This window comes from Doryrhamphus excisus, chromosome 11 (genome assembly GCF_030265055.1).
Source record: "Doryrhamphus excisus isolate RoL2022-K1 chromosome 11, RoL_Dexc_1.0, whole genome shotgun sequence".
Lineage (NCBI taxonomy): Eukaryota > Metazoa > Chordata > Actinopteri > Syngnathiformes > Syngnathidae > Doryrhamphus > Doryrhamphus excisus.
In genome coordinates, this window is record NC_080476.1 from 5062561 (window position 1) to 5124095 (window position 61535).

The 61535-nt window shown below is 43.2% G+C and overlaps 4 protein-coding genes across 14 annotated transcripts in view; 1 reads left to right on the forward strand and 3 right to left on the reverse strand.

Annotated features, from left to right (window-relative positions):
• LOC131137807 (glutamate receptor 1-like) overlaps nucleotides 1-2997 on the reverse strand; it is an 11913-nt gene extending 8916 nt beyond the window's left edge. For 4 of the 5 annotated variants that reach the window (XR_009131979.1, XM_058086128.1, XM_058086130.1 and 1 more), the window contains exons 1-4: nucleotides 2832-2997; nucleotides 2002-2136; nucleotides 628-867; nucleotides 1-71 (exon numbers count right to left, since the gene is read on the reverse strand). The exon at nucleotides 1-71 is cut by the window's left edge and continues 114 nt beyond it. Coding sequence is in view for 4 of the 5 variants with exons in the window: in XM_058086128.1 (XP_057942111.1) it covers nucleotides 1-71; nucleotides 628-867; nucleotides 2002-2136; nucleotides 2832-2919 (534 nt within the window). In the remaining variant the exon portion in view is untranslated. The other variant, XM_058086129.1, reaches the window with a different exon arrangement.
• Nucleotides 2998-9423: 6426 nt separating this feature from the next.
• Nucleotides 9424-20872, reverse strand: LOC131137957 (core histone macro-H2A.1). Of its 5 annotated transcripts, none has more exons than XM_058086451.1 (9): nucleotides 20798-20872; nucleotides 15637-15839; nucleotides 15263-15369; nucleotides 14989-15180; nucleotides 14682-14789; nucleotides 13782-13881; nucleotides 12337-12426; nucleotides 11040-11214; nucleotides 9424-10604 (listed from the first exon to the last, which is right to left on the reverse strand). In XM_058086451.1, exons 2-9 carry the CDS (start codon nucleotides 15806-15808, stop codon nucleotides 10439-10441), a joined length of 1110 nt encoding a protein of 369 aa, XP_057942434.1. In that variant the 5' UTR covers nucleotides 15809-15839; nucleotides 20798-20872; the 3' UTR covers nucleotides 9424-10438. The 5 variants fall into 5 exon arrangements, 4 of the variants coding, with proteins under 4 accessions (XP_057942434.1, XP_057942432.1, XP_057942435.1 ...); XM_058086449.1 differs by lacking the exon at nucleotides 20798-20872 and adding an exon at nucleotides 17355-17597; XM_058086452.1 differs by lacking the exons at nucleotides 13782-13881; nucleotides 20798-20872 and adding exons at nucleotides 12918-13008; nucleotides 17355-17594.
• Nucleotides 20873-20891: 19 nt separating this feature from the next.
• faxdc2 (fatty acid hydroxylase domain containing 2) lies at nucleotides 20892-28204 on the forward strand. Its single transcript, XM_058086453.1, has 9 exons — nucleotides 20892-21021; nucleotides 21497-21528; nucleotides 21979-22076; nucleotides 22744-22847; nucleotides 23259-23380; nucleotides 25973-26178; nucleotides 26552-26657; nucleotides 26726-26892; nucleotides 26968-28204. The coding sequence occupies exons 1-9, from the start codon at nucleotides 20997-20999 to the stop codon at nucleotides 27122-27124; spliced, it is 1017 nt and encodes a 338-aa protein (XP_057942436.1). The 5' UTR covers nucleotides 20892-20996; the 3' UTR covers nucleotides 27125-28204.
• larp1 (La ribonucleoprotein 1, translational regulator) lies at nucleotides 28196-58358 on the reverse strand. Of its 3 annotated transcripts, none has more exons than XM_058086447.1 (21): nucleotides 57730-58358; nucleotides 45013-45077; nucleotides 44870-44935; nucleotides 42238-42309; nucleotides 40058-40208; nucleotides 39626-39760; nucleotides 39383-39529; nucleotides 38470-38632; nucleotides 38110-38254; nucleotides 36990-37158; nucleotides 36621-36790; nucleotides 36340-36423; nucleotides 35346-35672; nucleotides 32653-32776; nucleotides 32345-32550; nucleotides 32159-32265; nucleotides 31907-32064; nucleotides 31490-31634; nucleotides 31303-31412; nucleotides 31117-31244; nucleotides 28196-30970 (listed from the first exon to the last, which is right to left on the reverse strand). In XM_058086447.1, the coding sequence occupies exons 1-21, from the start codon at nucleotides 58052-58054 to the stop codon at nucleotides 30779-30781; spliced, it is 3189 nt and encodes a 1062-aa protein (XP_057942430.1). In that variant the 5' UTR covers nucleotides 58055-58358; the 3' UTR covers nucleotides 28196-30778. The 3 variants fall into 3 exon arrangements, with proteins under 3 accessions (XP_057942430.1, XP_057942431.1, XP_057942429.1); XM_058086446.1 differs by having other exon boundaries at nucleotides 28197-30970; nucleotides 36340-36438; nucleotides 57730-58357; XM_058086448.1 differs by lacking the exon at nucleotides 42238-42309 and having other exon boundaries at nucleotides 36340-36438.
• Nucleotides 58359-61535: the final 3177 nt, after the last annotated feature.

Sequence of the window (61535 nt, forward strand, 5' to 3'; positions counted from 1 at the left end):
CAAATTGACTGATGTCACCTGCCAGCCTTGCTCGGCCGCACGGTCCAGAATCATCTTAAGAACCAACAGACCTGACGGAACCACAGGAACATAGTGTGGGTGGACACCGCTAGGAAGGAGGGGCTAATACTGCAGTGGGAGGGGCTGAGATGACTCTTCACAACACTGATATAATCATCACACGCGGTTAGACACACACACACACACAGAGAGGTCGCTAAAAAAGATGGGGGCAGAAAAATGTTCTTCAACTTGACTTGTCTTTGCTGACACGTGCGCATCAGTGCATGAAGCAACAGTGTGTGTGTGTGTGTGTGTGTAAGCGTGTCTAACCGCGTGTTAGCATTAGTGTAACGAAGCAGCAAGGCGTTAGTAGACCACAAACAGAACCAGAACATGTTGCTGCTGGGTTGAGCGGTCGTCATGGAGACGTCATCAAACATTGAAGTCCAACGTTGTCTCATTAGCACAAAAACACGTAAAAGCTCTCTGTGCGGTGATGAGGAGAAGGAGGGAGGATGAAGGAGGGATGAAGTCTCAGAGCAGAACAGTTCTGGTTCTGTGAAAAGGACCATGGTGATGCTGTCCTACCAGCAGTGTCCAATCAGGACACAGCGGTTGGCTCACCTGTGTCGGCGCTATACATGTAAACGAAGCGGGTCCAGGAGAAGTGGTCCAACAGCGCCATGAGCGGCTCCTGCAGCTGTGGACGCAACTGCAGCACAAACTGGTTGTTGGCGAGGGTGGGAAACGACGGCGTGATGAAGCTGACATGCAAGGCGCTGCAGAACGACGCCACCATGTTGGCGGTCTTCAGGTCATACACGCCCATGATGGCGTGGACCCCCTTGGCCAACTGCGAGCAGACTGACACACAGAGGTCACATGAGGTCACACAGTGTCAGCATTCAGTCTGGTTCATCCATCAAACATTACTTCCTGGAAAAGACACGATACCCTTTGGTTGTGGTTGACTCTCACCGTTCCGAAATTAACTCCTGTCTGCTTCCTCACATCAACACTGGGAACGCTAACATGCTAACAACAACAACACGTTTGTTCCCTTGCAGCTCAGCTCTATAGCTGTTAGTCCTGCGGCTAATGCTAGCATGCTAATGAGCTGTCACTCAGCATTAGCGAGCCTTCTGTGTGTGTGTGTGTGTGTGTGTGTTGTCGATTGTGTTGAGTCCATTTGAGAGAGAAAAGGTCCAGAAGTGAGACAGTTCCATCTAGTAGTAATTAAATGCAGGACAAAACAATTAGCTAACAAGCGAGATATCTACTGGCAATGCCATCTATGTCTCCTCCCGCCATGGGGGCGGGGCTTCTTCTCTCATGGGACACAGCTGCTGCTTCTGGGGGTGTGGCTGCTTTGGCCCAACGGCTGTGGAAACTTCTGAAATGGGGTGTGGCTACTGCTGTTTCTAAGGGGCGGGGTTTCTTCACAATTGGGAGTGGATTCTTCTGCCGTGGAGCATGGTCGGTGCTTCCATAGGATGTGACTACTGCAAAGGGGCGTGGCTGCTTCTGCCAGAGGACATGGCTGCTGTTTCAAGGGGGCGTGGCTGCTTCTACCAAGGGTCATGGATACTTCTATGGCAAGGCATGACTGCCGCTGCTATGGGGCGTGTCCACTGCTGACTGATATGTCACATCGACCAATCAGGCGCTGCTTTCTCTCATGTTAGCCAAAGGTCAAAGGTGACATGTGGTGCATCATGGGTGGATGTGTATAAGTGTATTTTTCGGATGGAGGGAGTGAGTCCGTTTTGTGTTCCGCCACAACAAAACGAGGTCAGCACATTGTGGAGAACAAACCCCGGAGCCACAGTCCATTTAGTGAGTCCCTTGCTTCTTTTGATGGCTGCCTCCATTCAGGGGCAGGCCCCCCTCCCCCGTATGATGATGATGGAGGCAGGTTGTTGGTGAGTTTGATTGATGGTAAAAAGCTATGCTAGCAGCAAGCATGCCAATTAGCAAACATACATGAAAAAGACTCACAAGCATATGTCATGGCGAAGCTGCTTGCCGTCTCCACAGCGTCCACCTGAGGCACCAGTCTGGGCACGTCCTGATGTGCCGCCAAGGCAAAGCGGAACACTTCGTACTCGTGGGATGCGGGCGGGAAGAGTCCACCTGACGTAGGAACAGAAACATGTCGGCATGTCAAAGTTTCCATGACGAGCTGCCGGATTCACAAACACGGTTTTGCTTGCATCATCATGTGCTGCTGTGATGTCACATGTTCTCTCTATTTTAATTAATTCATTTCATGAATCTATTGGTCTTAGCTGTCAATCACTGACTGGCTCCGCCTCACACGCAAACGTAGCTGGAAGCAGAGCATTCTCACACACACACACACACACACAGAATGTGCTGTAAGTGATTTTTAATGCTGAGCTTTGCAGCATGCGTACCGCGAGCACATTAGCATGCACGTGTGCAGGTGAGAGAAGAGTGATGGATCTCCAAGTGGATCCAGTCTGGACTGAAACAGATCAACTTCAAGATGTCCTTCTATCCTTTGCAGTACTGACACACACAGGGACACACACACACACACGCATGTGGACCTGAGCTTATGACTTTGGGTCATGTTGATGAACGTGTACACACTGACACAACTTTGAAATGTACATACAGTACGTATAGAGTATGCATAGAGTACAATATAGTGTGTGTAGTATTTATGCCAAAGTACATTTAGAGTGTAGGGCGTATAGAGTATGAGTAGAGTGCAGTGTGTATTGAGTATGTAGAGAGTACTGTGTAGTACATGTCGAGCGTACTGTATGGAATAGTGTAGTGTGTATGGATGCAGGACTCACCTATGTTGATGTTAGCAGGAAAACTTGTGTTATGGCTGAGTCCAAAGAGCAACAGAAGCACAAACAGATTCTTCATGATCGTCTTCATGCTGAACACCACACACGCTCTCTGACTGTCTATGTCTATGTGTGTGTGTGTGTGTGTGTGTTAGAGAAAGAGAGAGAGAGAGAGGCGGCCAGCTGCGGCTGCGAGTGAGTGAGTGTGTGTGTGTCTTAGAAGAACCAACCCCTCCCTCCTCCTGCTCCTCCTCCAGTCCAATCAAATCCGCTGCAATGGCACAATGCACACTATCATCAACATCGTCAAGGTAAGTTTGTTATTAGAAATTAGCTCATGATTAAGATCATTCTGACACGCGCTAATCCACGTCTTCGCTTTCATCTGTGTTTGTATTGATTTACTGTATTATGACCACCCATCCATCCATTTTCTACCACGGGGGTCGCGGGGGTGCTGGAGCCTATCCCAGCTGTCTTCGGGCGACAGGCAGGGTACACCCTGGACTGGTCGCCAGCCAATCACAGGGCACATATAGACAAACAACCATTCACACTCACATTCATACCTATGGACAATTTGGAGTCGCTAATTAACCTAGCATGTTTTTGGAATGTGGGAGGAAACCGGAGTACCCGGAGAAAACCCACGCATGCACGGGGAGAACATGCAAACTCCACACAGAGACAGCCGAGGGTGGGATTGAACTCGGATCTCCTAGCTGTGAGGCCTGCGCGCTAACCACTCGCCGTGCAGCCGGGTTTCAACACACAAAAAAAACAAGTGACATATTTTGCTGGTTTGTAGAAATCTGTTTTATTCTTTCCCAAATTTTTTTTTAGAAAAAGTCGTAAATTTCCAATAAAAAATTCATACATTTACAAGTATTAAGTTGTAATATTGTGCCCTGTGATTGGCTGGCGACCAGTCCAGGGTGTACCCCACCTCTTCCCCGAAGACAGCTGGGATAGGCTCCAGCACCCCCGCGACCCTCGTGGAGGATAAGCAGTAGAAAATGAATGAATGAATGAAAAGTTGAATATAGAGGAATGAAGGAAATGTTCCTCTTCCTTTTTTCCCAATCAAGAAAACAGATATTAAAAAAATGCTGCATACAACATATATGTGTTCATTCCACTACAGGAGATATGTCATCTTACACATATCGGTATCAGCTGATATCGGTATCGTAAATCGAGAATTGGGCAATATTCATATTCAGGTTTTCAGACGTCAGACATCTCTGACGTCTAGTCCTTCTCACTACCTTACCCCCCCACCCCCTTCCCATGGCCAAGGCCAAAGGTACCTTAGCCAGGTCAGTCAAATTTATCCTAAATTTATGATGATATGCTTGAAATTTCGGATTACTTTGATACTCTATTGTAACAGGCATTGCCTGAGACAGCTGTGAAAAGGGGGGGGGGCTTATGTGACCTTTGGCCTTGGACTTTTTTTCTTGTAAATGTATGACGTTACAGTCCAATTTCCAATGTCATTTATGTATTAGTATTTTTCTTTTGTTTGTGTGTCTCTATAAATGTGTGCGAATGACCGTTTATGTTAGTTAAAGAAGAAATCCCCCCCCCCCCCCCACCCTGTGTTTCAGACACAGTCATGATGACGAGGCAGTCTTGGAACATTTTAAAAGAGCCAGGAAGATGTTAAGTTGTCGTCATCCTGCAGGGAGCATGGTTTTGTTCCAGCAGCCCAGGGAGTGAGCGTCCCGCAGAATCTCACAGAATACTGCAGAATTCCTGAAATTAACCGGTCCACTTCCTGTCCACGCTTCCACATGTTGGCTTGCTCACAGCGGCGTGAACAAGCGCGTGCACATGTGAAGTGGTGGCGCACAATGCATCATTATTTATTCATCTTTGTAACGCCTGCAGCCAGAAAGGGAGAAGTTGAAACTGAAGTTTGTGACTAATTATGTCACGTGACGCGATGATGTCATGTTTTATTGATGTCGGGAACCATTAAAAGTAAGACGGCGGCAAGCGGCGTTCAGCACGGTCAGCTTGTTCCCGCTCGCCATCCACCTCCACCTTACCTCGCTCAGGCAGCGTGTCGCATGACAGGATGTCTAGGTGTTGGCATCTGATGCTAACGACTTGCTCTTCCTGTTAGCATGTAACTTGGATGGACGGGTGAGGGTCACGTGGACGTGGCTTCACGCACGTACGCACGCTTCTCAGCGCTGGCGTGTAGCAAACATTTCAAGTCTTACTTTGTGGACTTTAGCTCAGGAAGAAAGTCGCCACTGTTCAATAATAAAAGAGGGCCCCATTAATGTAAATACATCAATAAAACATCCCATAATAATCCATTATTCGTCAGCCCTCTACATCTTTCATGCACCACCTTTCACACCTGACTACCATTACGGTGATAAGGTCAGAGGACCTTCACACGTCCTGTCATTTAAGACACTTCCTGTTTGAAGACAACTTTTCTGCACACTTCAAGGGACGCACGTCTCCTAAAATAGACCACAACGTTTATTTGGGGACTTTCAGACACAGTGAGGACATTTAGACATCCTAACAAATAAAGGACAGGCCTTGTTAGTGGGAGGGACAGGCTGCAGTCTTGTTGCTATGACGACTCACACATCCAGTAGGTCAGAGGACAGAAGGTGCAAAGACGGACATGATGATCGGACAGCGTTAAACCAATAAACATGTCAAGTTTGCAGAAGAGGTCAGCTGGCCCCCTTGGGGGGAAGGGGATTCACAGCTGGGGGAGGGCGGGGCTCACAGCTGGGGGACACTTCTGCACAACCCTGGGCATTTCCAGTTGGAACACGGCATCCCAGAATAGTCCCGCAAGTCAAAGTAATGATGTCTTATCTCCACATGACGCCCTTTCACATCCAGTACTTCTTAACAGTGCTCCTCGTTAGTCGCCATAGCAACCCCCCCAAAGCCCCACCCCCACGCTGTTTAACTGTCCTTTGTCTATCGCCGACCTCCTGACAATGCATGCATGCCCACGCACAGTGCCACAGAGTGGCAAATCAACATTTTGGGGGTGTGGGGGGGTGATTTTTGTTAAGATATGGACACACACACGCACGCACACACGTGCCATAGACATAACTTTCTGCTCACATGCCTGCCAATCAGATGTCAGGGGCGGGGCCAGTTTGTGAAAAAGTGTGCAGGTTGAAGCATCTTATTGCCATGGCAACCTGCAAATCACGGGTCAAACACAAGAACTGGCTGACATCACCTTCATCATCTTCCCTCTGCTTTACTTCAGCAGTGTGTGTGTGTGTGTGTGTGTGTGTGTGTGTGTGTGTGTGTGTGTGTGTGTGTGTGTTTGTGTGTGTGTGTGTGTGTGTGCTGACAGCCCATTGTTGCTATAATGTTCCAAGATTCCAGGGAAGCACAAAGCTTGTGCTGACTTCAGCGTGTCTGCTCAGCACAACAAATCGTCAATTCCCACTTGATCGCCGCCTTTTTTTGACGCACACTGTTTGTGACTCCGCCCCCTCAGAGTGTGTCCAGATGTCACATAGTGTGGTTTAACCTCAGCATCACGCCAAATTACCCCTGAGTCTTTGCTCATTAGCTGAGTGTGTGTGTGTATGTGTGTGTGTGTGTGCCAGAAGCCAGCTGCGGGGCTTCTGCTGATTGCTGTGACAGGAAGTGGCACCGCAGGGGCCAGGAAGCAGCTTCTAAACGTCTCATGAAGACAGCCTCGGGTTGGATTCTTTGGAGTCATACTGAAGAAAGTTCTGGTGCTCTCAGCTTCAAACATTCCCGGCTGAATGAAGCTATCAGTCATGTCAAGGCTTGGCCTGATTGCAACGCTAACGAGTGTTAACGAGGTCGTGTTTGTATCACAGAATAATAACAACAATAACAATGTGAATGTGTTCTCCCTGAACCATCATCATCATCATCCTCCACGCTCTTTCCCGCCCTCAGGCTAAACATGTTAATGCAGCCTTCACTTCCTGTTTGAGGAAGCCCCTCATCTTCTTCGCCACTGTGCATTAGCTAAGCTTTGACCTCCAGCTGCTGATCATCTCCAGGTCATGTGACCACATGTGGGCTCCACGACTCGCTGCACGGGGGAGTACAACCTGGATGGGGGGGGGGCAGAGACACACACCGTGATCCCACAGGGTCTTGGAGGTAATGTGACAGCAGCTGGGACTGACGCGTGTGTGAGAGACACACTCATTCCCTAGTGGTTCCTAACAAGTGAACATCTTCATGTCACATTTGGTTGATGAATGCATAGACCATGAGAACGGGGGTCCCCAACCTTTCATCCATTTTCTACCGCTTATCCTCATGAAGGTCGCAGGGATGCTGGAGCCTATCCCAGCTGTCTTCGGGCGAGAGGTGGGGTACACCCCGGACTGGTCGCCAGCCAATCACAGGGCACATATAGACAAACAACCATTCACACTCACATTCATACCTATGGACAATTTGGAGTCGCCAATTAACCTAGCATGTTTTTGGAATGTGGGAGGAAACCGGAGTACCCGGAGAAAACCCACACATGCACGGGGAGAACATGCAAACTCCACAGAGATGAATGAGGGTTGAATCGAACTCGGGTCTCCTAGTTGTGAGGCCTGCGCACCAACCACTCCCACGCCATGCATTCGATCTCCAACCACTTTTTTTTTTTTTAAAGAAACATGTTTAAAAAATAGTTTTGTCAGCTGGTTGCTTGCAAGGTTTTCCTGAGTGCACGCAGATAAAAAAAAATTGCTGCAACCTCCGCAAATGCAATGTTACTGCTACGTGCACTACAAGGGAAAATTCCAATACCGATATCAGATTTTTAGGCTGATATCGGGTCAGTAATTATCGGTGGTCGATGTTATCGGACATCCCTACAATATATTGATCCAAAGTCCACAGTTTTTGTCTATTTATGTTGTTTTGTTTCATTATTTTTCTTCTAGTGTTTATTCCCACCTTGTTTGGTGTCCCTGAATGCACCAAAGGTGTTTTCCAATGCCGACAGGTGTGAATGCTTAAAGGTGAGATTTGATGAATTCAAGTGATATGTAAAATGTAAATAATTGATCATAATAAAATGATTAATTGTTGAGGGGCGTCAATGAATGCATTAATTGCGGGCTACAGTCGGTGAATTAATGAGTTGTTGATTATTATCGATTAATTAATGATTTGTTGATGAGTTATTGATTGTTAATAAATGCATGACTTATTGACTATTGATAAATTGATGAATAGTTGATTATTGTTGATTCATTGATTAAACATACATGCGGTGAGATGTTTTCTGGGTAGATAGCTACTGCAACTTGTCACTGACTGGCAATCAGTCCAGGGTATACACCTCCACCCCCGCATCCCTGCTAGAAATGCATGCACCTTATTTTTTGGTAGGAAACATGTATTATAAACAATTTTTCTCATCTGCCTGTGTCCCAGCCAGCATGTGGTGAAGGGTGATGTAATGAGAATGAAGTGGTGTCCCATTATAGTGGCTTCTTCCCTGTTGGCCTTAGGTTTTAAGGCGGAAGACAAGAGGTAAGATGAAGGGCAACAAAGGACTAAGGGGCAGAATTGGTGCGGGATTCATCTCACCAGTCACCCTAATATGTGACTGTTATAGGGACAGTATTTGGTTTATTGCCATTAGTATAAAAACATGAACTATATCGAACGAGACGTCCTGTTTCCAGCTAAAAACACTCCCACACGTGACCCTGCCTGCCAGCCAGCGTGCCTTCAGGAAATATATTGAACACGGGCGCCCTCTATGGACGGTACCGTGCACTGCACCCTCGAGTTTAGAGAGTTTTTTCTATTTTTCTATTTCAATTTCCTTATATGGGCGTGCCCGGGTACAAGCTGTACAAGCTCAGTGGTACCAATCACAGCAAAAGGCGTGGCCGGAGGTGGGCCGTGGGTGGAATGAATTCAAACTGACCGTTTCGGAAAACCAAGGAAATACAGCTGGAATATAGTGGGGGTGATTTGGTATCAAGACGATACCAAGTAAATACAGGGACAGTATGGCTGATATCGATACTTTTTAATATTGAAGGTGGCTGAAACATCAATATAAATGAGAATTAATTTTTATTACCTTTTTTGATGATTTCCCTTTGATCATCAGTTAAAATTCAGAAAGTAATTTGGGTAGAGTTCATTAGTAAATATAAAAAAACTTTATTAGCACAATAAAAGTTCTTACAAATCATACTATTTGTCGTGGTGTCGTTTTCGGCCTGAAAATATGACCAGACAGCGGTCCTTTCTTACTGCCATCCTCCTGCTCTCTCTGTGGTATGTCTGGGCTTGGTGGTGGTGGGTGGTGTTGTTTGGTTGTCTGTCGCTGCTGAGTCACGTGACGGAAAATCAAACACGAGAGAGGGAGGGCGGGAGCAAAAGCCTTTCTCTGGTGTGACAGACAACCAGGTCGCATCTTGAATCGATATTTTGAAATTGATATTATGGATATTTGGATCGATCCGCCCACAACTACTGGAATAGGTGCAAATTCTGGAAGATCTAGATGTTTATCAATACAAAAAGGGCCGAGAATGAGCATAATAGGTCCCAAAAACAAGCAAAAACACAATCGTCCAAATGTTTTCAAACATTTTATTAACCGAGTGTGTAGACATTTTTTTGAACTGTAGAATCTGCAATTGTAAGTAGTAACTCTTTAGAAAGCATTTGTTTTTAGTTATAATAACAATAAGAAAGTTGAAAGTTTGTTTTGTTTAAATCCAAATTAAAAAAAAAAGAGGAAAAGTACTTCACCAATACCTGAGCACAGTGCGCCATCTAGCGGCCACAGGCTGGCACAGCAGGGTTGTATTAATGTAATAGTCTTTACGGCTAAATGAATAGGACAAAACACACAAACACACACAAGGAACAATGTGATACATTGTTGGCTTTCAAATCAACCAGTGCCTTTTTAGATGTGCAAATTAAAACACAACATAATCATCTATGTTACAAACTAGAAGTCTACACAGATACTCCATCTACAAACATCAATATAAACACCTTCTACAAACCAGCAGTGCCCTGCAAAAATCCACACACCTCTTTCCAATTTTTACTTTGGAAACTTTTTTACTTTGATCCAAAAATCAATAAGATTATTAGGCCTAGGATTACTTTTTTCCATTAAAAAAAGATCTCTGCAGGGCACAAATGCATAAACGACACATAACGCAAAAAAGAAATTTCTTGTGTCCACTTTCAATCTTTGTCAATTTACATTTGAAGGCGACACGTAAAAACACAAGAGCATCACTGAGATGAAAAAGATTTTTTTTTTTTACTATGAATGCTGCCTTAACATGCAGTTACCCATTTTTTGTTGTTGTTTTTTTAATACGACTTGTCTGTAAATCCTGTTGAGAAAATGAAACCCCTCCAATAGCGTAAGTGTGGCGCTGTTAAAAGCAGCGCACAATGACGTTGAAACAGCGAAAAGGTTAACATTCAGGAAATTAAAAACATAGATAGGAAAAAATATACTGCAAAAAAAGTTCCCGGCCTTTAGAAACATTTCTTTCATATTAAACAAATGATTAGCAAACTGTTTAGCTTGTCGTGTGAAAAAACAAAATGTCTGCAAAAGTCTTCTAACTCGCCTCCAGTTTGGCCATTTCCTGCACGTAGATGCCGATGCTCTCGCTGTCGAACAGCACGAAGTACACGGTCTTGATGGTGGACGACATGGTGGCCACAAAGTAGCTGGAGATGGCCTTCAGGATCAGCTGGGCCGCCGTCTGCTTCGGGAAGCCGTTCCTGAATAGCGACATGTTCCAGTGTTATCATGCCGTACATGCTATGTATTTTTGTTTTTTTTGTGTTGAAACCCGGCGAGTGGTTAGCGCGCAGGCCTCACAGCTAGGAGACCCGAGTTCAATCCCACCCTCGGCCATCTCTGTGTGGAGTTTGCATGTTTTCCCTGTGCCTGCGTGGGTTTTCTCCGGGTACTCCGGTTTCCTCCCATATTCCAAAAACATGCTAGGTTAATTAGCGACTCCAAATTGTCCATAGATATGAATGTGAGTGTGAATGGTTGTTTGTCTATATGTGCCCTGTGATTGGCTGGCCACCAGTCCAGGGTGTACCCCGCCTCTCGCCCGAAGACAGCTGGGGTAGGCTCCAGCACCCCCGCGACCCTTGTGAGGATAAACAGTAGAAAATGAATGAATGAATGAATATTCCCTCCCTCACCTTCCGCTCCCGATAGACGGGAAGGCCACCGTCTTGAGCTTCTTCTCGTCCGCCAGAGCCAGGCAGTTCTTCACAGTCTTGTCCAGCATCTCCTCGCACTTGTCTGAGCCCCATGCTGGACTGTTGCAGTGGATGACGTACTTGGCGGGAAGGCCGAAGCCGCCGGTTAACAATGCTGAAAAAATGAACAGAAATAAACTCGAATCGGTCACGTTTGACTGAAACTACGACTTTCGTCCTCTAGGTGGTATTAGTGTATGCTAGTAGATACTGTATCAGTCATGCTCATTTTTCGGCCCTTTGTATCGAGTTCTGGACTTCAATAGAGTAGCTACACACAATAACCCGCACAGAAAGCTTTCTAGTTCTTCCAGAACCTGCACCCAGCTTTATTTCCGTGGCTGTTTTCATTTATTCCACCCACAGCCCGCCTCCGGGCACGCTCACTCCGCTGTGATTGGTCACACTCCGTGCTAACATGAAATCTACATAGTGCTGCAGAGCAGGGGAGGGCAGCTGTACAGCTTGTATTCAAAAATGGCCATATAAGGAAGTCCCGGTGACATCACAGTGAGCCAGTGTTAAGACACAGAACGTTCAGAGCCATCCCAAACTTCTTTCAGGGCTCACCTCCAAATGTGCATGATGCAACATTAACAACATTTGTAGGTCAGAAAAGTGGAAAAAAGCATAACAGGTCCCCTTTAACACCTCACGTAGTCAGCTATAGCATGTCATGACATGGAGTGAAAAAAACATCGGCCTCCCATTCTGTGTGGAAGTGGTACGTTTTTGGCTTCTTACTTTGTCGTCCTTCCCCACTCTGTTTGAATACCTTTAGGTTTAAAACTAATACATTGGAGGCTAATTAGTTAGCTCACTAGCATGCAATATTTAAAGCTGTGGCTGTCTCATGTCTGCAGTGATCCCATAGCATGTGCATTACCAATGTGGTGTAAACAAAGAATAATAGGAGTGTAAAGGTGTCTATAAGGGTGTTATTTCATGTCTATAGAGATCTAATTATGATTACAAAACACATTGTGAAAGTTTTTTTATGCTCCATCTACAAAAATATTAACTTTTACTTTGCGGAAATTCACTTATTGAGACATGCTGGGCTTGTTGCTCTGTAGCGCACGGTGCTATCCCGGTGACGTTACTATCAGCGGAAAACCAGATACTGATATGACCTGATGTCTCATTTTCATGCCAGGCCGGCCGACATCATCGGACATCCCGAACAGATACGTACATGTTTAGAGCAACAATCTGGGGTCAGCCAATTCCCACTCACCGCCTGCCACATCCAGGGGTCCGTTCTTCTTTTTCAGCTCCAGCACCGCTTCCACAAACTCCTTCCCTCCCTTCTTTTCCAGGGCAGAACCTGCAAGAGAACCACATGCTGTGACACTTATAGTTGAAGCACTGCACCAAGGCGACAAAGACAGGACAACAAGGCAGCGATAAACATCATGCAGGCGGGTACTGAAGACAGACACTGAAGCAGGCTGAGGGTCTCCGTGTGATCTGTGACGTCTTTGATCGTCAGACTCAGGTTTCAAGTATAACGTGACGTCAATGTTCTAGACATTCGATGCCATAAAAACGATGCCAGAAGTCCATCAAGTTGATAAGATGCCTTCATGATCTGCTGTGGATTCACGCACCAAGCTGCCATCTAATCACATTACTGAAGCATGAAGAGCAAGCACCAACTCTACTTGGACACAACATTAGGAACATCCAAGTGCCAATTTCGACCTGATGTTGCGGCCAGTCAGTTAGAAAGCTACAGACAAATCAGCCCAAGTCAGGCCACACAAGAAGCGACAAGCAGCAGTATGTTGCTATGGCGATGGAAGCTGCTTCCTTTACCTACTTCACCGCCCGTATAGAGGGACGAGTTGGTCGGGTGAACGACAGCGTCACTCTCCACTATGGAAATGTCGGCTTGGACAACTTGCAACTACAGATGGACAACAAACAACAACAATGGCGGTGAAAACACGGCGGCTGATGGCATCACAGGAAACATCAACAGGTGAGTAAACGATGGAATCAGGAAGTGCCTTTATTAGTCAGAATGTAGCTGAATTTAACTAAAAATGACGGATGGGTGTGATCATTTTTTTATACTTTTTCCACTCACAATGTCGCATCGGAGAGATCTAATCGCTACTTGTTGAAGCAATAGTGGTCGACCAGATTGTACTACTTGAAGCCACCAGCAGAGGGTGCAATTACTGCAGGTCGGCGAGTTTGCTGCCTCAAATGAACTCATCGAGAAAAACAAAGCAGACAGCAAGAGGCAGGACTACTTTAATATTGCAGTGTTGTATTGTAAGGCTGTTTTTAATGTTTAATTGTTATGAAAGTAAAATAACTTTTTATTATATATATCTTTGAGAGGAAAAACATTTTTAAATATTAAAATGTTAAAATATTCAGACCAGAAATGTATGCGGTAAATTCAGCTCATTTCCCCTACATTAACATTCTGACTAATTAAGGTGTCCTAATTTCTCGTCTCATTAACAGCAGGCATCAACTTCCTGTCAGGCAGGAAGTCAAATTGTGTCACCTGACAGGAAGTCACCTAGGAGGAGCAAACATGCAACACAAAATAAGTGAAAATAACTTATTTAATCATCCCCTAGCCCCCAAAGTCTCAAAGCCTCGCTGCGACCAAGAGGGTAGGGGTACAGGGTGTTAGGGTGGGGTGGGAGGCCGGAGTCTCACCTAGATCATCTTTTAGCTCAAGTTCAGCGTTGGTGGGGTTGATGACCCCCTCCACGTCAAAGCCAGCCAAGTTGCTGACCTCACTGTGGATGAGGTTGAGCTGAGGAGGGGAGGAGGCATGCCGAGGAGGAGCAAGAGCGACAAGGAAGGAAGGAGGGAGGAAGCAAAGCTATTAAAACCAAAGTGACACCGCATGAACCTCAAAACACACCTTGACTTTCTAATATTTTAACTCTGGCGTTGCTCATATCGGGGCCTGTAGGGAACGTGCTCTTACTCAACTTTATAAACGTCAGTTTTACAGATGCTAGCAGATGTATTTTCTAGTAAAGATGTCATATTTTTTATGGTTATTGCTAAAGATGACTAACTTGAAGCAACTACGCCAATACAAAGTGATGTCAAATGGAAAAGTCAAGGTGTAACAAGCTCAGGCTTCATCCTGTTAACATTACTCGCATTCATGCTTTTTAATCTATAGGATGCACTGATGACGCTCACGACAGTTAAAACCGCCAATTTTAATCTTTGCTTTAATGTTGGCCCAGTATTCCCCTTCCTTTTTGGTTTGTCATAGGAATAATCAAATGTATCTACCCATCCATGTCATTGCACACATCAGCACATCCCAAGTCATAAAAACACCTAATTTGATTATTTAAATTGGGGGGGGGCTGATTATTGTATTAGTGAGACAGAAAGCATTCAAAGCTGTTAAAAGGTGCAATCACAACAAATTAAGCAAGCTTTTCTGATTGTGTCTTTAATTCAATCAAAGCAGTTAAAAAAAAAAAAAAGCTAAGCCAGCAGACAAACGTTTTGCACATGATGCTAGAGGACTTTGCAATGGAATACTACAGATTCTAATGGGGTTCTAGCAGGTGCGTGGACAGGACTGACCTTCTGACCCAGAAAGAGACTCTTGGTGGACAGCACGGTGAAACTGTCCGCTGGGGAACCTTCGGTGGTGCTGTCTGCCGACGCCGTCTTGCTCGCCTCCCCTTGTTTCTGTGGAGGACAATGTCTTGCATCACGTTGGACATTTTGGCTACGTTCATACTGCAGGGTATTTATGCGGTTGTTCACAATACCAAAACGCAAAGCGTCCCGGAAGTCACACAAAAGCACGACGTCATGTACTTTATCCAAGATACAGGCCACATAGGAGCAAAAAAAAAAATCGAAATTGACCCAAAGTGTACCTTACCTTGGCCTTCCCGGCTGCCTTCTTCCCGCCCAGCTTCTTGGCCATCGTCTTCTTGGCCGGCTTGGTTTTCTTCTCTGGGGCGGGCGAGAGGGGCGTCTCCAGTTTGCCTTTGGCGCCTCTCTTTTTGGCCAAGAGCTCAGGGTGGATGTTGGGCAGGACGCCTCCGGCAGCGATGGTCACGCCCTTCAACAACTGGTACATGTGCGGGAGGCGGGGTTATAACCAAACGCATTTTGCCATTCGCTATGTACCACATGGACCTGGATCCACCCACCTGGTTGAGTTCCTCGTCGTTGGCAATGGCCAGCAGGATGTGTCGCGGTGTGACGCGACCCTTCTTGTTGTCTCTGGCTGCATTGCCCGCCAGCTCCAGGATCTCAGCTGCATTAAAAAAATGCCAGGGAAGGTAAACAATCAATATGAGGACAGAGCAAAAATCAGATGTCAAACCAACATTTATAAATGTGCCCCAAAGCACACTGGACAACAGGGAATCATTAGAAACAGCCCTATTTACAATCATTCATTCAGTCTTTCTACTACAGCGCCATCTGCTGCACGTAGTGGGGCACTGTCCCTATTGCCCTCATTACAAAATGGCCACTATGTAAGAAGACAATGAGAATGCTCCATCGTGTCCAAACTCACCGGTCAAATACTCCAGGACGGCCGCCAAGTACACGGGCGCTCCCACCCCGATACGGTACTTGGGCAGGCCCCTCTTGATGTAGCGCAGCATGCGGCCCACGGGGAAGATGACGCCGGCCTTAGTGGACCGGGACGTCTTAGTCAGCTTCTTCTTGCCACCTCGGCTCGACATGGCTCAATAGGGCGGTACCAGCGTTTGGCTCCTGCAGGGACACAGGTACTTTTAAATATTGTTTATTTTGGTATATTTTCTATGTCTGCTTTCTGCATCTGAGGGATACTATAGCTACAACTCGTTTGTTCTGCAAATTCTCTGGAGTAGAACATCTCAAAGGTCCTTGTAAATGAATGAATTAATGAAGCGAGGGGCGATGCCTGCTATAGCGTGGCACACGTGGGACACAACAAGACCAAATAATGCCAGGACTGCTTCAAGGATACAGGAAGTGGTTGTAAATAACATGTAAATACGTTGTGAGGACTTATGTGAAGAATACCAGGACAGCAAGACCTGAGGGATGTCCTTGACAAGCGCAGGATGCCCAGAAGAAAGTTGGCGGAATTACAAAGTTTTTCTTCACGTCTTTGTTATCGCTTAGCTGGGGTGTTTTTTTAAGTATTGTGGAACAACAGATTTATACAAAGAGACAAAGTCAAATACCTTTTCATCCTGCCCATGTCTTTAAAAGACCAGCATCCCTCAGGTATGGCTACTTCCGTTTTGTTCTGTGAACTTTTGTGAGTATTACTCTCAGTTGTTTTCGTCAGTTATAGCATTTTTTTCTTGCATGTTTTTGATCCTGCCACTTTGATGTCTTTGCAGAATTTTTAGGAAAAAATGCACACGTTTAATGGTTGTGTTTTTGGTTATGGATAATGTTTGGAGCATTTGGACGTGTTGACCACGGTATTTTAAAACATGTGAATGTAGCGTCGTGCATCTTTAATCAACTCCATCCTAAATATCTCACTGGGAAACATCCAAGCCGATCCAGTTCATTATTATTGCTTCATTAGCCTGCTGACGCAGTAATTAGCCAATATTCAAATGAAGCTTTCTATCAAGCCTGAATGTCACCAACTAGTTTATTCATGACATCCTCTTTAAATATGAACTAAGCATCAGGAATGTGTTAGGAGGGGCAAATTTGCTTGCGTATGCATTTCCAGGGCGGCGGTGGTGGTATAGTGTAAAATGCATGATGGTGCTGTTACGGCACATGGAATCGATGTGTCCTGACAGCTGTCAGTCAGTCGTGTGTTGTAATGTCCCTCCCAAAAAAAGGCACCAAACATCGCATTGCATGCAACACGACGTCAGCCTCCAGGGTTCGGCCAGGTGAAGGTGGTTGTTGACCGCCACATTCGACCGCCGCATCGGCGTGTCACCTCGCAGGCACCGCACCGCACCGAAGGTTTTGCCGCGGCGTGGGAGCATGTCGGTTCCGAAGCAGGCTCCAGCTCCGGTGGCTGCCAAAACACGACGGTCAAACCGGCAAGGGTTTCCGCAACATGTCAGCCGCGTTGTGAAGGCCAATCCCCGGCCCTCCTTCTCCCCCGAATGGGAGCTCGATATCTCGGCCTTCAGTTTGGCTCTCACGTCGGTCAAAAAACATTCACCCCCCCGCGACGCGACGGCGTCAACACCGACCGAAGAGGCGAGAGATCCCGCCAGGGACGCGGTGGTGGTGTCGGAGAGTAGGAAGCGGTGTACTTACGTTAAAAAACAAGGCAAGGGCGTTTAAAATGTCTCCGGTAAGACGGCTTCCTCGCTCGGTGCGGTCGTTCCGTCTCCCACAATCCACAGCGAGAAACAGCAGCTGCCTGCCGGCCGCCCAACGACGACACTCAGCGGGGCGCAGCCGACCAGACCTGCACAGTGTGACCTTTAACCTGCTGACATTTACCGTCACTCCGACACACATGACTTAAAGTCTTAAGACTTAAAAATCATACAATGCGGTGTACTCTGAAAGGTTTTAATTCCTGTGTGACAACTTGTTTATTTATACTGAGACTGAGATAATGTTAACACTGTATATGCTTCATATATATCATTGTTGCCTCGGAAATGGCGCTGAGATGCTGTCATAACCTTAAAAATTGCGAAAAAGAACGATGAGGGGGATTAAGATGATTAATACATCACCTATAATGCCAATCGCCAGGTGGTGTGAAAACATGCCACCTAGTGGCTGTGAGAAGTATAGGAATGACATCAGCGCAAACGTTTCCGTAATTCAAAACCAGGGACACAAGTGATCTGAGGACTGTAAATATGAATTCACACATCACAACCTATCATACCAAGTGGATCACTGGTGTCCTCTAAATGTTTAGTCTAACTTCAGCATGGGGCTGAGCCTACCCACAGCCAAGCACACACACTATCTTATCATTTCTGTGTTTTCTTTGACTGCGTCCCTTGAACCCAAACCGGAATCCGGGTCTGCAGTTGTTGAAGACACAGCTTACATAATTAGGCTTGACAACACCAATTGGTTAGCGCGCAGGCCTCACAGATAGGAGACCAGAGTTCAATTCCACCCTCAGCCATCTCTGTGTGGAGTTTGCATGTTCTCCCCGTGCATGCGTGGGTTTTCTCCGGGTACTCCGGTTTCCTCCCACATTCCAAAAACATGCTAGGTTAATTTGTGACTCCAAATTGTCCATGGGTATGAATGTGAGTGTGAATGGTTGTTTGTCTATATGTGCCCTGTGATTGGCTGGCGACCAGTCCAGGGTGTACCCCGCCTCTCGCCCAAAGACAGTTGGGATAGGCTCGAGCACCCCCGCCACTCTAATGAGGATAAGCGGTAGAAAATGAATGAATGAACACCCCGTGCTCTAATTTTGATCTGATCTGGCTCTTACACATCAAACATTGCAGATACTGTACTCCTGTAATGGTTAAAAGTAGGTCAAAGGGCACAGAAAAGGGAGAGCTGGCCAGCCCAGCGGAAATGGCACTAGTCAAAGCTTCGGTTCATGAGTTTTACAAAGAGTTGCATGTGTTCAGACAGATTACAGAATTATTGTGTTTGCTACACTAAACAGATAATCAAACCCTCCAGTTTCACTGCCCTGACAACTCATTTCTACATCGAAATGATGTACTGATGTTGCAAATCCTCCCATGACAATGTTCAAGGCATGATAAATGCAATCATTTCCCCAACACAAATAACTACTCTGCAGCCATGAGCTAGACGCCTAGAGCTGACACATTTCACGCCTGTCACTAACAAAACAGTCAAAGAGATCATGTGTCCATTGACATGCCCACTGGATTTCTGAAGTGTGTGTTGAACGGTTTGCTACCACATTAACATTTCACTTTGGATTGGTACATTTCCAAAAGCCTCTTCTAAAAACAAGCAGTCCTGATGCCATAGTATTGAGCAACTATTGGTATTTATAGGTTATCACATGGTTTGTCTGGTATCAGGCCAGGTATCATGCCCCCAAGTGTCAGTATCAGCCCGAGACCGAATGCACTGGGCCCGATACCAGACAAACCATGTGATGATCTTATTATCACATACTATTTAATCATGAGCTTATTATCACGTACTATTTAATATTTACTATTATACTAATATTTACTATACTATTTACTATTTAACCGCTGACATGTTGACAGAGCACAGACGGCAGCAAAACAAACGCTGTGTGTTCACGCTTGTGCGCTGTTCTCTGATTGGTTGTTTCACGGGCACGATACCAGAGCAGCGCGCTCTGAGTGGACAGCTACGGGGGCTGATACTGGACATGGTTAAACTCTATATTTTATCAGTATCACTGCCCTGGGCTTTGACACAGTATCATTTTGGCCTTTTCCTGTATCATTCATGGGCGGTTTCTAGGGTACAGAGCCAATTAATACTGTAGTATGTGATAAAGTACAGTATATCAAACCCACCATTCTTGGGAAAAAGGCCTAGAAAAAGCAGCTTACTTACTTTCTCCTTTCTGCTACGGGATTTGATACTTTCCAATTAGGCTTTAGGTCAAACCACAGTAATGACACAGCTCTGATCAAGGTGAAAAATTATATCCGCTTTAACACAAACGCAGTCAAAGTCTGAGTCTTCGTTCCGCTTGCCTGAGTGCCGCCTGTCCATGTGATCTTATTACAAATGTTAGAAAATTGGGTGGGAATCGCTGGTCCTGCTCTAAACTGGTTCAAGTCCTATCAAGACGTAATTTGTTGTAATTGGTAACCGTGTCTCTGACGAAATGCAAAGAAAAACGAGCCACAAATTTGGACACCTCTGCTTTTATAGAAACACACCTTTTTGGTTTGTGTCATAAGAAGTATACAACATCATGTCATGTTTTTAACCTTATTTAACAGCAGACATTGACTTTGAGGTGTTGGTTTGAAACCAAATCCAGTTTGAAACCCGAACCTGACTTTGAAACCCTAACCTGAAACCCTAACCTGAATTAGACAAAGACCGGTATTGCTGATACCATTTTTTTTAAAGATAATTGAATGATTGTGATATTTTTTTTGCCTCTATTTTGTTGATCATGTCTATAATCTGAATGGGATTGCTCTTTTGTGGTTGAATACAGCCTATTATTAGTCCAAAATATGCATTTTGGACTAAGGTTAGCATTTTCATGCATTACAATGGACAAACGGACTAAAATACAAATATAAGGCATTCAGAAAATGCATTGACAGACACGTTTTGATATGTATTATTCTACACTGGTCACTCAGTCAGTAATGTTATATTAAGTTACTTTGATGAGACAATAGCCTCCACAGGAAGTACGATACAAAAACCGGAAGTAAAGGAATGTCAACGTTATTGTGAGGCCAATTAACCACAACCTATCTTTCTTATTATATACAGTTGTTTGCCCAAGTATAAAATAGTGGCAAATAACTAAACAGAAGCAAATACTAATATTGCCGCCCATTCAAGTCTTTCGGCTTTTGCCCCCAAGCTCTCTTGCCCAAGAACGTACTTTGTAAACAATATTCAACATATTTGAACGAAAAACGTGGATGTTTGTGAAAAACTGGAAAAATATCGATCCGATACAAATATCACCCCGGTATCAACAAATCAATTGGTCGCACCTAATGTTGTCCCACTGTCTGTCACGTTACGTACATTTAGCCAGATTCAAATGCAATTATTACCGTGTTCCCACATGTTAATTCGGGTGTACGATGCAGGTAAAACTGCGTTTGAAGCCTTCACCCTTCAACTTGGCGAGGAAATCCTCCACCACTTCCGGGGGTGACACTAGTCAGCTGACGTGCAGTGAGCCAATCACAAGTGGAGCTGGGCTGTAAACAAAAGCTATGGTGTAAAAAACGAAGTGCCGCAGTGAGGGACATGTCAGTGGAGAGAGAGGACAAAGGTGAGTTTGTCTTTTGTTGGACATCTTCTTGTCTCTTTTATACGCTAAAGTCAAGGGCACTTGTCCTCAGAGGACTTCATTTATCAATAATATATATTCGCAGACATTTTGTGCATTTTACGGAATTTTATGGAATTATTTCATGAAGTAAATGTTCCCATTTTCTCTGTAAAGCTCCATGAATTACCTTGTGTACTTGCCTTTACATTTCCATTGAGCACTATTTTATTTTATACTATCATTGTATTCAATACTTCAAAAAGGATAAAAACACAACTGTCTAGTTTGAACTACATGTGCCCCAGAGAATTTCAGTGAAAAAATGTGGCGTGTAGTTGGATTATAACAGGAGCTGGAATAATCCTACTTTGATAAGTGGACCATGAAAAGCCAAAACAAGGTTCTTACATTAATTGTAGATACTGGTCAGCAATGAAATATACCTGTATATGATTCGTTTTTGTGTGTTTTACAGACATGAGGGTAGCACAACCAAGAAGCAGACAGGTATGAACATCACTCTCACACACAAAAGTAAAAAGCATGGTGACTCATGACAAAATACACAATCACTATTATCTCATAATGTTGCTTTGTATCCAGACCATCTGGTTAGATGGGTTTGATAGCTGCTTGTTTCTCGTGGCTCCAACACCTCCACACATTCACTTGATTTTTGATGACTCCATAGTCAATGTTCCCAACACACTTGAGTTAAAGCCAAGTCATCTTCAGGTTTTGAATTTTTCCTGCTGGGTCAAGGTGTGTGTGTGGGTCTTGACTTAGGCAACACAATGTGAATTAGTATGTGTATAAAACGAGCAGAGCTACTATATGGATATTGTGTAATGTTTGCACACTTACTTGAGATTCTGTGTGGATCCCAGCTGAGCGTGACCGCTTGACATCCTATAAGTGGACCAACGGAGATGCTCATGTTGCCTTTTCTCCATCCAGGAGGCCTCCGGAGGACTGTGGGACTCCGTAAAAAAGGCAGCCTTCGTCATCGGATCCGGGATCTTGTTCCTGGCGGCCTTTGGTAACTCGCTGACATGGTATGATCCAGTTACTGTTTGTGAAATCTTACTATGTGAGATAATAGTCCTTCGTGCCTCTATTCAACAAAGTCACCTTTGGTCACTGGCTGCGTATTCTACAACAAATAATCGCTGGGTTCTAATTCGGTCAACAAATATTGGAATTAACAGCTGTGGCGGTAGCCAACCTCCTGATAGTAACTGTTCACTCCACAAGCTTGCAGCAAATGTATCATGAGTGGTCAGCATCAAGTAGCGTGACCTACCTCTGCATGCGCTTTAAAATGCTAATTTAACTGTCCATATGAAAGTCATGCACGTTACGCTTGCTGTACTGTTTACAATCAACTCACCTACACCATTACTGCTGGCTTAGCACTTTCGTTCCTACCGCTATTACAACCTTGGTTGTGTTGCCTAATTTTTGTTTATTTGTGCCTTTTGGTCAATCACGAGTTTGATTTGGCTGAGTTTTGATGCAAACTTCCCATTTTGGAGCACTGGCTGGGACTATATTTTTCTTTCCACTTTCTCATGACCTCCAAATTATTAAGGTAATATTAACTTGTGATAAGAGTGGGTCAAATGTGGGTCAAATTTAGCATCTCTGGATTGCAGTTTTCAGTCCATTGTGTCCATGTTGTAGTTTTTTTTTAAAGTAGCAATCTTGCTTTTCCTCCTCCAGGCATCTTCAGAGGTTTTGGGGAGCGTCAGGAGACTTTTGGCAGAACTTGTGGAGCAAACTTTATGTCATGTTTGAGGGTCACAGCGAAGCTCTATTCTACATGGGTAAGGACCATTTTCCATTCTCTAAAGCAATGTCAAAGTCGATGAAGTGTTGATAAAGCGTCACATGGTGTCTTCATGCCAAGGACAAACAAATGTTGTCATGTTTTATGCTGTTATGAAGTTAATTGCATTACATAATAGATTAAAAGCCATCAGATTTGATAAGTGATCAAATTTGTTGTGTGCCATAAAGAGTTGAGTGTCTCAACTAAAATTGTAGCTAGATAACTCCTAAATCCAATACAGTAAAATCATTGAATAGCAGCAAGAGACAAGTCTATTAATTTGCTACGGATGCGTCTCTCTGTATTAAATATAAACCACATTGTGCCATCTGGGAGTACACTGCTTCATCTTCATCGGTTTTGATCTTTTTTTGTGTCTTCACGTGTGGCTTTGTCTTGTCCACAGGGACGATGCTGGTGCCCACTGTGGTGTTCTGGGGTTTCAATGCTCTGCTGCTATTGGTGGACACCACAGGTAGACCCTCCTTCATCACCCGCTACCGTATTCAAGAGGACAAGAACAATCCGGTACGTTGTTTTTTTTTTTAATGTCATCTTATGGATTTGGATGCAACTTAACACAAATAAAAAATAACAAATGTTCTTCACTGCACTGTGTAGGAGACCATGATGTCCCTCATGGTTTGTAATTGCTACTTATCTTTGGAAGCACCATGTGAAAACATGCAACAGAGTATGACTCCATGTAACCTCTGATAAGTGTGGTCACTGCTGAGTCACTGCACTGTAATAAAGTTACACAGGTAGTTATTCCGAGCCTGCACACATGTAGATCCATTTCAATGACGTACAACGCCTCGACTGTACGGCTATGAAACCTTTTCCTGGTCATTTAATAGACAGGTGGTTACATCACTGATGGAAACAAAATGGAAATGATCAATTGAAGAATTTTGGCTTACTGTATACAGTTAGTATAGTTATTTTTACTCACTTAGCGTGTCAAAGTCCTCTCTGTGTATTTGAGTAACACAAAGTTGATGTTGCACACACCAGAGATAAGTCAACATGATAACATGATAAGCACAGTGTAGGAACTTAATCTCCACAGCTTTATCAGAGTATCGATTGCAATTTCATCCACAGTGTGCATGATTGAACTTGCTGACAGATGTTATCAAAAACAGCCCTTGGTTATTTTCTCAGTAAACAATCAGTCACTCCGCGAGCCTCTTGCCGAGCGCCTCCATGCAGACAGGAGGCAAAACGCTCATACAAAGTGTGTCACAATGCAGTGTGGCCACCCACTCAAGATTACATTTTTTCCCCCTAACCAAAAAATACAACACCATCACCGGTTAGTGCATGTTACTAATAGTGGTTTAATAGAACAAATTCAACAAAAAAGTATATATTTTGTTAACATAAAATCTCTCTCTGGATCGAATAAGATGATTGTAATATCTTAATTTCTGCATAAAATGGTCAGAAAAGGTAGTCTGATCTTCATTTAAATAACAAGAATTAACGCTCTGCTTAAACTAAACACAGATATACAGTTGTGTTTCATATTTTTATTGAAAAAAACATGTCAACATTCACAGTACAGGGAGGAAAAAGTAAGGGAACTTCTAGGCTATGGATTCTCCCAGAGCGAATCAGTCGGGACTACAATACTATTGGCAAAATGTTCTGTGGAAACAAAATGTGGAGGAAAAATGGCACGGCACACCAATATCAAAACCCTATCCCAACTGTGAAGCATGGAGGAGGGAGGTATAGGGCGTGCTTTGTTGCCTCAGGGCCCAGATAGCTTGTGGAAAAATGAATACACAAGTTTATCAAGCCATTTTACAGAAGAATTTGGGGCCATTTATCCAACAGTTCAAAAGAGGATGGGTGTTTTAACAGGGCAATGATCCAAACCACAGAAGCAAATCAACAACAGAATGGCTTCAGCAGAAGAAAGTATGCGTTCTGGAGCGGCCCAGTCAAACTTCTAACCTTAACCTGATTGAGATGCTGTGACATTGTGGTGCATGTCTGATCTGTAACCACAGGCATTGTTTGGTTGACATTATTGCTGCCAAAGAGTGTTTACCAGTTAAATCCAAGGGTTCCACATCCACTTCCTTTTTCATCCCTGTTCTGTGAATGCTTACATGCTATTTTTAGATCAGATCAGACTACATTTTATGACCTCGGACCAAAAAAGCAGCAAAACTGTCATCCCATTCATGATCTCAATCTTGTTAGAAACCCCTGTTATAATTTAATTCTCCATTTATTTTCTTTTTTACCATGTATTTTGTTAATTATGTATACAGTGGTCCCTCATTTACCACGGCGATAAGTTCTCAAAATAGCCTGGAATAAGTCAAATCAGCCAAGTAGCCAACTTTGTTTACAATTATCATACGTTTTAAAGCTCTAAATGCCCTCACAATGCACTTTTCTCAGATGGGCACAAGATTTTCTCTCATTTTATATACTTTGAGTTCACATTTCATTTGAATTTTAATGACCAATCTACTGGATTAGTGATTGGCAGATTAGTTAAGTGACTCACCATATTCATTGCCTATAGTGTTTTTACATCGATGTTAAAACATTCCTCATGTCGTCGTCCTCTCCTCCTTGGGCCGAATATCAATTTAGTCGATTTAGCCTCTTCTGTTGTTTATTGGCGGTTAGCACGCAGCCCCAGCAGTTTGCTAGGGACGCAGAACACAATGGGCGGGTTCTCCCCTGACCAAAAAGGACTGCGGTGGCTCTATATTTGGCCGGCAAATAAGTATTTTTTTCCTATATCATATCCATGGTGGAAGAGGATAATTTATAAGCAATCGTCTTGGTTCCATAAATTATTAAAAAAAAAATTTTGCCAAAGAATTTGCTAGCAAGATATGTTGGGATGGATTTCATCTCTCCATTCTCCCCACTCTCTTCTGGCGCCTAAAAGGTTAATAATGAATGTTCATAATGTCGGGCCCCCAGTTTGAAACCACTGCTCTAGAGTAATCCATCACTGTACTCTGCTTATTGTTGTTTATATACAAATGACCTTTGAAGGGTTAAGGTTACGTTTTGATTTGAAATGAATATTAGAATGTTATACAAGCATGCAGTCTGTATTTTAAACACTACCTCCATATCCAGGTGGACCCAGTCAAGCTGCGTCAGGCGTTGAGAACGGTGCTCTTCAACCAGGTCTTCATCTCCGCCCCCATGGTGGTGGCAGCCTACCACCTGACATCCTGGAGGGGAAACCCGTGTGGCCCTGAGCTGCCCACCTTCCACTGGGCCTTGAGCGAGCTGGCCTTCTTCTCCATCTTGGAGGAAGTCTTGTTCTACTACTCACACAGGTAGGAGAGAAAACTCATGATGATGTTGACCTCAGTCACTTGGCATTTTGCATCATAGAAGACATCCAGTTTAAAATGCATAATCACCACATTGAAAAATATGTAATTGAATTCTCACCATGGTCAAAAAGGTTTGAATGTACCATTTCCACCACTAGATGAAGCCTCTATCCATTTGTGTCCAGCATGTTTGCACATATAAATTATACAGATTTTTTTAAGACAAATTGTCACTGAAATTGTGTTCTAATTAAATATTCCTTAGCTGAAATAGCCATGGTGTCCAAGATTAACTGTGGCAGTAAAATAAGACAGTGCTCTCGATCCATGGCTTTGTACCTTTTGTTGGATCTTTTTTGTCTCTCTCACTTAGGCTGTTCCACCATCCCAGTCTGTACAAACATTTCCACAAGCAGCACCACGAGTGGACCGCCCCCATTGGCCTGGTGGCCACCTATGCTCACCCACTGGAGCATGTGGTGAGTGTAGCTTGTTAAAGTCATTTCATCAAAAACAAACTAATATAGGTATTATTTTGTGACTTTAGTTCTCCAACCTGCTGCCGGTGGTGATCGGACCAGTGGTCCTGGCCTCCCATTTGTCCACCACATGCACCTGGTACTGCTTAGCTCTGGTCAGCACCACCATCTCCCACTGCGGGTACCACCTCCCCTTCCTGCCCTCCCCAGAGTTCCATGACTTCCACCACCTCAGGTGACTAAAAGCAAAATTCAATCCTTTTCAGAGCATTGAGATTGTATTTGAACTTGTTTCTCTTCATGTTTTCAGGTTCAACCAATGTTTCGGCGTATTCGGTGTTCTGGATCGCCTCCACGGGACAGACGCCAAGTTCAGACAGACTAAGCAATACGAGCGGCACACCTTGCTTACCAACCTGACCCCGCTTACAGAGAGCATCCCCGACACCCCCAAGAAAAGCCAATGAGCACCTAAGGACGAGACAATTCATTCTTAATCATTTTGTATTTACACATATGAACATAGGATCATTGTTAGAACTGTACCTTTATACTGACTGATGACCACACCATCTCAGGTAGAATCGTGAAGAAAATCACGTGGCCCTGACGGCTAAAACTACAATAGTACAACAAACATCACATTCTTAGACTGTACCATGAAAGTATGTCTCTTAGCGGCTAGAACAGGGGTCGGCAACCTTTACTATGAAAAGAGCCATTTCACCCACTTGCCCACTAAAGAAAAATAGCCTGGAGCCGCAAAACGTTGTATATTTAAAACAACATTGGAGGGAAAAAAAAAGACGAGTTGGAGTACTCTTGCTAGTACTGGAGATAAACTTTTGTTTTTAAATGAGCTCTAATTTATTTTTTAGAATCGTCAAATAACTCATTAATAATAATTAATAACTCAAATAACTCAAAGTATTACTCATTTCCCTTCATGTTAACCTGTCAGAGAGAACAGGATAGCATCCTGTCTGCTCATTCAGTCACCAGTCAGAACTCAGTCAGGATGCATTCATGGTCTCACACAAAGTTGGATTTTTGTAAACTCATAACAAAGACGTGCATTTTCACCACACGGGTGCTAAAAAATATTCAAGCATTGCAAAGGGAGCCGCAACAAAGAGGCTGGAGAGCCACATGCGGCTCTGGAGCCGCGGGTTGCTGACCCCTGGGCTAGAAGAAGAAACTACAACAATCTGCGTCTGTACAGTACAATGTATACCTCCTAGTGGCTGAAACAAGAAACTACAAAAAGGACGATGTCACGGCATTACTCTCCATGTGCAAGTATGCCCCCTAGTGGCTGTGATCAGTGCCGTGAATCAAGAAATCAACTTTCCTGACAGAATCACCTTTTTAAAAAGTCACGGCTTTAAACATATGGACCTGTTCTGTACGTTTAATACTACAGCACTTGTATTTAATCGCTGCTCCACTTGTGTGCACTTTGAGACAATTGTAATGTTAAAAATTGAAATTATTTGTGTGTTTTAATTGCAAGCTGTACAGTCAAAACATAAAACAGGCAGCCTTTGTTTTTTGTGTCCGTTTTGTTTTTTTTTTCTTTTATTAAAAGGAAAAAGCATAATTACTACAAATTACAAATAACACTAATAAGCGAATCACATCAGCCTACAAAGCGGATAGTGAATATTAAATGTTATAATACAAGATCTCATTCAAGTATTTTACATTTTTCCGTTTTATAGATATACTTTTTTTGTTCCTTTTTTGGTCATTTTCACATTTTTTTTCCTCATGACAAGCCTAAGATATTGTGATGCAACAGTTCATAGACAGGTTGTGTGTTTTGTTTCCAAGTATATTCATATGGCTTTATGATACTTTTTGTCCATTTTCAGTCTGCAGACATAAACCATATTTCCTCACACGCAGCGCTCAAGCTTGCTTGGTTGGTTGGTTTGCATGTCGAGGTCCACGCCGTCCCCTTGTTGCCGGCTCACGCTGAGGGTACAGCAACCCCCATCCGAGAGTTGGTTTGAGAGCTAGCAACTAGCTAATCCAAATCCAATCGGAGACAGAGGAGTGGACAACTGGTTCTTTTTTCATTCTGCAGACATCATAAGCAACCATATTTCCTCATCACACTCATTTTGCATCTTCGGGCTCCACATCGCCCCCTTGGGACCAGCTCATTTTGCGGGTGCGGCATACTCCTCGAGAGTTGAGAGCTTGCAATACTCCAATAAGGGGCAGAGAGTGGACAACTGGTCCTTTTTTCAGTCTGCTGACATAAGCAACAATATTTCCTCATATCCTGGACTCGCACTGCTTTGCATCTTTGGGCTTTGGCCAGCTCAGGTTTAGGGTGTCGCACCCCTCCTTCAGTTCGAGAGCTAGAAACACCCCAATAGGTGACAGAGGGTGGACAACTTCCACACCAGCTGAACTCCTGGAAATGTACTGACAGGAGGGTGGGGAGAAGTCAACCTGCTATACTTGCAGCCAACCATACAGTCTCATCCGTATCGTCCTCTCTCCTTTTAACCTCACCTGAACACTTTGATGCATCATATGTAAGCCTCTTAAACACATCTAACTCTCTCTGAAGAGAAACAAGAACATGGTGACATCCATCTGTGCTGCTGCAACATGAACAAATGGCGGGGGCCCCTGGGGGTGGCTGACCAAAAGGTAATGCAGTCAGCTCCTTCTGGCTGTGTTAAAACATGTGACAGGAAGTAGCTTGTTGGTGCTTAAACGTAAAAAAAAAAAATCTCAATTTGTTTTACTCATAAAAATAAAATCCAAGTGTTTCTTTGTAAGCGGCTTCAAAAGCAGCTAAAGGGCGCTAATCAAACAAAAGCCCATTAATAAAAAATAAAAAGATGGGGTTGGGGGGGAAATGGAACCAATTTCAACATGAAACAAAATTAGTTAGATCTTCTGTCATCGCGTCCACCCGTCCACTCCCTTGATGTCAGCATTCCCTTTCGTGTTGTTTTAAAATCCACGTTGGATGATCCAGATGGAACTGACATTTGGGGGAGGAAAAAAAAATCCCACTTCTGTCACAATAAAAAAAAAACAACACGACACAGCAAATTGAAAACAGAGAAGCGTTAAACACGTTGATGAGCACGTACACATATAAGGCAAGTAAGTCATCTGTTAGTTCTCTTCATCATGGAGGACATCCGTGTCAGACAGGAATTTCAAGCGCACGGGGCATGACGCCGCCCCATCCAGACGCGCCAGTTTTTCAAGTAATCCAGATTATAAATCGATGATTCCAGTCCAGACAGATGGATGGATGCAGAATGGCCGAGCAGGACGTGAAGGAAGCACCCAAAAACGATCCAGTCACCATACAAGTCTCCGGAAAGACGTGGATGCATGTGACAGAGCCACAGGAAAAAAGTGAGGGACTCACAGGACTTGTAACAGACCCAAAATGACACTTGGAAGACAGTTGAAGCTGTTTGGCAGACACGGCACCACCTTGTGGCCTCTGCTGGAAATGCTCGCAAGGCAACTGGCAAACACTCACCCCCCCCCCCACCTCCACCTCCAAGCTAAAACCATTAAAATAAGGCAAATCTCATTGATCGTATCATCGATCGTATCCACACTGAGGGTTTGAAGTAAGTCTTTTCTCCTCCTCTTTTTAATGTTGAGTTCACTTTTTTTCTCCTCAAAAGTCCAGGAAATCAAATATGGGGATCTGCAGTCACTCGGTTCAAACCGCTTTGGTCCGGTCGGATGCCAGCAAAACTATTCCCAGGTCTCCGATGCTGCCACACCACAAAAAAGAAAAATCTTGAGATCGGAGTAAGGGGACTCTTGCCACAGAATAAAAAAAAAAAGAAAAGAAATAACCGTAACAGCTTCCACCTGGTGGACTGGCGATGGTTTGCAAAAAAATGTGTTTGACACGTGTCATTCATCTTGCCTCATTAAGACAGTCAGCTCCAAAACCTAACACATTCATCAAGCACGCCATCTTGGTTATTTTACTCATTCCTCAAGCTTTTTAAGAACAAAAAAAAGAATTGGGTGGGTGGGCTTTGTGATTCAGCAAAAAGCGAGGTGGAACCCTCCCTTGAGAACCAGTAACATATGAGTTAATCCATGTGGGCTGGTGTCTTCTACTTTAGTGTCTTGCCACCTGGTACGAAGTCGGTTTTGGCATCATCCTTGGCGGCGGTGGGGGTAGGGCCGGTGGCTGTGGGGCTGGAACTGCTCTGGCTCTGGGGGCGGCTCGAGGGATGGGAGGGGTGGCGACGGCGGCCGTCTCCGCTGGACGGGTGTCTCCTGCGGCCTCCTTCCTCCATTGGCGGCTACAGAGAAGGAGGTCGTTTTAGAACCATGCCAGCTTGATCAGTGATTTCGATCCAGAACAGGGGCTTTCAACGTTGAACATCACACAACTCGCCAATGCCACCCCATCTCATGCCTTACAGCACTGATGTCCCTTTCTACTCACGTCAATCCTGAAGTCCTCCAGGCGTTTAAACTTGCTCAGATACTCTTGCAGCCTAGGGTCGATCTCTAAGGTCTTGGTTTTGGAATATTTGAGGAAGGCCCAGAACTTCTCCAGTCCATACAGCTGACCTGTAAATTGGAACATCGGTCATCTACTCATAAAGCTAAGCTTCCAGCCTTGACATACCAGCCTCGTAGTCCTTCATGGTCTCCTCCTGGAAGTCCTTGAATATCTCAGGCCTGAATTTCTTCTCCAAACCGTAGCTGTAGTACCTGAACAGGCACTCCAACCCATACCTGGGAGACAGAAAATCAGTTCCTGTGCATTTTAACTCCTAGCTGTATAAATGTTGAATGTTCCTGGCTGTATCCACCTGTATCCTTCTTTCCCGTCCTCTACCACAAGCTGCCGAAATTCCTCATACATCTTCCTGTTGAAGTGATCACGTAGGAAGAACGACCAAAAGCGGAACAGGGTGTTCATCTCCTGGGACTGCCCGATTCCAAGCCGCTTTCGCTCTGAAATTGTTTAGAAAAGTCCAGCTTGTCATTTTTTACACTTTATTAATGATTTGGAAAGCATGATAATATGCATTTATTTGACCTCATACTTATTTACATAATTACATAACAATAGGTATATACAATAAGTATAACAGTACGGCAAGTTTAAAGCCTTTCCCACCCTTAGCGTATGCAGAGGTAGATAAAGTTGCTGGATGCTGACCACTCTTGAAGAGGTGTTAAGTTCAGCAATTCCAGTATGTAGTACCCAACGTGTGTGTGTGTACCGTTTAGGCAGCGTCGGCGGTACTTGTGGTAGACGTGTTGCGTGAAGCCATTCTCCTTCAGTAGCTCGTGGGATGGATGCTGGAACTTGGGGAGGGACTGCGGAGTGCAGCCCACGTTACTCAAGGCAGGTGTGCCCTCTGAGGGGCTGGCGTTGGAACTAGTGGGGGAAGAAGAGGTGAGGAATAGACAGTTACTAGGTTGTGTAGTGTTGATGAGAACCCAGTTAGGTCCATAGAAGAGGTGGGTCTCACCTGACTGAGGCAGTGCGGGAACGATGCTCTCTGGAATCCATCACCCACCCGACGTGACACTCCATGGGTGGGTTGGAGCTGTGCCTGGTCTTCCTTTTCCTCGGCGTCTGGAATTCAAAAACAAATATTTTTTTTAACAAAAAAATGTGTCAAACTGTCTGCCTTAACCTGGAGCTGATGTTTTACCTTGGCGTCGACGGGCCGGCTCTCCTTGACCACTGGGTAAAAGCGAGGTGTCATGGTGGGGTCCTTCCGGTGAGGTGTGCGCGGGGTGCGGGGCGTGCGGGCATTGCGGTAGTTGGGTGAGTCAGGTACAGTTGTCGGGAGCGATCGCGCTATCGACGAAGGCTCTGGGGCGCCAAAGAGTTTGTTTGCCAAAGCGTCTGTAGGAACTGAGGACACAAGTGAAACGATCAGCACTTCCTGTCCTGATAGCCTTCATACCTTCAAAACAATCAACATAAAACATTTTACTGAGGTGTGTGTATCCTTACTCTGCTGGGGTTGTGGGGGGCCGGGGGGCACTTCCTGGTTTGGGTCGACAGGGGGCTCAGGGGTCAGGCAGTCAAACTCTTCGCGGCTGATCAGATGAACCTTCTTGAAGTTCTCCACCTCTTGCTGCACATTAAATGAGACAAATGGCACATTCAGAAATTATTTCTTTTTTTTTTAAATACCGTAGGTAAATTAGTGTAAAGTGCAAGAGAGGCATCATACAACACTATATGTACAGAAAAATACATCAAGATAAAAGATTAAAAGGTTTGAGTCCATTGCCCTTATTGATGACGAGACAATTGCTGCTGGGATAAAACTCTATATCTTGGTTCTGCATTTTGGGACCACCAGTCTCTGTCCCGATTGCAATACTGCAACAGGTGGCTGCAAAGGGTCCTAGTGAGCTCATTCCATGCAGCTGCTTGGTGTAAAGTGATTCCAAGCTCACCTGTGACTGTCCAATTTGCTTGCCAGACCATTTGATGATCTTATCTTCAGTGTCAAGTTCCTTATTGGCTGAAGTGCAGCATTAAAGGGATAGTTCAGATTTTTTTAAATAACGTTGTATGACCTCTAACTCTTGTGTCACAGTATGTAAACACTGTGGGACACATACACAACAATGGACAAGGTGCAGTGCGCTGGGGTACAAATGGAGACAAAATAACGCCAAGCGATTGAGAGGTTCTGCTTTTTTGTGGGCCATGTTTTTGTGATGAAATGCATTACTCTTTGAAACGCATATTGTTTTGAGAGTGACCCTACCAACTAGCCGGAAATACTTTAACACACACACAAAAAAAAGACCAGGACTTGGCTCACGAGACAAAGTGGGGGCCACAGTTGATGCACTACACTTCTGGTGGGGACATCATCCAAACTCTCTCTTTAAGAGCAGCGGCTTGAAGTTGAACAATGCCAGCTCACTGCTTTTGTCTTATCTATTTGTCTATTTACATTAGGGTTGTACAGCTGTCCTTTGATATTTATAATAAAAAATACATATTTACAGACAAGTCTTCCATATTATTATTATTCACAGTAGCGATGCCACAGTTCACGATCTGATTGGCTGTGAAACACCCATTTCGATGTTATCCTTTTTGGCAGTTGGTATTGGCTGTATTGCGCATTACTGCCACCTGCTGCCCACCTGTAGTAAACACATTTGGTTGTTTGAAGTTTAACCAAAAAAAAAAAAAATCAGGAATGACATACTATTTTTGTCCCAATTACTGTTAGAAAACACACCAGATGTTCCCAATAACACTGTAGTGGATAAAAGACAGCGAACAACATAATCTTCAATAGTATACCATATTTTAGTAGCAGTTATCCGGTGGCAGTGTACAGGAACAATAAGAAAAAGCTTAACCTGGTCTATGAAGACAACCTTAACCAACCTGATCTGCAGAAGTCTGGAGATAGAGAGGCAGCAAAAAAACATGGCTGCCAGAAACACTCGCTTCACCTTCATGTTGACGCCTCAGCGCTCCTAGTGCTTACTAAAAGCGCCGACTGGGTGGGGTGGCATCAACACACAAACCTGAACCTTCCATGAGGACGTCACTTCAAAAACAATAGCCGTTGCATCCTAAAAACAAGCCTCACACCCAAACACCGCCATATCAGAGTTACCAGTCAACAACAACTTACACTTGACTCTTCACCACAAACGCCTTCAGGTCTGTGAATGTCCATCTTTGCCTCCCCCCTTCAGCTCCAGTCTGCTCAGGTCTCGGCCGTGCATGTGGGCTTTATTTACTCAAAAAAAACAAACCTCTTTCCACACGGCACTGGATGAGCGCTGGTGAGCGCGTGAAGGCCTCACAAAGGAACAATTGGGAGCTCTAAAAACAAAACTCTCTGTTCTGCGTAGCGTTCCTGCATCCAGAAACGACTCAAACCGAAGGAGAATAACTCTGTGTCAAAGTGGAAGCGGTCAGAAGCTACCTTGACTTGGCTTTGCTTTGCTTTGTTCAGAGGGTGAACTTGAATGCATCAAAGATGGAACTTGGTAGAAGTACAGTTTTACCTGTTCTTTTGTGTTCCTTTTTTCCAGAAGTACATTATTTTTCTCACCGATGACCAATCATGAGGCCTATCAATGCATTATGTGGGTTACGGCCTTCTTGAATTAGGCATTTAGTGCCCAATATACATGTATATAAATATATACAAAAATTGTAAAATGATTAAAATAATGTTATTTTGATATCAGGGTTCCTATGGATTTGACACTTCGAAATTTCATATTTTCTCCAGACTCACTTAATAGATGTGGATCATTAGCGCTGCAACAATGCCAATTCTTCTGTACATTTGTTTTGATACTGCCCCGCAGATGCAAATAAGTCAAACATTTCCTTTCAAAATGTGTTCCAAGTTGTCAGTAAGTATTTTTCTGAGTAGCCAGCCCAGTAGCCGCAATCGCTGTTCACTGCTCTTGTACTTCAATCAGTGTCAATTACTGACATACCTGTGGCCAATTGTGTGTGTATCACGCATTTCCTATCCTAGTCATCAAAGCACAGTATAGGTTCACGTTATCACTGTGTTAGTGTTGTGAATGTTACTTTCTTGGCTTTGCTGTGATTTCATAGCTGCATTTGTTTGAGTCTGATTCCTGGAAGGTGTTCTCGTCATGACATCACAGCCAAGATGATGGGCTTTGTTTAAATGGCCTCACCTTGATGGTGGCGTACTCTGGCTCGTACGTGTCGTCCCACAGGTCCTGCTCGTAGTAGAAGAGGCCGTCGTTGATCACCTTGGCCAATTCGCTGGTGAGCTTGGCGCGTGACGTGTGGTGCCCCGTGCGGTCACCACCCGGGTGCTTCCTTAGGTAGGGAGGCGTCTGCGTCACGATCAAGATCTTGTTAACGTCGTGGTCGTCGATCTCGCCATCCGTGTCCTCGTCGGACCAGTCGGTGAAGGTGTTGCGCCGTCCGTCCATCTGCTCCATCTCCTCATCGAACATGAAGTCAAGCTCCTCAGGCTCATCCTGCTCACCGCCGTCCTGATCAGACAACGCAAGTCATTTTTGCTGTGTGTTCACACTGCATGGTTTGATGCCCGATAAAGATTTTTAAATACATTTTTTGGATGGTTGTGAAAGCGAAGCACCTTGGAGTGACATGCATGCGCAAAAGTACCACGTCTCACACAAATAACGTGTGTTCATGGAAGTAAAGATTGTTGGTGTATACTCTCCTTAATGCGATGGTGTAAATTTCAAGGATCTTCTATCAATATTTTCTTAACCAAATGCTTCAACACAGGAGAGAAGAGGGCAGAACTTTTGGCTATGGCAGTTTGTGTACAACTTGCTGCGACTGTACGTCTGTTTCGAGGAGCATGTGGGTGGCAGGAGGCACTACAACTGACACTTTTTAAAAATAATGTTTGTCTGACAAGGATACATTTGAAAGTAACTTTATCCAAGTCTTGCAGAGTAAACCATGCCATTGAGGACATATAGGTTGGATATATGCAACCTGACTGTTCAGACTGCAGTAGATCGGATACAGACAAGTCATTATGAAAAAAAAAAAAATTGTAGTGTTCGCACTTAAAACTTAAAAACTTAAAAAAATAAAAATCAATAAATACAGGTCACATATGAGCAAAAGAAAAAAATCTGAATTGACCTATACAGTGAACATAGTATTCATCTTTTTCTTTACCTTATTTCCAGGGGTGGCGGGAGAAGGGGAGGTGCCAGAATGAGGTAGCGGTGAGCGGTTCAAGTCGTCCTTTTCCTTCTGCTGCTGCATGGAGGGCGTCTGCGTTAATGCATGGCCGTGATCGAGCAGGAGGAGCAAGATGATGGAGAATGACGGTGAGCTGACAGTACAATCCAAAGTATAGCACTAATGTTTGCTTGCACGTCTAATGATGAGATGCATGAGTGAATATGGTGTGAATGCGCTACGCTTCTCGTTATTGTCACGTTCTCTGCGCTGACCTTGGGTCTGGCAGGTGAGGGTCTGGGCCTCTTCTTGACCTCAATCCAGGACTCTGAGTCCAAGTCTGGGAGGCTGGCAGAGAGGCCCTTGGGCATCGTCTTAAGGTTGGAAGGCGTGTCAGATTCATGTTTGGGAGGGGGCTTCACGGGCGTTGAGGCCCTGGAAGAACCTGCAGACGACAGAGGGCAACAGACTTTTTATTTAACAGCAATTTTACTAGTGGTTAGAATAAAAAACATGTCTGCCTGAGTGACGCTATATTTAATTTCATCCAAATCCATTCACAACTATTTAAGTTCCGCTGTTAAATCTCATACATATTTACGCAGATGTTTACAAAGCAATTGCTTATCCTAAGTTACCCTCACCTCTGGACTCCTCTGTGATCTGCCTGGGGACAAACTCCGGGCAGTTTATGAGTTGGGAAAAGTCGGTGTGGTTGGGTACCGTCAGGCCCGGGAGGGGCCACTTCTCCGGCTCCACCTTGCGACGGATCTTCATATCCATTATTTCCACGACCTTGCTGTCCTTCAGAGCCTGACGGGAAGAGAGGATGAAAGCGCCATTGGAGTGAAGCAGTCTTGTCCAGATGATTATCTCATTTCTCCAGGTTGTCTAATGATGCACATCTTTAGTGTTTAGAGGGGACCCATTATGCTCATTTTTCCACCCTTTGTATACAGTTGTGGTCTCCTGTAGAGCAACTACACAATAACCAGCACAGAAAACCTTTTAGATTTTGCATAACCTGCACCTATTCCAGCTGGATTTTCTTTGATTTTGTGCTTCTTTTAATTTATTCGACTCACCCCGCTGTGATTGGTCACACGCCCAAAGCGCCTCCTAACTATGAATCATATAAAGGAAGTCCGCCCCTTTGTGACATCACAAAGGCGCAGTTTTACCAAGACTTGAGCCATCCCGAACTTCTTTCAGAGTTCACTTCCAAATGCGCAAACTTATTAACACGAGAATACAACATTCTAACTACATTTATAGGTCAGAAAAGTGGAGAAAGCACAATAGCTATTTAAAGACAATTCCACCAATAATATAAAAACATACATATTAACGCTCGGGACTTTTTGTTTGCAAAATTTGTACAGAGGTTTCTTTGTTAATTAGTCGTTTCTCGCCACATTAATGTTCAAATTTCATTGCTTGACTCCATATATATTATCATAATTACCAGTTCATGCTGTTTCATGGTTGAATACGGTCTATTAGTCCAAAAATTTGCTTATTGAAGCCAGCCAATGTTACATATTTCCTGCCTAAACTAAGCATACAATGTCATAAAAATGGGTAAATGAAGTAAAAATACAAATAGAAGGAATTAATCAAGGAACCAATTAACCACAATAAACGAGGGAAATTCTAAGCATTGTAAGGGTTCTTTTACACATAATAGACCAAAAAAATATATATCCTGATAATTTAGGTTTTTGGGTGATTTTAGGCCTATTATGTTAATAAAAGTGCACATACTTCCAGAATGAGGTTGACATCGGTGGTGAGGGCCTGCACTCTGTGAAAGCTGGCGATGAGTCCGATAGGCAGGAAGCCTTCGTCATCCATCTTCCTCCGCAGGAAGAAGTCCCGTTCCAGGTTGTCCAGGCTGAAGTAGTACTCACTGTGGGAAGAGACAATGCATTTGTTGCTACACTAGAGATATGCTGCTTGTTCTCCAAACAAAAGTAAAACAGCTTTTCACTGTCATGCTGAGGTCAGAAAGGAACAAGTTCTCCTCATTGTCAATTTATTTTTCCTCAGAGAAGAGACATGAATAGCTCATCACTTCTGCAGCATGTAATGAAAGCAAGTAACTGTTTAACTGGTCCTACTCACATCTGCCTCTTGATGTAGTCCTTGAGTAGGTCCTGGTCCACAGAGTACAGGTCACTGCTGCTCATGTTGTCGTAGTAGTAAGTTACAGAGTTGCCGAACTTCTGCCCATAAGGTCCGTCTTTCATGTCATAGGCCTTGTAAGCTTGGTGGTAGTCGTAGTGGCCTGAGAAGACAGGAAGAGAGACATATGCATCGGGTTAAATGTATATTTGTGGGAGAAAAAATCAATTAAATGAAGGTATCAATTGTTATCTTCTTTTGAGCCACAGACAAAACTAAACCACCTTCCTCATTCCATCACTCTTGTTATGGCTCACTGCTCATCTTGTCTGCCTTCAATCTGAAATAATTGGTTTCCTCTTGTGAAATTGGCATTTTTATTTTGAAATCAACTTTCTTAACCCATTGAACATGTGATAACATTTTAACTAGCATACATGAATACAAATGTACAAATTTGGAAGGAGTGCAGGTATTGTATGGGAATTGGCTCTTCAATGTTGTGCAAGTCCATATCATCACATCTTTCTTTGTTACAACTACATTGAATTATTGGTTTCTGGGACTGCACGGTGGTTGAGTGGTTAGCACACAGGCCTCACAGCAAAGAGACCCCTCGGCCATCTCTGGAGTTTTCATGGTCTCCCTGTGCATGTGTGGGTTTTCTCCGGGAACTCTGGCTTCGCTCCCACATTCCAAAAACATGCTAGGTTAATTGGCGACTCCAAATTGTCCATAGGTATGAATGTGAGTGTGAATGATTGTCTATATGTGCCCTGTCTGCTTTAAGTCACCATTTCAGACCAAAAGAGACAAGAGGCTTCATTTAAAAAATAAAAAAAAAAACCTTGGAAAGTCAGGCAAGTGATGTAACTGTAAATATAGGTTAGAGTGCTTCTGTAATGCAACTTGCCTCTGCCCCGGCCTCGGCCCCGGCCCCTTCCTCTGCCGCGTCCACGACCCCTGAAGCCTCCGCGAAATGGCGCTCCCTCGCTCTTTACACTAGACACCTCGTCGTGGTCGTCGCGCCACTCCCGCTCGTACTTCTGACTGTGCCAGTCTGCAAGAGAGGCCGAGAAGAATAAGACATTATTATGTACAATATAGAAAGTACAGCTGTACGTATTATTACATCCTTAAGACGACACCCGCTTACCACGTAGGTCGTTCCTGGCGTTGGGAGCCAGGCGAGGATTTTCATTAGGCCTGCTGTTGTTACGGGAGGCTGAGCGCTCCCTGGGGCCCTCGGACTTGACTTCAATCATAAGGGGAACCCACTTTTGTTTGTTTCCTGTTTGGGGTGACAGGGGCAGTCACAGTCACTATGATTGTTCCACATTTACTATAATTTAACACATTTATTTTGAACAACAGATTTCCTCCAATTGTAAGGGGGGGGAAAAATAATGAAAAGATTTGCTGTGAAGCTCGGTGACCCATGAGGCAAAGGTCAGGCGACAACAGGCCGGGTTTTATTGCTTATGTCATGGAGTATTTCATCAGATGTCGTATTTGAGTTCATAATAACCACCGTGACGATACAATACAACCTGCCGCACTGCCACACAAATATTGCGATAACATTCACCTTTCTTCTTCTGCCCATTCTTCTGTGAGTCGTCGTCGCCGTTCTTCTCCTCTCCCGAGTCGTCCGACTTAGTTTTCAGGTTCTCCTTGCTCTCCTCGTCGCTCTCCCTCTTCTCCTTTATCTCCTTCCTGGTGGACATCCTCTTGTGAGCCTGGGAGGAGACACAGAATGCATGCTAGTCAGTAAACGTTAGCTTGCACTGCAAATATATCAAATGAGCAGTTATTATATTTGGTTGAATCCATTCAGTGTACAAAATAATTAAGACCCAAGGCCGCATCATCACAAACGCCACCACAAAAACGCAGTTATTTGCACAGGAATCATGCAAAACATTTTGATTCATATACATAGCATTTCCCAACCTGAAACAAGCACCCATTCCTCATATTCTCTAATCTAAACATCTGAGATCAAAGATCCCTCTTGTAGGATATTGTCCAGCAGCACATAGAATAACCCCAGCACGTGTCCATTACACGTAATCCATTATCTGCAACTGTCCAGGCTTATGAGAATGTGTGGTTCCAAGATGTAACGAGAGTCATGAGGAAGTGCCACTTCATGACAAATTCAGGTGGAACATTTCAGTAAACAAGTTTAAAAACAGATATGTTGTCCTTTACCAAGCACAATGTAACAATGTAATGTTCTCCCTCTACATACAGGAGATGACTCAGCACTGCTAACGCATGCTCACTAGGCTAACTGGCTTCCACATTCAACAGCCAGAAGCGAAATGCAGTCAAACTCTCACCCCAGACTCAAAATGAATCGGTCACGGCTCTGTTGCGGAGCAGCCTCGTCTCCGCCAGCCGTACGGCACAATGGAAACGGAATCTGTTTAACGTTTTTAGCAGACCTCGGAGATGCCAGAGCACTCTCTGGTCAAGCTGTGGGTTTCTGTAGCCGGAGCGTGTGAGTGGCACTTTACGGCACGCCGTACTGGATCAGGACCGGAATCGCAACCTATTCAGTGTGAGCCTGTGGTCACACTGCCTTACTGACTAACAAATGGTTCCCACCTAGTCATTTTATTTATCTTTAAATACCTGTGACATGTGCAATAGCTATTTGATGCCATCTCTAAAACAGCTAGTAGCAATGTCACAAAATGCTGAAATTTGTAAAATCAAGTCTGTGATTAATTCCATCTGATAAAGCACGACTTGAACTTTAATTTCATACCTCTTTCACTTCTCTACCCCAAATATTAAATAAGTCGGAGAAGATGTTCTACCAGAAAATAGCGCCTTTGGTTAGTTATGCTGTGAAAATCAGTAGCGATTTACTGTTCATGTTTTTGATCATTACAAAGTCAAGTGTCATATGCCTCACACTGCAGTGCACCATGCTGTGTATCCACCCCCTCGCCCCCCACACACACAATGCAAAAATGACGTAGTATTTCTTGGGGGGAAAAAAACATTCCATAGACCTTTAAAGTTGTACTTCATTTTTTGAGTACGAATTAACTTAATGTGGTCCAACACAATACAAATCCAATACAAAATTGAAGATGAAGTAATCTACCTGAGAACGCTCACCATCAGTTTTGCTATTGCTATAGCTAGTCTTAGACTTCTGACAAGTAAGATAAAGCATTACACTGCTCAGCTACATCCTGTTTAAACAGGGGAAGGTTTTATTTATGTAGCTGTTTGGCTAATTTCTGGTAGCTGCTTGAGGAAGGTTAATGGCTAAAAGATGCCTCATTAATACATTAAAACAGCATTTCTCAAGATAAGTATATAACTATTTCGACTTAAGTATATTTAAGTAGTACAGTGATGACAGATATTTCTGTAAATATCAACAATGTCTTTTTAAACTGAGGAGACTTTTCTGGCAAGTTTGGCTGCCATCTTTGTTTATTTTAGCCCGCTGTCCCACAGATAGCTCAGATAGTTTGAAAGTTTGATTAGTCTATATATTTCATTGTAGTGCTTCACATCCTTTTCTGGCTACATTTTTCAATGAGGTCCTGACAAACAGTGATATCTTAAACTACACTATGAAAAATATAGATATCTTCCTTTCATGAACTACTCTTCAGCGGGTTCCGATTGATGCTGAGCCGATTAGCAGCATGATAATCGATCGAGAGCGGGTGGATTTGTCAACAGGCAGGCAAGTTGCAGGCATTCCAGCATATTTACAGGGCTGCCGGTTGAACTTACAGTGGATCTCCACGAGTCTTTGACCTGCCTGATAGTCGGGGGGCAGGACACGGTCCGTGTCACTGCCTCGATCTGAACAGAGGAGGGAGGGAGGGGAGAGCAGGTTTAGAGGAGACAATGACATGGACCAAGATGACACAAACACACATGCTTCATGCTACTGGTACACAGATGCACACATGAGATGACAAACTAAAAGCCTGCATGTTAAATGGGAATGTTTTTCCATCAATGGCCGCATACTGAGAATTTTTCTTTTAAATATTGTAAAAAGGCTATAAAACCAGTTCAGTGTAGATAGGCTGAGAAGTGTATATATATATATATTTAAATCATTCCATAATTTGAGCACATTTCCGCTTTTAAATGTTGCCTCAGCTCAGGCATCAAATTTATGTTTATTATGTGTTTTTAAGCTTTAATAGGCACAACAAATGTATCTTATGTAAGAATTGTGTTATAATAAAGCACATTAACGTCATCAAATCTTACCTTTATGCACAAAATGTGAAAGAAAAACAGGAAAATACAGTATAGTTGTTTCTATTCAGCCTGGGAGAAAATTAGGACCAGGACCGTCGAACAAGGTGGGACAGGTTGCCGCTCGAAACAACAAACATGGAAAAAAAAATAAATTTCTAACTATATATATAATTTTTATATAATAATGGCCCATATTTCCAACATTGATTCCAAAATTACATATTGAGAAAACTAAACTATTAAACAACTATACTATATATATATATATGCCCACAGTATTGGGCCGTGGCGCTGTGGTTGGGGACCCCTGGAATAGAGCACATAATTGCCCTCCAATTCTAGAATCTATTTTATACAACAAAAAGTGTCAAAGCCTATTAATATTATTGTTAGGAACAATAAACGTTAAATTCCATCATTTGCCCTCCACTTCCCAATCTTCTCTTGTGAAAACATATGTGCAAGGCAATGAATATGCATAACTGAAGGAGAGTGAAATATGCGGTGGAATGGTGGCGATGTCAACAAAAGGAGAGGGATTCTGGGTACTTTTTCTGCAATTGCTACTGAAACTGAATAAAAGGCAATTAATTCAAGCGCTAACATGCCCAAAACCATCAGTGGTGAAAGAAACGGACCATATATTGAGCTAAAGAACTAGTCAATGAAACCATGCCGCCTGCATCCACATGGTCGTAACGCTAAACACGAGTCAATATCAACTGTTCCAAGACCTCAAGATCACCAACCGGCATGCACACCTCATATGACATGATGTACAGACCCTCTAAGAATAGCAGCAGCAGCGATCCAGGGGCGGATTACTATGAGGGAATCCCTAAAAGGACATCCCTTCCCAGGCATTGGCCATCCAAAGTCCACCCTCCACTTCCCTTACAGTGCCAGTTATTCCTGGCCCTTGATGACAGTGACCCACATTTTCCTGCTGAGCAACGTGCACGCTCTTGCGTGTTTCACTCAGTTCTGGGTGTCTAAATTAGGGGAGGTTAGCGGGCCACGCACTGCCGGGGAGGTCCGAAATAGCTGACAGCTCTGAGGGCGAGAGGTGGTCACTATGTCGGGATGTATAGTTGAAAGAGATGCGCTAGGCACTGTGCAACAGGTGTTTGGCGTTGAGAGGACCACTTTTACCTCAATTCCTTCTGAAACAGGAGCATGTAGCAGCATACCGAGGCTCTGTCTACTACTTTAAAAGCAATCCATTTGATACAAAACAGCTCGCCATTTTACTAAAGAGAGCGTCTTCAAGGTCACTCCAGACAGAAAATATGTGACACCTGAACACCAAAACACTCAGCGGTGGGTGAGAATGACCTAAAATGATTAACTGGTCTGACCAAGTCTAATGGAGCTCAGACAGTGGGATTTATTAACTTGTACCGTACACCGCCACCTGGGGGCGATCAAGAGCTTCATGAGATGTCAGCAGGTTATTCCCCAGTTTAAAAGAGAAGCTGGGGGGTGATCAACTATAATACTTATGTGAAACATGTCCTCCACGCCATACACACAAAGCCTTTCCATCGATGGTAACACTGTACACCACTCCATGTATCCTCATTTGTCCAAAAGTAGTCGTCAGCAGTGGCTCTCAAACAGTCTGCCATGATTAGTAAAATCAAATGGCATGCTTCTGCTGTTCACGGAAGAGATCTGAAATTAATACACCCAGGAAAAGATGTTCCGGTAACGTTTAAAAAAAATTTATGTACTTGTTGCTGTACAGTCACAGCATGTATATGAAACAATAAAATGTTTTTTTCAGAGGTCTTGATAGTCTAAATAGGTGCGTCCCATGACGTGCATCGTTAGCTCCCCCATGTAAACTGTTTTACTCTCTTTAGAACACAGAAAACGAAAGACGTGTTCTCATGTTTCACCTAAGGATTGTGGTTGATTCCAATGTAGTGCACTTTTCCTTTAAGGTCTACTAGATTAACTAGTCCAATGGAAATTTCTCTTTGAGCTCGCCAATCTACCACCGAGGTGCTCTCAGGAATCAACTGTATCATGGTTGACACCCTCATATGACCTTTGACAGCAACAAATGTCCATCAGACAGTGGACAGGCTCATATCCACCATGTCTCATGGACTAGGCTAACATCAAAACAAATAAAAACACCTACCTGCATGTCTTTAGTTGCAATCTCCCCTGGGGTGGGCCAGCTATTGGCGTCGCCAAAGTCCCCAACCTGAACAAACAATAGAGTGAGACTTCTTGAAAGTGTAAGTGTAGGTAAATTCACAATTCACAAACGCAGAGCTTTACCTTTCCTCCACGTCTGGGTTTAGGTGGGTTGCCTGCTCTCACCACCTTGGCGGGACCAGTAGACTCTGTTAAAAGAAAACACATGCATGAAGATCAGAAAGCAGGTGATAAAAACAGGAACACTTGCATCGTCACTAGTTTCATGGATCCATTAGCAAAAAAACATACAACTAGTGTTGGGCATTTTTTGAATTTTAACAATCCTGATGCAGATTCTGTCACGATTGCTTGCTTCATTTCAATTATATAAACTTTACAATGCATTTCTCACAGGGTTAATTTCATCCAGTATATAAACAAACCATTGACCATGAATGCAAATTCCAAACTTCTTTCAGGGCTCACTTCCAAATGCGCAAACCTCATTATCTGAAACTTTTGCATAGTTTAACACGAGAATACACAATTACATTTAAAAGGTCAGAAAAGTGGAAAAGGCATTATATATCCCCTCATGTAAAAAAAAAAAAAAAATTCCAATGGGTGGCAGCTTTTATAGCATGGTTCCCTGCCACGAATCGTTACATGTAGCCACCCAGTATCAAAATCGGAAGTGAAAAGTTGTATCGGGAGAGCCCTAGATTGTTTTATGTGGATGTCACTTCAGTCACCATTGTTTACTATCACACACCAAGCTAAATAGCTAGTCAAAAAGAAGAGTTGTGATTGCGTTCACAGGAAAACACTACTCCTGGTGTTTTGGTGGAAAATTGCACATCAAGTTTTCACTCCAGGCTGTGCTATGAACAGAGCAAAACAACGTCAGAGGGGCTGGTGTTGTGACTTTGCTGTAGCATAATTCAGCCTTTAGAGGCTATAATCCATCATGGGAATTCCTAAGACCTAACCTTGATAAGACTAAGGAAGCAGGTTTTTTTTTTTTTTAATACATTGTCATCGTGACTCAGGTCTTAGAGAAAACACCCCTGGAGACTCCACAAGCTTTATTTAACACGATGCTCAATGACTCAGCATTTCAAAGAGCAGAATAATTGAGCCTTGGAAAGCGGAAGACGACAGACATATGCACACACATTCTTCCATGGTTTGGTGTGTCACGTTTTTGTGTCTGTGTGTCTATCACAGCGCCACACGTATGTGTGCCTTGTGTATTACATCGTTTTCACTCAGTGATCCCTTCAGTCTATATGCAACCATTTCCTAATGGTAAATAGTCCACAGTATGAATGAATGTTCCCATGTGGACGGGACCTGGGCACTCAGGGGAGCAGTGATGACCCCATTCAATCGGCACTTAGAGATCAGTTGACGGCAACTTTAAGGTCAGATGCGTCGGGGCATTTGACAAACTCTTTGGGCAGGGCAATGCATGATTTGTGTTAATTTAATGTAAATGTATCCCAAAGTTACAACACCAAAACATCAGAGTCCTAAAAATGTCAAGTGCCAAGCCACTGCTGCATTGGACGTACAAAGCCATGGGGCGACACTGCTGGAAAAATGTGACGTCAGTACCTAATATCCACACCAAAAGCATTAAATCCTGGCCACACTGACAACAAATGCACATTCCACAGGCGCCTAACAAACATGAGCTTTGTCTCACCAAACCCCCATAGGTCTCAGCTTAGAAACGCTGGAATCGTCTTTTCATAAACCCTGCAAATAAACTTGTTCGGCTATTATGCACATAACTCATTTGGGTCGCTGTCAGAATTTCACATGAAAAGCATCACTGGGTTTAAACGAAGATTTGCTAATAAAATGCTTATTTCTACGTGTCCGCCCTGCTTCAATATCAGTGAAACTTGCTTTCTCACATCATGTTTCTGTTATTGTTAAGCCATGCCATTACAATGAGATGCAATGAAATGCGGTTAGTGAAGCGGGAGATCAGGGTTAGTTCATGTAAGCTAAGGGCAGTGCTGTGAACATTGAGGAGGTGGTATAATTTAGTAACGTTAGCTTGCCATTTACCTGCAACACGTAGCCACTTCATGTACAGATTGGAACCCCTCTGGCCAAGCCTAAGTGCAATCTTCTCATTGTGTTTTAAGGCTTTTTTTTGGCTATTCTACAGATGAAAAAAAATACACACAAAACACAATCTAGAAATGACCCAAACCCCCCCCCCCAAAAATGACACCTGCAAACAAAAACATCCAACTACCTGTGTATTGTGTAGCATATGATTACATGATTTTTAAAGTACCACGTTTACTGTCATGTTGCTGGGTTTCACGTGAGGTCCCCTCCGGTTGTTGTTAGCCCTGCCTGCGTATTTGTAACGCTAAGTTATGTAAAATTGGACACCACATGGACGCTGTTCTCATATGTGGAAATCGTTCAAATATTTATTTTGGAAAATGCTATTACTAAGTCCATAAGGGGAAAAAAGTTGAGTAATGCTGAAAAGCTAAATTTCCCCATAGAAAATAATGTAAACCCAATTAATCCATTCCAGACACCCACAACTATCACAAAACACGTTTTATAAACAGTTTTACACACAAAACTATGAAAAAAAATACACATTACAAACAAATGGACAACTGAACATTTTACCTACTTGTTGGGGGGGAAAAACCTCACAAAACCATCAATTAAGAAAATAAAACAACCTTTCTGCAGCAACCACCATTTGCAAAAACGTAAACTAAAAAAAATTAACAAAATAAACATTTCAGAACCAATAAACATGTACCTTGCCTTTTTAATAAAGTTGTTTGGTGACCTCCGCATGCTGCAAACGTGCTACAGTAAGTTTGAACATTTATGTTTTGATGTTAGAACCAGAAATACCAAATGTCACCCTTGATGAGCCGCCGTTACTGTTACTGTTAAGCTTCTCTTTAAACCGGAAAACACAGAGGTCTCGGTGTGATCCATCACTTTTGTCTTCTGTGCAGTCCATGTATTTTGCTACATCGTGTAATCAAAACAAAAACATATTTGAAGACGGTTACAAAGAACAGGCAATGTACTTTGTAATATACCATTGGAATACATTTAATTGCTTCGCAAGTATTGACCCACAGCGGATTGATGTTAGCTTATTTAGTGAATTAAAACTTTTGTTTTCTTTTCTATCCCCTCCTGCTCCGGACACCCTAAATTTGCATAACAAAAACAGATAAAGCAAAATAACACCCCATATAACAGGAAAGGTGTAGTTTACACTTTTCCCTGGCAGACCAAGTCTGTTTAGTATGTAAGGGCATTGAGATCAATAATACTATCGGCCCCAATGGCTGGACAGGACAAAAAAAACTAAAAAAAAGATACAACTTATAATACTATAATCTCATGTTGTGTCTAATGACTGTACCAACATGTGACTTTTCATTCGAAGAAATCATTCAGCTACTATCAAAAAAAAAAAAGGAAAAAAGAAACATGTGTGGCCTCGCTCAATCGTCATCCTCATCTTGCCTTCCTCTCCCTCTGTGCTTTAAACTCACTCAGTCTGTCTTCGCAAGGCAGGACAAGCCAGTTGTGGTCTGCCAGAGGCAACCATTAACATTTGTTAGCCTCAAACCCCCGCCAGTTCAATTCAACTGTTGTGTCTCCTGCTGTTTGCCAATATTGCATTCATCGTCTATATCAAACGTCTCTTAACAGGAAGTTGGAGACATTGCCGGCGGCACAGACGTCAGCGAAGGTTCACATGGGTATCGCTTGTGCCACGTCGCCTTTACGGGCTTAGATAAACACAGTGGCACTGCTGGGAAAGCAGCCCAGTCCCCTCCCCAGCTTATACTGATACAACAGGGGGTACAGCCCTGTTCAGCTCACCACAGTACAGTTTCAAGCTCTCTCGACAATATGATGTAGCAAACATGCACTTTGTTGGAGAGGGCATTATAAGCACAAACAACAGTGCTGAGGTCAGTAGTTGTTGTTGTTGTTTTGGCTGCGACAAACTCTTCATGCGTGGCCAACAACAATTTACCTTCATGTTGTTCCGACATGCTATACATTCAACAGGAGTAGCTAGCCATTCATTTTCTATGCCGCTTGTCCCCACTAGAGCCAATCCCAGCTGACTTTGGGCAACAGGACAGGGTACACCCTGGACGGGTCAACTTTGCCAAATCACTATCATTAACCAGCATACTTATGCCCAAAGCAGGGCATTCAAATGTTGGCGCCTTCTAGGCAGCTGGGGAACCCTGCAGAATACAATCCCTTTAAGCATACATTTTGTTGTTTTCCCAGCTGTTATCACTGGCTATCTGGGCGATTCCACAGCAGTGTGCGCTCTAGGTAGGCAGCTTTGGAGGGTGTGGTAGGTGATCAAGGTAATGGGCCATAGGATGACCGTAATGCCATCACTCCTCACCAGTTGTAGAGAAAAAACACACATTTGCATGATTAATTTGATCGCTCCTCCTGCCATGCGCTATATGTAGACCAGGGAATTAAAAACGTGCAACCATGATGACAGAAATGACATGTAAATAAGACAAAGTAAAGTACGTTTGCGTAATCAGCATAAGGTATAGAACCATTCACTGCACATTAAAAAAGTGCTCATGGCGCAGAAACAAAAGTAACTATGAAATAGGACCAAAGGGGTGATTTTTACACGCCCCCCAGCAAGTTTTCTGAACAGACACCATCTTTTCTGTGACGTCACTGCTAGTTCCAGGAACCAGATTCAAACACATGCAGCCACAAACTCACAGCAAAGCCAGGAAAGTGACATATTTACAACAATAACACAATAATAATATTGATGATGATGATGATGTAGCCCTTTATTCTTGTCACTTGTACAGAAGTACAAGCGAAATACTGCAATCATCTGTCCATACATATACAACATACTATGCAGTGAGACAAGGGGTGACAGGATGGGATGATTGGGCGATGAGGGGGGGGGGGGGGGGGGGAGAAGGGGGACAACACTAGGAGAGGGGATCTAGCCCACCAAAAAATGGCCACAAGGATTTTTTTTGATAGCTACTGTTATTTTATTATTCTAAGATTCCTAGAATAGAAGTAGTTAAAAAAAATGATTTACTTACTGAAACTGACAGATCGACTGCAAATTGCAGTCTGCAGATTGACTGACAGCAAGACACCTTTTAGTAACAATTCAAGTCCAGAACACTTGTGAGCGACACTAGCAATCCGGTGCCAATAACATTCACTAGTCGCCATGGAGCTTATTAGCTGAAGAAATGTGAATCAACTTACTGCCACCTAGGCATGCTTTTTCCATAAACGTCTTGTGGGGTTAGGGCATTTTATTTCCATCTGCAGTATTGAAACATTTGTCCCAATGGCAATTATCTGACGAGGCAAAAGCCTTCAACACAAGTGTTGACAAAATATATATTAGAACAGAAACTAAGAAACTAAGAACTGTAGCATAACAGGCAATGCATTGTAGTAAACAGGAACTTCTGGGTGGGATGGACCCGGGAAATGACTTAAAATGGTAAATATTTCAATATTCAAACAGACATCTAATACAGAAAATATGGCAGAAATGTCAAGATTGTGTTTTGGCGTCATGAAGAAACATTGACAAAAAGGAAGGAGATGCGTCTGTTTGTAGCTCTAACTGTTGCCGTTGATGCTGTTTGTGGAGCATCACACTTGTACTCTACTTATTGACAATGACTCACTAATCCAATCAGCCCACAGGTCGTTCAAAACAACAACCCCCCAGCGCAATGCTATGTAAAGAAAGTTTTTACTGCACAAACAATGATGATGACCCTTTTGGAAGTCTTGGGCCCTGGATGCTGGACGACATCGATACAGCAACCGACTGGATGCGTTGTCAGTGCGAACGGTCCACACCCTGTCAAGCACTATCACACAGTGCAGACGCGGCCCCGGGGCAGATAAAGCGGTTCGAACTGGATCACTTAAAAGACAAGAGCTCATCTCAAAACAGCTGATGGTGGGTGTGTCGGGTGTGCATACTGAGGTGGAGTCCAGTTATATTTTCAAAGTGCAATGAAGACCATGCAGACATTATTAAACAATGCATTGACCCAAATACAAAAATGACCCAGAAACATTTTGGGCATATATATGTAAATCATATGTCGCAATTTTATTTTATTTTTTCAAATAGCTCAAATTTGTGAATGTGGTCTAGACCACAAATTACATTTTTGCGGTTCACTTAGCTTTCATGCTGGCTATGTTAGTCATCACTGTAATGACATGATTAGTATCTTCCAGGTCTAATTGAGAGACAGAACACAATCTTGTCTGCTGGGTTGGTCATTTTTATAATCTACAATTTTTACCAGCTCATATTTCACAAAAAGCTTCTAAAAATAAAGAGTGTCTTTGCACCGTGAAGGCCACATGGACCAAAACTGGTTAATACTGCGCATGGCAGAATGCTCCGGGTGGTAACAGCCTGTTTTGCATGTATAAACTGTATTAACCTCAACACAAAAGAAAATTATGAAATATTCAATATAATAACTGTGCTGTGTTTTTCATGTATCTTTTTAGTCCAGATACACTGATGCGAAATGATGTTTATGATGTATTAATAACAATTGATAAGTCAGTGTGATGCACAAAAGCAACACTGTCCAAAAATGTTTTAAGTCAATAATGGCATGATGTTTTCATGCAATGATGGATAAATCTTTGGTTTCCACACAAGTATATTTCAAACATATGATTGAGACGTTTTGCCATGTCTCCCAAAAGTACGTAAGCGCACAATCCAGGGCTCGACAATAACGTTGTACCGATGGCCCGGGGCAAGTTAAAACAAAATTCGGGCAAGTAAATCCAATCATTAATATTCCCGTCGGGCAAGTGCACTTTAGCATGCCGTACTGCCAAGAGTTTTTTTTAAAGCGGTTCTTGTTGGCTGTTGGTAAAACACGGACTGCGTAATTCCGGTGGTAATTTGCAAACCAATCCTTGCAAATCTTGAAATGGACCAATCAGAATCGTTTATTTAGACCGCGGTCCGTAATCCACAATCCGCGTTTTACCCACACCCGTTCTTGTTCGCGATCAACCAATCAGCGATCGTTTTACTAGGAAAACATCTATCATGGCGTCCCTGCCAACATCGTCTAATTCTTCAACAACTTCTGAAGGAAAAAACACCAAAAAGTGATGAAACAGTGCCTCCTAAACAAGTATTTTATTAGCGGGAGCAAATCAAATGATGGCAAAGGTGAGTGAATCACGTTGCTGTGACAATTTGAAGTGGTCACAATGAAACACCACCGATTAGATCCAATACCAAGTGCTGATTTTGCACAAGCTACAAAACCTAGCTGTTTCATTTCTCTGTGTATTTTTCTCACCTTTGCTTCACAAATTATTGTTTGACCATTGAGCATTTTTTTCTGGATTAAAAACACTTTACTAGTACACAAATGTGTCAAATGTTTCATTGTGGTGCACAACTTATAAATATCACTGCTTACTACGACTACCATGTGTAAGGTAGCATGGCTTGCCATGTTAACATACATCTCCACAAATTTTCAGACATTCCTCCAAATACAATGCATCAGTACTATTATCTGATGAATTATCAGCATATATTGATATATGATATCATTATGGCAGTCTTTTCATTTTACATGGGGCAAGTTCGGGCAAGTAGTTCTCACCTTAAGGATTCCCCATGGGCAAGTAATTTTTGTTTTTAACGTAGAGCCCTGCAATCTCACACCAGGTTGTGTTTTCATAGATCACATAATTTGTGTGACCACGATGGGTTAATGGGTTGCATCCAAGTCATCTATGCATGTACATGACAACACAAGAGGTCCTATACGGGCCAATCTCTAATTTCCATGCACCCCGATCAGCGAACAAACCAGCTAGTCATTTGGTTCAGTCAAGCCTCTGCAACACTTCCAGGTTTATGACACGTCGTAAAAAGATCACCATCGACAACCCACAGGTTTGTCTGATGAAAACAGTGGGGGTGACGGGTCTATTCACAGTTGCAACAAAAAGAAAAAGACTCAACATTAAAAGGCCAATGGTCGAGAGGAGGCATTCAATGTGTCCATGCTAATTTGTACATGTTTGCCTCTGCATTGACTTTTTCAGGACTTTTCCGATTTCCTGGTAATTTGAAAGACGCTCCAGCATTTCCACCAGAAACTGCCTAGGTAGCTGAATTGTAATAAAAATTGTGACAATCTCGTGCCGTGGACCCAATCATGCACATCATCTTGACAGTTGGGTGTCGTCCACTAGACACTTGGTGAGAAAGCCTTAATCTTCCATTAACTTTTTCTGTAAAGCTCAGAGCACTTTATTTTTAAAAAGTACCTTGAGTTGTATCTTACTCCCATGTATTTCATGTACTCACAGTAAAAGTAAACTGAGCTAATATCTATTTACATGGGATCAGTGTAGAAACATACCACTCCCCCATACATCATCATCATACTGATTCGAAATTTGGCTTTTTGGTAAAAGTCTTACAAGAAAATGTGCAGATACAGAGAAATATATTTCTGTGTATAAGCAGCTACTTTCCTTCTCATGCTCTTACGGCTAATTTATGGCTAAAAACTACATTCCCATGATGTCGAGAGTGCAACTTCAAAAAGTAGTGACATAGATTAGTGAAGCGGAAGTTGAGATCACATTTGGAAGCAACGTCTGACACATCTTAAGTAAGTTTGATCAAGTGTGGAATTACTACAGCTTCTGTTTGGGCTACTTGGACTTCCAAATTGTCCATTATCACCAATGGGTTCGACAATGCATGAGGAGACCATAATGTGACATGTATGAAAAGTAAACATTGACATATTTGACAATTTAGACAAACTGAGCTACAGTTAAGAGTTGATCATGCTGCTTGCTAGCTTAACAGCATTCCATTCATTGACACTGGACTTCACTGAAAATGGAAGGAATGTCAGCAGTGTCAAACTAACTGTATGGAAGGCATATGGAAGGGTAAAGGAATCAACAAAACACTACAGCAGTGAGTTATTAGTTGCAACTATGCTGGCTGCTTTTGGCATATCAACATCATGTGAACTGTGACAACATTCCCAGTGAAATTTTTGGCATCGTAGAGATGACGCAGATGAAAACAATGAAGATGAAATTCCCTCAGCGTAAGGACACAACGTAGGACTGCAACTGACTTTAGAAAAAGTTTGCTCATCTCAGAGTAAAAGAATTTGCCCAAGGGTGTGTGCTTGTTGTGGAGCTTTAAAAAAATAATAATAGTAACCTATATATTTTGGGTTTATTTGACAAGTAATGGCCGTGAACAGCCCCTCAACTATGGGTTGTATTTTCACAACAAGCAACTTTGACTCATTTCAAGTTTTTTTTAACAGTTTCCACATCAATACATATAAGAATAAGATGAAACCGTCACCCTAAAACAAACCACCTGGGATGTTGAAACACATTTCCACTTTTCAGACTGCTCTTATCCATGACTGGATTCCTTCCAAGGACACACAGAGTACACACTAGTGATAAGAAATTCAACCTTTTGCAAATACTACGCGCTACACACAGACTACACTCCCAAACTCATTTTTAGAGGTTTTAAAAATGTGCAATTTTAGTGTCTTCTTTGGCTCTCCATCGGTCTCCACAACAACAACAACACTTCAAAATTATCCACCAATCACACCGACGGTAAGATGGTTTTGCAAACACTGGAATTCTGACATCTTTATTACCTAGTCAGCCAGAGAAGAAGAAGCAGGATGGATCAGTGTTGCCAGCTTAGTAACAAATCTTGTGATGTTTGTGGTTTTATTGCATACATGGAAATTAGAATGTATGGCTCTTTTCAACAAGCAGCGGGTTTCCGCTGTGCCCCCCACTCCATCCCATCTAGTTACCCAACAATATTTGCTTTTCATGTTTTTTGCTCACTTTTTCATCTCTCCCATAGAGTCCATAAAAATGACATGCACACGTGTCACATGGCCAATTAGCCAATGTAAATGCAGATTGTTGTGGGAATGTGTGGTGTATTCCAAATGAATTGATATCACTATTACCTAATTCAAGTGATTATGGGTGGATTTTTTAACCTGACACATACCGTCAATACAGTTTATACAAATTTAAAGCATAAAAACGAATGTTTAACATGACCAAAGGCATCACAGCATACCATAGCAACCCAACTAACAAGGAGGGAGTACAATATTCAGGATAGGCTGCTAATCCACTATATTTTGAAGATCGTGAGATCAAGCCAATCCAGTTGGAGTATCACATTCGTAACAGAGGGCCAAACACCAACATGCTAGGTGCGGTAATGCGCGTCAAAGTTGATTGCCACTTAACTCCCGCCACTCGCATGAAGAAGAAAACGCAACATCACCATGCAGACGTGTGGTGAAGATATTGGGCTGCGTAGCTACAGCAGTAGTTCCCCCTCAATGTGCCCGAACGGCTGTGTCACGGTACAGTTCCCAAACATTTTACAGTCGTGTATCCCCTCAGACATATGACCTGAAGCCAGGTACCCCCTACTCCTGCCCACTTAAAAAAAAAAAAAAAAACTTTTTTAATCTTAATTAACTTGAAATATTCAATATATTCAATATTCTTGCGGGCGTAGCAGCGCGTCATACGCTTTCAAATCGCTTTTATTTTAATCGGTCTGGCAATTCGCGCGTGCATCTGACACGTGTTTTTATGTGACGCAAAAGATAGACTTCAAGTCAATTTTTGATGTCTTTAGTAGGGGAAACACCAACAAAAGCTTCTGGTGTCAAAATAAACTCTCACTTTTTAACAAAATAAAAGCATAAAAGACCGTGCGTTATGTAACCAGTGCTCACTGCAATGAAGACGATGGATGACAAACGATTAACCTTTGATGTGTAAAATTTCAACTTTCATTTGACACAAAACACCATTTTTAAAAAGGACAACATACGAAGAGGCATGGCGCTCAATATCAACAACTGTAGATATTCTTAATATCTAATATCTTAAGTTAATTACACAATCATGCGTCACACTAGCATAGGACCCAACGTCACCTAAATGTAACCGAAATGTAAAATGATCATAGAGGCAAGAAAGCTGGTGGATACACGATGATGCACTGCACTGACGCCTCGAATGTGAACTGAGCTTTTTAAATCAATGCTTGTGAGTTCGGGGGTTAATGCACAACATAATCAAAATTAATTATTTGTCCACAAGATGCACACAGAGCAATGGGCAATTTCATACCCCGTGTCCTTTCTGCTCCATTCTCCTTGCGGTTCTGTCACACCTGTAACTATGAGTGTTAGGCGCCCCCATTACAATTGGCGCACCCCACTTTGGGAATCTTTGGTCCATATGTTTGCCTGTGAGTGTTAATGTTTGTCCATGTGCCCTGCCAGTCAGCTGGATAGATTCCAGCTCACCAGTTGCTAAGTCAGTAAAGAAAATGGCAGGTTTACTTGTTAATGTTGGATCAATTCAGCATCATTTGTATTTCAGTGTACAATCTGCTGCCATAAGCCAGCTATAAAATGTAAATACATGCAGTAAAATATGACTGAGACGCGTTGTCTTTACATTGTGGCCATCAGTCTTTTAAAACGCAATTACCTCATCAGCAAAGATTTCGCGTCGTTTATAAAGACACCATATTGTCTGTTGCATTTGCCCTCATCTAATTTTCTAATGTAGAAACCACGATGACTTGCACAGAGACTACCTAGCTTTTACTGCTAACTCGTTACCCTTAGCAGCGGCGACCGTGCACAACACAAAGGCGGCATGACAACCGGCTAAGCAAACAACAGATACAATCAGTGGCACAGAGTAACAACATGGGAGTGTTTTTTTAATCGTGTTGAGCTAGCCGGCTAGCTTTACATGCTAGCATGCCATGCCTTTCTCTCGGGCAACACGTGGAGTGAACACGTGACGTCTCAAACATCCCTGCTCGTTTTTAAGACGCTTGAACTTAAATGCTAGATGATACGTCTCTCAGTCATGCTAACGCTTCTGGAACCGACAGGTGTTGACATTAACTACAAAGTGCCTGCATGGGGTAGCAACGTTTAGGCTTAAGCTTGCATGTGCCAATGAAAAGGGCCGGGCGAAGCACTAGGCCGAAAAGGCGTTAGCTATTGTTAGCTTGCTATCCGGCTAGAGCAGCTAGCCTTCCAGTCGTGGCTTTTTCAGCTCGGGTCTTTAAGAGACGACACGATGGGTGGGTGGGTGTCTCCACTCTCGTTTGGCGTGGCCATTTGAGCGAATCTTTCTTTAAATGCAAAATAGTGTGAAACACGCACGTGTAAGCAGAAAATGAGGAGTAGGAGGAGTGTCAACGCTCAGGTGTAAAGGTCTGTTTGCAGAATGTTTGGTCATGATAAACCCTAAAATGGGATACACTGTAAAAGTCTCCTGACGTCTGCAACCCTTGATCGTTTCACTTTAATGTGAATACATGGCAACCTGCATACACGCCACACTAATTTTCCTCATTACTTGTAAATGTCATGTAGCTGCAAAAGTTGCATTTAATGCTTGCGACTTTCCAAACAGGGTGTGATCCTTTCTTGTGCAACGAGACACCCATATCTGTACTTTAGCCAACCTGGATTCCCGGAATAGCCTTGAGCGGTGTTCCAAATATATCCAGCATGCAAGCTGTGGGGGGCAACAACCCAGACGGGGGTTGACATTTTAAAAGCTACCTGGCCCACCTGACAGCTGCTGGGTGACCGAACCCGCGGACACAAGAATGACGTACAACATACATTACAGAAGGGAATTGGGGAAGGATGGGGGACGCACCGTGATGTGCTTGTCCGTTCACGCTGACCAGGGTCACCGCGTTCATCTTCCTCGTCCAGGGGTTCACCTTGGGCGGGGGGGCCTCGGTAAACTCCTTCCTGCTTTCAACACCCTCCTCGCCCGGCTTGGCCTCGCTGTCAGATCCCCCCTCGCCCGCCTCCGAATCGTGGTTCTCCTCACACCCGGCGCTACCTCGTTCCAGCTCGACGGCACCCCGCTCGGTCGCCACACCGTCCTCCTCCGGCTCGCCGCGAATCACTTCGCCGCGTTCTTCCGCCTTAATAAGCGGGTTGCCCGGCAGGAGAGCCTCCACCTGAGTGGCCATTTCCAACCGCCGTCTTTCTTCCCCCCCCCACTTCGGGATTACCAATCCTCCTCCTCCCCTCCCCGGACGGAATTGGCTCTTAGGGAAACGTGAAGTTGCTCGGTGGGAGTGCGCCGCTCCTCTGTCGCTCTTAGACCAAAATGTCTTCAGTCTAAGACGCAGAGTGGTTCACACTCGGTTAAAACATAAAAAAAAATGTAAAGATCCGCGTCCACAGTGGCCTACACAGGACAACAACCCTTACTCAGCCAGTAGCAGCAATATGGTCGCTCGCCACCACGCGATACGAGGGGCGCGCACGTACGCTGGGGTGGGGGGCAGCCACGTACAGACGGGAGCGCGCGTCTGGTTCACGTCACAATAATGCTGCGTTCATGGTCTTCGGGTAAAAACGACAATGCGAGCGTTCTATTACGAAAATGTATTGCTTTTATGTTTGCTTTAAGTGTTACTTGACAATATACGTCTGACTGAGTAACCACTGACAAACTACCAACACAAATGCATGCAAGAATTGACACGCTTTTGTGTAAGCGGCAATCAAAGTAACTTCAAAAAGATAGTTATACGTCATGAATTGCAACATCAACAGCTTGAAAACTTTCGTTTTTAAACTCTCATCGCGTCGTTATAACTCATGAAACGCCCACTCAAAACACACAAATGAGCCCAATTACACCGAGAAATACTCAATTTTGTCGTTTACTTTATAAACATGGCAGGGAGTATAGCTGCTTATACAGTAAAAGGAGAGGTGTCAACGAACGCCCGCTATACTCTCCCCTGCACGTGTCCACAACGTAGCAACACGTGCGCGCGCACGCCCGGATAACTCTAGTACAGTAGTAGTATTTTACTTTGATGTGGTTACTGTCACAGTGTAAGCAAGGTTAACGAGGATTGTGTGTCAAATTGTTGCTAGTTTAAAAAAATGTGTTTTGAGGAGAAAAAAATTACAGTAGAGGTGGCGTAATTGATTATATAACATGCGCAGAGGTACCAGTTTGACTTGATGTGTGTTACACGGAGTGCATTTAGGTTTGAGAAGAATGTAGGCAATAATGCACAATCACACGGTACATGAATGGTCTCACTATACACCAGGCAATTCACGAGTCTGTTGGGGCTCTTGGCAAAAAATCACAGGGCTCCCCTTTGCTGTAGAAGTTCAATGTTTGTCACCAATGCTGTTGCATCTCCACACTTTGGTATGTTTAACTTCTCATTCATACAATTTTTTATTGTAGTTGGTACAACTATGAAAGCATTGTTGGTGATAAAGTATTCTTTTGGTTCATTTTTTGAGGATATTTGACGAGTTCTGGTGTTTTTTGACCGTGAACTTTGAAAGAGGCCTGAGAGCACACAGTGACCAGCAACAGAACTTCAAGCTTCCTGGAGCATACCTTTTGTAAAAGAGGTTGAAAACATGGCGACAACAACTAAAAAGTTGGCAGAAGAGCTGGAAGAGATTAAAAAAACGCTCAATTTCATGTCTGAGGAGATCAGCAAAGTGGTTAAGCAGCAAGCCAGTCTGATGGGCCTAGTGGAAGAAGTCCGTGAGCTGAAGGCCACAATTAAACTTAAAGACCAGAAGATCCATCTGCTTGAAGAAAGGATCGATGACTTGGAGCAGTACTCCAGGGGAAATGATCTGATCATCACTGGGCTGGATACAAGACATCGCAGCTATGCCAGGGCTGCAGCCAGCGACCAGCAAGGTGAGGATGCACCACCTGGAGAACTGCTCACACTAGAGACACAAGTTGTTAAATTTTTGAGCAGTAAGAACATTGATCTGGACAGTGAGAACATCTCAGCCTGCCACAGCCTTCCACATAAGGATAAAAATGCCAAACCAACCATTGTTGTTCAGCTTACCAACAGAAAGTATAAGATTAATCTACTACGGCAGGCAAAAAAACTAAAGGGCACAGGGGTGTACATAAATGAACATTTGACAAAGAAAAATGCTGAAATAGCTAGACATAGCCGCATACTCAGAAAACAAAATAAAATTCAAGCAACATGGACAAGAAATGGGAAAACATTTATCAAGTTAAACGGACCACCAGAGCAGGCAAAGGTGATTGCAGTGAGGAATCTGAGAGATCTGGAACAATACAAGTGACAATAGGTGCAGCTTGGTTAGCAAATGGCACACTTAGAGGATTGGAAAATGTTTGTTTGGTTTATTAGAACAAAGAAGCAAGATAAAGAGTTAGTGCGAAGTATGAAAACAGAATTTGTTGCTTTTTACTTTGAGTTATACCATGTGCTCTATAGAGAGCAGTTGTATTATATTTTGTACATTGTACAAAATTTGTGATTTTGTTTTGCTGTTTTTTGTGGATATTTGCTTTTTTCACTTAGGATATGACAGATAAAAAAATATATTTTCCTTTAGAACAGGAGTATGATGATTTCTATGAGAATGAAAACTTTTTAGCTGAGCCCTGTCTCAATAGAATATATGAGGAGTCACACTTAAGTTTTTTGAAGTCAGATGAACATAAATCATTTAGCTTTGAGAATGACATTGATCCAGATGCAAATTTTTATAAAGATTGGAACGCTGGGTCCAAATATTACACGGAAAATCTGTTTAATGAACTCGGTCTGGATGGATTTTCAATTATACACTTTAATAGTCGAAGCCTCTATGCAAATTTTGATCAAATCAAAGAAAATTTGCAATCATTAAAACATAGTTTTCAAGTCATTGCCATCAGTGAAACCTGGCTGACAAATGAAAAGGGCTCCAATTTCATATTGGAGGGATACAATCATTTTAGTGTAAACCGCAAAACTAAAAGGGGTGGTGGAGTGGCTCTCTTTGTACAGAAAGACTTTCAGTGTAGAGTGGTTGACAGTACGGTTGTGGATGATATCATGGAGAGTCTGACAATTGAAATTCATTCCACGAATCTGAAAAGTATTATTGTGAGTTGTGTATATAGGACACCTGGCTCTTGTATTGATTCCCTTGTTAATTCCATGGTTGACATTTTAGGTAAGGTATGTGATAAGAAACAAGTTTTTGTTTGTGGTGATTTCAATATTGATTTAATGAAATGGAATGAACATAAAATGACAACAGAATTTTGCAACACAATGTTCAGTTTAGGTATTTGGCCTCTAATTGATAAACCGAGTCGAATAACTAAAGAGAGTGCAACACTTATAGACAATATTTTTACAAATACTCATCAACAAGTAACAAGTGGTTTGCTCATAAGTGATGTCAGTGACCACCTTCCTGTTTTTGTAGTTGTGCATAATTTAATTGCTAAATGTCCGACTGATAAAAATAAACTTCCCTGCAAATTAAGGAGACTAAAAACACCAGAAAGAACTGAAGCCTTAAAGAAGGATCTTAGGAATTGTAACTGGGATGAGGTTTATGTCGATGATCCAGATTTAGCATATGATGCATTTTTGTCTGTATTCTTGAAATTATATAATAAGCATTGTCCTATAA

Excerpts from the sequence above, each read along its gene's own strand:
- LOC131137957 (XM_058086451.1), bottom strand. The coding sequence starts at position 15,808 with ATGTCGAGCCGAGGTGGCAAGAAGAAGCTGACTAAGACGTCCCGGTCC. Across the intron at positions 13,882-14,681 it reads GTCTCTTTCTGGGTCAGAAG|CTCAACCTCATCCACAGTGA; the intron begins GTCAGTCCTGTC and ends TCCCCTCCTCAG. Across the intron at positions 10,605-11,039 it reads CCGTCTATCGGGAGCGGAAG|GAACGGCTTCCCGAAGCAGA; the intron begins GTGAGGGAGGGA and ends GTCGCTATTCAG.
- faxdc2 (XM_058086453.1), top strand. The coding sequence starts at position 20,997 with ATGTCAGTGGAGAGAGAGGACAAAG. Across the intron at positions 22,077-22,743 it reads TTTGGTAACTCGCTGACATG|GCATCTTCAGAGGTTTTGGG; the intron begins GTATGATCCAGT and ends TTCCTCCTCCAG. Across the intron at positions 22,848-23,258 it reads CGAAGCTCTATTCTACATGG|GGACGATGCTGGTGCCCACT; the intron begins GTAAGGACCATT and ends TCTTGTCCACAG.
- larp1 (XM_058086446.1), bottom strand. The coding sequence starts at position 58,054 with ATGGCCACTCAGGTGGAGGCTCTCCTGCCGGGCAACCCGCTTATTAAG. Across the intron at positions 38,633-39,382 it reads GGGCCGAGGCCGGGGCAGAG|GCCACTACGACTACCACCAA; the intron begins GCAAGTTGCATT and ends CTGTCTTCTCAG. Across the intron at positions 35,673-36,339 it reads CCGCCACCCCTGGAAATAAG|GACGGCGGTGAGCAGGATGA; the intron begins GTAAAGAAAAAG and ends TTGTCTGATCAG.